The sequence below is a fragment of the Lotus japonicus genome, chromosome 4, assembly GCF_012489685.1.
Source record: "Lotus japonicus ecotype B-129 chromosome 4, LjGifu_v1.2".
Classification (NCBI taxonomy): domain Eukaryota; kingdom Viridiplantae; phylum Streptophyta; class Magnoliopsida; order Fabales; family Fabaceae; genus Lotus; species Lotus japonicus.
The window spans coordinates 13,437,714-13,509,802 of record NC_080044.1 but is presented as its reverse complement, the minus strand read 5'-3'; the positions used below and the strand labels follow the sequence as shown (position 1 = coordinate 13,509,802).

Genomic DNA, 72,089 nt, shown 5'->3' with positions numbered 1-72,089 from the left:
TTTAATTAATTAAAATTTCCTAATTAACCCTAATAGCTAACTAATCCCAATCAATGTCCAAATATTAATCTCTATTAACAAATCTAACATGATCTGACTAAAAAATCAATTCCCCCCAAATAAAATAAAAAAACCTAAATCAATTTGGGATTTCTCTCAGTAAACCCATATCCCAGAAAATCAGAAACCCAGAACCATGCTCTTCTTCCATCCCTATTTCTTCCTCCCTTTCCCACCCCCAATTTTTCGTTCTCTTTCTCAAAACTCAAGATTGCCTCATCCACACATGCTCTTCTTTCACTGTTTTTCCTTCTATCTCCAACCTCCCTCACCCTTCATCTTCTTCTTTGGGTGGCTGTGGGGAGTGGGTGGTTTGGGTTTCGATTGGGGTGAGGTTGGGGTTAAGGGTGGCGGTGGGGAGTGGGTGGGTATGGTGGCGGTGGGGTTGAGGTTAATGGTGGCGGTGACGTGTAGTGGAGCAGGGGAATACAGAGATTTGCTTTGAGGAGAAGAAGATAGAGAAGAAGAAGAAAGACAGTGGTGTTTGGTGGAAAGTCTTGATTCAAAGTGGAAGAAACCTCTTTCCAAAATTCTTCCAGATTCAACAACCCCATTGTTTCTTCCAAAATCTGAAAACAACCCATTATTCACAACCCCAGGTTTTTTATTCCCTTCATTGTTTCCTTTCAGTTTTTGGTTCATTTGGGGTATTTTCATCATCTGGGTTTGGTGCAGAAATGCTTTCTGCAATTCTCCTTCCATTGCATATTCTTGTTCAGTGAGAGTGAGACATTTTGCCAGAAAGAAAAAAGGGGAGAAGGAGAGATCCGCAGAGAAGGTGTGTGGAGGAAGAAAGGAAGAGATAGAGGTTGAGGGATGAAGATGATGTGGTGGAGAAGATGAAGATGATGAACTGAGATGTGGATTTGGGTTTTTTTGGGTTTAACTTCAGCAGCATGTTTTTCTTTTGGATTTGGGTTTTTAATTTAATTTAATTTTTATTAATTAAACTAGAGTTAGTTTTGTTAATTGATTTTACTTTTGTAATTAAATTTAAATTTCTGACTTGTTATTTAATTTTATTATTTTATTATTTTTTTAATCCACGTCAGCATACTTAACCCAGTCAGCAAGTCAAATCATCACTCGCCGGAGCTCCGGGCTCCGGCGAGGACCTGCTCCATACTTATTGCAAACGAGAGGACCCAGATTTGCAAATTTTCCGGGGAGGGACTAATTTCAGACGGCGAGACAAAGACATGGGCCAAGTAGACGATTAACCCTAATATATAAACAAACTATCCCTCAAGCATAAGTTTAGGTTCTACCTCCTTTTATGACACCTTACCATTTCAACTTGGTCAATATAGCTCGCTAGTTTTGCTAGATAAATTTGTTTCAATCAACTAGATATTTGATTTTGTTAGCTTATAAATTTTTATCATATTTTTCAACCTTCAATTAGCTTATCAACTAGATATTATCGTCTAACAGAGCCTCTGAAGTCTGAACCATTCACACTCCATATTTCCACCCATTTGAACGCTTTACTCTATTTTTACATCTAACTTCTTTTTTAATCATATCATTAATCACATCTTTCTATATATTTTTTCCATCTCTTTTCCATTTAAAAGTGAGGGTTAACAACACTATTTTTCTTTTAAGTTATTTATTGGACATGGACAAAAAGTGAAAAGAAACATTTTTCTGACCATTGCATCTCCAATGAGAAGGTTGTTGGCAGAAATACATATTCCTTTCCTTTCCTTTTCATTCTTTAAATGAAAATTGGAAACCACCAATTGAGGATTCTAGTTATCGCGAGCTTTGATGCACCATTCTGTCGTCCATCAATTGCGAAAAGTGAACAAAAGGAATAAGTAAGGGCACACACACATGCACCTTCCATCTTGCTCCATTGATCTTTCGACGCTTACACTGGTCAATTGTGCTACAATCAAAACCTCTTAATACTTTCCACATCTTTTTGTCTTAATTCTTCCTTACTTAGTAAAAAATACTTATATATAGCTAGACAATTTCCTAGAATACAACACAAATTTATTCAATTGTTTTCCTATCCACAGAATGTTTATAATCAAAGAATCTTTCAATCTTTCCTTTTAAATGCAATTTGTGAGGATGGTAACTCAAGTCCAATGACTCCGCTAGCTAATCACCCTATCATGTTGATTCCTCCTCCACTTCCGTATATGCTATTGAAATCTCACATTTGCTAAAAAAATTATTAAATAAGTCATTAAAAATTATTGAGTTTAGCTTAACCTGAATTCTAAGATGTTAGGACCCATTTTAGTTCTATTAATTAATTAGGTCATTCAGGAATGAACCGCTAGTTGATTGTTCTGCAAACTGTCTAATAGAGATGTGTTCAAATTCACATTGACTAGAATTATGACTAAATAAATTCTTCTTATAAATGATTTAAATTTAAGAAATGAAACCAATACGAAACACTATTGTTTTACACCAAACTCAAGTGTTTTTTGCGTATCGCATCATACTATTTTACAAAATAAATTCTTATTAAGCTATGATTTTATTATTAAAATTAAGTTTAACCTGAATTTTAAGATATGCTGCTACCTTTCCAGGCTAAATCTATGCACTTGAAGTTGTTACCCATTGGTTCCTCATTATTTTCCAAATCAGTGAACACATGTAAAGTCAAGTTTTGGACAATCTCAAATGAGAAGTGGAACTAGCTAGCGATGACTGCGGCTGATTATTAGTACCATGGAACAGCTTCAGTCAACAACTCTCTCCAATAGGTCCCACACTGATTAGTCCTTCACCGTCCATTTTGCCCTTCCATGCTACTCGTTCATATGTAAAGCCCCCCCTTGCCTTGTCCATTTGAAGATGCCAAAGCCAATCTTTTTGGCTCCATCCCTTTAATTTTGGGAATAAAAAACACTTCAAGGTACTTCATCACAACCAGTGTTGAAGCCTTGAGAGTGCATGTGCATCAACACTTGTGCCAAATTACCCAAGAATGAGACACTCTTTTTCACATCTAGTGGTAGTACTCATGGTTCTGGCCTTAACAAGGCCAAGGCTTGTAAACTGCAGAATCCTTCCATTGCCAATAAAAACAGAGAAGGATAGTCATGAACCTGTTAAAGAGCTTCCACTTCTCAGGGCTTCGGTGACAACAAAGAAGGACAACATGAGCAACAGGGTTTTGGCTGAAAATCAAGTATACACCATGTCTTCTGGGCCAAGCAGAAGAGGTTCAGGTCACTAGCTAGCACAAAGTTTTAGTTAATGGTTTATGGTTGGATTCATATGATTGAGCATCTTTGTACATGATCTACTTATAGGAAATATTGTAACTTCTGTTTATAGGGTATTTAGGTGTTGATTTTTTAGTAGAACAAAAGTATGTTAGAGAAAAAATCAAAGTTGGCACATTGTATTACAAATTATAAGTTTGGAATATGATGAACACTTGCAAGTTCTTACATTGATAGTATAAAGAAGGGGTGATTGAGTTCATTGAGTGTTCAATCTCTCTGGTCTCAAGAAAGAGCATGTTCTTGTTGGTATTTGGTAAGGTTGGCTTTTCAGTTTTTTTCCCCCTTCCTAATTGATGAAACTCAGGAACATCATTGTGCACAAGCATAAGAGCATGCAAAGTGTCCAAAAAAAAGAACAATATTCCGAAGTCCTGTACTTCAACACATAAGTTCGACTTTAAGAACATCAGAGACACCAAAATTGCCATTAAGTCCCTTCAGCCAACCGCCAAAAAAATTACGAATCAAGTCACCGAAACCTGCAACCCCAGGATTACCCAAAAAACTACCATTCACAATTAGAATAACTCAGTCCACATGGTGTGCAATAAACTTAAATGCCAAATTGCGATCACCAAACAAATTACTAGTAATGCAAAATCAAATGGCTCCCCAGTGGACCAACAATAGATATATGTATTATATTAATTGTATTTGTCTCATTTCAAAAAAATTGTACTTGTCATGGCCAATTTCCTGTGCATAAGGAGAAAAAGGTCACTACACTTGTAGTTGGTCACCAAACTATCACATGGTAGTTGACCAGCTCTTGTGAGATCCAACCTTGGGTTTGCAAGTCAATAATCAGATCCGTGCGTGTGTGTGGTACTAAGTCAAAGAATTATCCTGCGTCAATCTATCCCCCAAAAATGACGCTTGGAATTTAATTACAATTGGAGCAATCATATCCGCTTCACTTTCAATTTAACATGAACTCTTCTCAAGCATGATTCCTAGTATGACTGTCCATGAAATTCGAACTCGTCCAAACCCGACCAAACTGTTTGGGAAAAAATTTGAAACTGGCGACTTTTATCAAGCTGAAAAAGTAAGTTTGAGCAAATTACACAATCAAAATCGAATGTCAAAAAAATTTATCATTAAATTTTTATCCGACCGAAGCCACGTATGTACATTGATCGGGAAGGGGTAGGGAGAGGGGAGCGGCGAAACTCTGGTGAGGGGGTGACGAGATGATGATCTTGGCGGTGCTCCGTTGTTCGTTGTGCCCGGGAGGGGTCCTTGCGGTGATACGCTGACGCTCAAGTTAGAACGTGGGTTAAAGACTCAGAAATGAGTTAGATTAATACGTACCTTAAGTTCTCCATGCTTTGGCTTTCAGAGAGTTTTGGGGTTGCGCGGTTCGAGGCAGTCATGAGTGCCTAGTACATCATCGAGTTTCGTGCCTTTATCTTGGTTAAAAGGGATGGTCTAAATAGTCTCTGCCATCTTTTTACAAAGAAAATATGACACTGCAAAAAGTAGTATCAGTGTCCGACACTTAGACACTCCATATTTCAGAGGCGTCCATACTTCACAGTGTACAATCTATGTACCCGTCAGCTTTGTTAGCAACGTTTGGAAAGAAGAAAAAGAGAAGGGTCATGAAGAAAAAGGAAGGAAACATGTTAAAAAAACTTTGTTTCTCTGCCATATCCATCATCATCAACAATTTCATAGGCAAACTCATTGCCGGCAGAGGTAGAACTTAATGAGTGAAATTATTGAAACTGAAATTACAAAAAAACTAAACTCAGAAAAAATAAAATAATTCTATAATTCCATATGTCAACAAAGAAAGGCAAGGAAATGCCCTTATCACACAGTAATGTTCTTTTAGTGAAATAAATGAACTAGTCAACTAATTATCATGCATTTAAACATTTTAGAATTGAATGACTAAATTGAAATATAAGTATAAAAATGATAAAATAAAATAAAAAGTGTTCAATAGAAATTTAGTAAGATTAATTACATTTCAAACACAGTGGTGATTGACAAACCAGAATCACACTTTTGTGGCGGTTAACGACTACCACAAATTGAATTGTATTGGAAAAAATTATAACTCTTACTTTGTGCCTGTTCTAAACATCCACAAAAGTGAAGTATCAAATTAAAAGGGTAGAAGTTTCTATATAGAATAGAAACATGTGTTTTTATTGCTTGATTTGATGACATTTCGCCCAACTATTTTTTGAAACAGGTTTGTAAAAGTTAGAACTCCTGATATTTATGGCTAGGAATTAATAATATATAGAAACAAATTAGAGATTTTATTCTATCAAAAGTCTTGTAATTAGACTCCTCAATCATGATTAAAGCCCTTAATCATTAAAAAAGGAAAAATGTCACGTTAAACAAATACATGTTAGTCATCTTCTATAAACTATATAAAGGGAGAGTTTTTGCAGCCTTGGGGGTAAATCTGTCAATCAACAAATAATTTTAAAGACTATGAAGCTTGACCATGGATATTTTGGTAAAGATGCATTTTATTTCACTTGGATTGAATCTCAGTCGTTCATTTCATAGCAATCTCATTGTCTTTCTACATTCTCATGCATTCACTAAACTTAATTGTAAAAATCAATGCATTCATTCATATGGGGTCCTAAAAACCTTTGAATAAACCTTCAATATTCTTCAGTTTTTTTAAACCTTTCATCTTCTTCAAAGCTTAAACTACATGTATAAATAGCCCTTTAATCCATACTTTTTTCTGCCAGTTTTCTTACCTTTATCTTTGCTTTTTATTTGGTTTATAGTAGATTCGGTCATAGGTGTTTCAAGCTTGATCAAACTCTCAAATGGTGAATGACTTTTCATTGTACTTTTTGCTTTTACCTTCTATTATATCATTTCTTTGTCTTTTGCCAATTTTTTAAAAAGTGAGTGTGTCTATCAACGTTTGAGCTTCTAATTTAGAATATCATAATTTGGTTTTTGTTAATTTCAGGTTCAAACGGTGTGAGTGGAGAAGATGATAGATTAGATTGTTATGAGGGGAACAAGTAAAGTAAGACACATGTGTAAAGAAATCATGATTTGAAAGTTATCTAATAAATTTGTATTTCTTTCCTTTAAACTTTCATGCTTGAATTTATAAATTATTATTTTATTGGGTAACAAAGGATGATGGCATGGTGAAGATTTGAAATATTTAATCTTGATTGTCTAGAGTTTTCTGCAATGTTTCAGGTTTGGTTCTCTTCTTTTGGTTTCCTCGGTTTTTATTCAGTACAACTGAAATTTAATAGTAAAATTAATCAATGTTTTTCTTCTTGGATTGTTCTTTTAACAGAGACCAAAATGCTCAATGAAATCCTTTGCTTTTGGCTAATGTGGCTATTAGCTATTTACATAAGCTCTTCTAAACAGAGCTTTTACCTACTTTCTGCAATTTTACCTTCCTTGCACTTTTTTGATAGACATAGAACAATACTAAATTCAACTTGTTGCTACCAAGGTGCAATATATACCATAGTCCCACATCAATCCACTTTTATTTATTTTCTCTCTTCTCTATATTTGATCTATGGTTGCTCATGATTCATGAGTTTCTATTTTTATTTATTTATTTTGAAGGAATGGCCAAAAGGTTCATTAGAGGAGACTGTGCAAAACGCCATAAAATCATAGGAGATGGAGCTTTCACACAAAACCCGCTTGAAGATTTCAGAACCATAAATCCCAAAAAATGTTCAAGCTCTTTGTTAATGTAAATTAATTAACCACATGTTATCTCAGATTATTTGATTTTTTTTATGAGTTAATTGAGTACATTTTCCTCGGAATAATTTGATTGTCCTCTATATTCACATGATTTTGGATGTCATAGGATCAAAATTTCAGAACTCTTTGAGGTTTTGCTTTTTCCAAAAAGAGATCACAAAAGACAAAGAGAACCTCCTCAATTTTTAATTTCTTTATGCATAAGAGTACAACTCCTTAATATTTTAATTTCTTTAATTCAGAGTTGGAGATTGATATTTGTTTACATAACCTCTTCTAAATAAAATCAAATAAGCTTTTCTAAACGGAGCTTTTATCTACTTTCTGCAATTTTACCTTCTTGCACTTTTTTTTATAGATATAGAACAATACATGTTCAATTTGCTTCCATCTTCGGGCAAGCTAAACATTTTCATAATAGGAAAGATCTGCAGCTTAAAGATCTACAAACGATGAAGGGCAAGATCGTTCTCTCCAACTATGGTAAGAACTCTTCTTCTAATTTTTTCTACCATTTGTTTTGTGGAAAACGAAGCGAGAGGAAAGAAATCCACAAAGAGCAAGATCGTTCTCTCCAACTGTGGTAAGAACCTTTCATTTTTTTTCCTTTCTTTCTACGTTTTGACTTCAGAATACAGACTTTTAATTTATCTACAATTTGTTTTTCACATTAGGTTGTTGTTTTCTTTATTCTCATTTCTCCTCTTCCACTCCAGTAAGATACATTCTTTATTCCTCAATTTGTTATCTCCTTTATTTTATTCCTCATATGGGTGCATGATTTCAAAAGTGACACGTTATGAATATCCCCTTGCTTAAGAAGTTTCCCAATACTAATTCATTTTATTCTATCCTCATACTGTTATCTCAATTGATTCTCTCCTAATTATTTACTAAACCTCTCTTCTACTTTCTATTAAAAAGATATTCTTTTTAATTTTTTAAGGCCAAGAATTGCCACTCATACATTTACAAGTTTCAATGTCCTCATTTTGGAAGAGCACTCTTATAAGGCCAAATGTGACATCTTCTCTTTTATTTATATGTGCTTATTGTGGATATTGAAGAATTTAGTGGTTACATATTAGTAATTAATATCATTTAGGAATTCCATAGGGCATGATTAGTTAGTTCGGATTTATACAAGACATTAATCCTAAAAAATAAAAGTTAACCGTTTAAACATTAAATTTGATATCAATGCCAATAAAACTTTCCACTAACCCTTTCCACTACAATAATTACAAGTACTAACTTTCCACTAACTCTCTTATAAGTCTAACTATTTTTCTTCTCTATTTGTGGCCATTCAATACACAAGCTGATTTATTGTTGAATGCATATATTGACAGGAGTGGGAAAGGGAAAGGCCTAAGCCAGGTGGTACAACTCCCATTGAAGAGGACAAAGAGGGGGGAAGAGAAAGAAAAGGAAGAAGAAAATGATGATTCTGAGAAGCAGGACAAAAATAGTATGCTATAAATATCATGTTATTGCATTAGAAAGTTTGAGCTTTCTTAGTTTGTCTAAGCACCATTACAATGTATCAAACATATTCAATATTAATTGAGTTATTCATGGTGAATTGACAAAGATACAACTTTATTATTGAAGAGAGATTTTTTTGATAAATTGAAAGGCAGATTTTATCAATACTGAGAGGATAACGGTAAATTATATCATTTTTTGTAAGTGGTCAGTTGGTTAAATGGTATTAGTTTGTGGTTAATTATATGAATAAAGTGGTTAAATTAATTCGATGTTTGAAGAAAAAATAAACTTTTTTTTCTTTATCGAAAAACAAGAAAAATACACCCTAATACAAATTTAGTATTTTCTATTGTAACATGACGAATTTTCAGAATTCTTAATTTTTTTTCATATAGTTTCTAAATAATTATTTTTGTAACAATACAAATACCATTCTAGGATTTTTAATCTTTTGAAATAAAAAAAAGTTATTAGTTATAAAATTCCTTAAGACATGATCCTTTAGTTTAGATTTCTATAATATAATAACTAATATTTATTTAAAAATAAAGGTGGATGTTTTAACATAAAACTTTATGAGAATGCAAAAATTACTCATCAAAATAAATGGTTAATATGAGATAGTATTCCATAGGTTAATATGACTTACGATTTTTTATTTAGTGTCTAGTTAAATTAATTACACAATAAATCAAAATTAATATTAATTATTGAACTCCATAAGTCATGGTAAATTATTTTATATTAATTAAAAATTTAACTAATATTAATACTAATCATTAACAATTAAAGGTAGGGTTTTTTTTGGGCAAAAGGTAGGGGTTTAAACATTAAATCTAATATGAATGCAAAAATAAATGTTAGAGTAATCCTTCCAGCTTCTCCAAATTTATAGTTAATATTAGTTCCATATCAAATAATTAGGTTTTTTAGCGGCAATAATTAGGTAAATATAAGTAATAGAATTACATAGGACATATGAATTATTTTAATTTCCTATTATATATATATTATTTAATATTAATATTAATCTAAAAAACTTAATATCAGTTACGAAATTTCATAAGACATCATAAATCATTTCAGTCTTATATAATAAATTAAATAATGTCAATACTAATATTAAAAAAACTAATATGATTTATGGAATTCCTTGATAAATTATTTTTTTGTTTATATAATATATTAATTAATATTCATATTAATATTCAGCAATTCAAGCTTGTGATTTTACCATTAAATTTGTTATAAATGTCAATTTAAACTTTCTAATAATCCTTTAACCTACACCTAAATTTCCTATTATTAGAGTTTAATTAATATTAGTAAAAAATCAAATAAAAATAAAATCATATACGGAATTCCATAGGACATGAAAATTATTTTTAATTTATATAAAATTAATATTTAATATTAATCTTGAAAAAATGTGATATCAATTATGGAACTCTCTTTAGAACATGGTAAATTATTTCAAATTTATAAATTATGTAAATCAATATTGATATTAATATTTAGATATTAAAGTTTGGGATTTTTACATTAAATATGATATGAATGCGACATTAAAATTTCTACTAACCGTTGCGCCTCCACTTAGTTTTTTGTTAATTTTGTATTTGCTATTATTTACAAATTAATTAAAAATAAAATATCAGTTACGAAATTCCAAAAGACACGATAACTTTTCTAGGGAATTATAACATAAGTTACGGAATTTCACAAGACATAGAAAATTATTATCAAATTTATTTTTTTTTGAAAATGAAAGAAGTATTATTAATAATGAGTCAAGCCTAGACAATCAAAGCTCTTACAAGAGCATCTATACCCCCAAATAGAACTATCCGGCTCCCAAGTAAACTCCTCCACAAAATGGCTATAAAGACCTTAAAGGTGAGCCTCATTAAAAACCTTGCTAAGAACTAGCAAGGAAAAAGAGTACCACACCCTTAAGATAGCCAATTATGCATCCCTATTACAAAATCACCACATAGGCCAGAAGCTAAACCCACATAAACATGCCACACCATCCCTAAAAAATACAAAACCTAGCCAGCAAAAACCAAACAGCAAGAAACAGCAACGACACCCTCAAACCAATACAGCACAGCAAACAACGACAACACCAGCAGCCCACGACTCCAACAACAAACCCGCAAAATTCAGCAAGCGAATCTCAGCATCAGCTCCATAATCCATCCATGCGGCCCAAAACACCAGCTAAATTCCCCTTGAAGCAATGACATGCCTATGAAGTTACTAACCTACGCAATCTGTTGAAAAGCTCCTGCATCAAAACGACCACCACCCCTCCTTAAGTACATGAGACAGATGACCGCTGCCGCTGCTCCTGCAACAACAGACATTCATGTTTCCACTGTAAAATATTCCCAATAAGTCAGGGACCCAGCATGTCAAACAAGATGGGGATGGTTTGACGAATTTGAGCCTCTAATCCTCTAATCATCAAAGCTTCGGAACCTCGTGGCTTCAAACCCAACTGCTTCCCAAGCAACCATGTTCTTTGCGCACGTGTCGACACTCCATCTTCCCCTGCTACAGGCTCCAAAAAATCAACAGGGAGAGGTTTTGGCTTATTTTTGCTCCCCTTTGGACGTCCCCGTTGAGAGCTTTTCCGCGAAGAATCTGTTTTTGGCGAAACCTCCACAGTTGGCAACAACTGATCAGTGGAGAGCAAGGATGGTCGCTGCAACGCCACCTTTGATGAAGTATGATCACGCCCAGGAGGAGATGGAGAATCTGTGCACTCATGATGTCTGGCAATTTGGTTCGGCGAGGTGCGAACAAATATGTCATGGTTTTCACGTGAACTTGCATTAGCACCTAAGTTAGGCAAATGTGATAATGCCAAACACGTCCAAGTTGGCTGATTAAAAAAAATTGGGTCCCAGTAAAAAGAATAAGGATTCCAATAATAATTTGTTGGTAGAATATAATCTTGAGAATTAAAAGAAAATCCTGTAACAGCAAGTCCTTTAGCATCATTATGTCCAGAATTTTGAATCCTTTTATTCAAATTTTGAAAACCTTCACCTGATATCTCATTCCCTTTTAATTTTTTCCCCCATTCCTTAATCTCCTCCAACGTGTATCCTGAATCAGCCAGGGCCTGAACCTGCTCCATGATTTGCGTCCCTGGCTTAACTGATTTGGCCAAGTCCATGCCGTACTCCCTGATTTGCGTCCCCATATTAAAATCTGCAGCTTTTGAAATTGGAGCATCCTCACATCCAAGATATGTCGCTGTTTTCTCCTCCCTGATTGCCGCTCCGTGATTACTCTTCGGTTTCACCTCCTTATTCTGCGCTGCTGAATTAATTCCATCGACCAAGACCAAGTTTTGCTCCCTGAATTTCGTCCCTGAGTTAACTGCTGCTACCTTTGAATTTGTATTGACTACTGCTAATTGGCGTCCCTGAATTAACGCTCCTCCCTGATCAGCATTCATGTTCTGCTCCTTGTCTTGTACCCCATAATTAATTGAGTCAACCAGTCCCTTGATTTGCTCCCTAATTTGCGTCCTTGAAGTAACTGCTGCAATTTTTGAATTTGAAAAAAACGGATCTTCATGATCTCTCACCAGCGACTCCAGGCACGGTTCTGCCACCGCCTTCTTGGCCTCCATGCCGCCACACGACCCCTCTGTTGTTGCCTCAGTCTCTAAAAAAGCCAGGCCTTCCATCTTCTCATTCCTATAGATTTCATCTTCCTCCACAGAATTCACATCAACTGCAGATTCGTAATCCTTTTCATAAGCAACTGGTGGAGTTATGTCAATCCCGTCGTTCATGTCCTCATCATCATAACTCTCATCCTCTTTCGAAGCATAGATCTTCCAAGGCGTTGACGGCAAACCGTGGACACTCCCATAATCAAAAGTCACAGCATCCTTCTCAATTAAAATAATACAGGAAGTCCCGCCAACATCAACAGACATTGTAAAACATTGCAGAATCGGATGGTGCATTCGAACTAAAATTCTGGCATAGTCAGCCCTATGTCGCGACAACGTTGCTATATCAGATGACATATAAGTCCCCAACTTGTTTCCAACAGCAGTGAAAAAAGACTCAGTCCATAGTCCCAACGGGACTTGCCATAGACGAATCCAAACCAAGTGTGCCACACCAAAAGTAAGCACCGTACATGGTTTAACATCAGTTAAGAACTGTTCAAAAAAATCCCGGCACTCTGTAATTGTGCCCTGCATTTCTTCCTTACTTTCAAACTCCAAAACCACTTCATTCGCTCCCAACGGTATAAAACAAAAGTTGTACAATCCAATTTGGCTTAGTTCATCCTGCAAATCTTCAACTGGCATGGATTTGAGCATACGCGCTTGAGCACATCTTTGGACCCAATCCTCATCCAAATCATACGCTGTAAATTGCAACTGACAACCCTCAGCCTGTCGTGGAGCCTCCTGTATCTGAACTGATGCTTCTTTCTGCTTCAAATGTGTCGTTTGTTTACACACCTCAGGTTTAACTTTTGCCCGCCAAGTTTTTCCTTGAATTTCATACCGATGTCGTTCCGGCGACGGCGATGGTACGTTCGACCTTCGGGCAGGTTGTTGATATTTAGCTTTTTGTACCACAATAAAATTCCCTTCCAGCCTCAAACCATTGAACATTCGAATCGCCCGCCATGCTTCCTCATTACTATGAAACCGTACAAATCCAAAACGAAAGCGCCGACCATATTTCTTTTTCTGCTGAACAAACACATCACGCAGCTGCCCTGCTTTACTAAAAATAGACCGTAATTTTGCCAATGTCATCCTCTCGCCTAGGCCATCAATGAAAACAGCAAAAGATGTTGAAAGCTTATCTGGACGCCTATCTCCATTAGATCTGGACAAATGTTGTCGTTGATAAGAGTTCCTCCCCCAAGCTTGTTGTGGTGGCTTGCTTGGTTGCCACCGATGCCATGACAGCGACCACCGTGACTGAGAAGCTCTTCCAGAGCCTCTCTCTCTAACCTCTCTCTCTAACATCTCAACTATCAAATTTATACAATATATAAATAAATATTAATATTATTCTTTAGCAATTAATTTTGAAATTTTAACATTAACTTTCATATGAATGCCACAATAAACCTTTTACTAACCCTTTCGCTTACACTTTGATATTTTATTGGTGTTTAGTTAATATTATTTACACACTAATTAAAAAGTTTAATATCAGTTACGGAAATCCATAGGACATGCATGATAATTTTATTAGGATTATAATTATATAATTCAATAAATAATATATAATTATTAATCTTTAAAGTTTTAATATCATTTACAAAATTCCATGGGACATAGTAAATTAATTTGGATTTAAAAAAATTATATAAATATAAAATTAAGGATAAGATGTGCATTGTGATTATTATTTTATTAAATGGTTGAATCAAATTATAGTAAGGAAAATTTAATCATGATTTTCTAATTTGCACAAAATTTGTTAATTAATATATTCAATCATTCTTTTGCTGCCAAAAAAAAAAAAATTCACAACAAAAAGAGTTGTAACCTTCCTTCTCCATGTAGTTAATGAATGGGAAAATTAAATTAATAAATAGAAAACAAATCCAAATATATTTATCCCATTATACTAACTATTGTCTTCTATTTTTTCTTATATTTCGTGAAAGTCAGTAAGTCAATCAAAATGTCAAGTTACATTCTCAATGTAATAATCATTCTATTTTCTATTTGTAACAAAATATTTTTATAATCATTACTTACTTAATGTCTTTTATCAGCTCATATATAATATGAGAAAAGGTAATATATAGTGTCGGTGTAAACTTTTTTTACACAAACGTCTGATTGATTTTCGTAACATCAGAAACTATAATTGTAATTTAATTAAAATAAATAAGCAATATAATCATTTATTCCACGTGACATACAATAATTGGATAACATTGTAAAATTTCTTTACACTGACAGTACACATCCATTAAACTCATATAATATTTCATCTCACTAAAATAAAAAATTAAATTGTTATATAAAAGACCGAATTAAATAGTTCAACGTTGAAATAAACATTAAAAACACAAATTAGTATAATTATTATGTCACTACAAAATAAATACAAACACATACGACACACAAATAAACACTAAAAAATTTAGGGTTAATCGTCTACTTGGCCTCTGTCTTTGTCTCGCCGTCTGAAATTAGTCCCTCCCCGGAAAATTTGCAAATCTGGGTCCTCTCGTTTGCAATAAGTCTGGAGCAGGTCCTCGCCGGAGTCCGGAGCTCCGGCGAGTGATGAATAGGCATGCTGACTGGATAAATGAAGCTGACATGGATTTTTTAAAAAAATAAAAATAAAAATAAATTACACATCATATAATTAACAAAATTAAACCTATTTCTATTTCTAACTAATTTAATTAACCATATTTAATCCCCCACCCTAATCCTAATTCCCACCAAATTAAGTAATTAACCCAATTTCCAATCTTTCTTCTTCTTCCTCTGCCGTTCTTCTTCTCCCTTTCTCCCTCCATTCCCAAAATCAACAAACTAGGGTTTCTTCTCCTCCTCTCCACTTCTCTGCTCCGCCACCATGGGTCCACTAGCGCCAAACCTCCTCTGGAAGGAGCTCTCCGACCACTTATCCTCCCGCTCTCAAGAACAAGATTCTCACCCTCGACCACCACACCACCACCTCCCTCCATCTCCTCCAACGCCGCGAAACCACCATCGACGGCAGCGTCCTCCCCTGTCGACGGTGAGGTTTGGAAGAACAAACCAGAACTTCTCTGCCATATATCCTCGTTCGCTTCCCTCCCTCTGTTTTGACCTCACCACCTATGCACGCTTTCCGCCGTTGCGAACGACCAGGCCGCCCAGATCTCGTTCCCCCCTCCTCTGTGTCAACTCTCCCTTTGCTTCTTTACTATCGGTGACCCTGTTTTGGCCAAGATCTGTTTTTTTTTTCTTTCTCGTAAACGTGGTTCTTTGTTTAGAAAATTATCATGTTCTTTAATTGAAATAGCACAATCAAATATCAAGTATATTAGCAATTGTAGGCTTATTTTGGGGGGAGGGAGAATTGATTTTGTGAATTTCTGAGTCCTTTGGAGATGAAGAAGGTTCTGGGGTTGAGAGGAAGAAGAAGCAATTGATTTAGGTTTTGTTATTTATTTATTATTTGGTGGGAAATTGATTTTTTAGTTAAATTAGGTTAGATTTTTTAATAGATTTAATATTAGTTCATTTGATTAATTTTTTTAATTTGATTAATAAATCTGATTTGTTATTTATTTTTAATTTTTTTAAATCCACATCAGCCACATTTATCCAGTCACTATGCCAATTCATCACTCGTCGGAGCTCCGGGCTCCGACGAGGACTTTCTCCAGACTTATTTGCAAACGAGAGGACCCAGATTTGCAAATTTTCCGGGGAGGGACTAATTTCAGACGGCGAGACAAAGACAGGGACCAAGTAGACGATTAACCCAAAAATTTAAGTTAATTTACATCTAAAATTAATTTTAATTTCCTAATTCATAAATTTGTTTTTATAAATCTAATAAGATAAATTACTTTATTAAACTTTAGCTCAATAAACATAATACCCCGTGTAACGCACGGGTAACGAAATATATTTTTTTTCTCTATAACAAACTAAATTAAATAGTGCAACATTAAACACAAAACCCAATAATAAATAAAATAGTCGTGCTTCTACAAAATAAAAGTAAACACATTCTTCACGGAAAAAATTTACAAATTCGTGTTTTCTTATATTCATTTTTTTTGTCCTTTGAACTCATAAACTATTTCAAAATAAACATAATACAAATTTAAATTTTTTTATACAATAAACAAAAATTAAAATCCCCCGTGCATCGCACAGGTAAAATGACTAGTAGATTGATAAAAGAACAGCAAAAATTCACAATAGAAATAAATTATATTATTACTATTTGGTTTTCCAAGATTAATAAAATTAAATAACCGAGAATAAAATAAAAATAGATTTATCAAACAAAAAGATCACCAGTGTGTTATTTCTTACAAATTTGTCTCATATTCCTACTTTTTTTTGGTACAAGTATTCCTACTTGACTACTTTTTTTTCTGGTACATCGGAAAGATAAATTAACGTAACTTATTTATTAAATTAAGGCTAAAAAGCATTTTTGGCCCATGATGTTTCAATTTTGTGAAAATTCTATCCCTACTCAATTTTTGTCGACGTTTCTACCCCTCATGTTTTCAAACAGTGCAGCGTCTACCCCTCCGTCAGTCAGGCTTTCTCATGAGAGGTTCCTGAGTGGATTAGAGAGATGAAGAGGAGTATATGAAGTTGATGATGATTAAGGAAATGATATAAATTAAATTTGTTTGATGTATATATCAATTATGTATGTAACTGAACTGGTTAAATGCATGTTTTGCTACTTACAGGTCTTGAGTTTGAATCTCTCATGCCCCATTTTTCAATTTCACTTGTAATTTCCACGTGATAGGTCCAAAAAATATTTTAAAAAAAGCCAAATCAGTTTTTTCCATTAGTTTTTTAACGTCTGACTGACGGAGGGGTAGACGGTGCACTGTTTGAAAACATGAAGGGTAGAAACATCGACAAAAATAGAGTAGGGGCATAATTTGCACAAACTTAAAACATCAGGGGCCAAAAGTGTTTTTTAGCCTTAAATTAATTAATTTAACTAGTAAACTAATTAATTATCATGCATTTAAACATTTAGGAATGTAAATGATCAAATTGAAATATAGACGATACATAGTTCTATCTTTTTTTTTTGAAGAAAAAAATTAATCAGCTGATTTTCTTTGACTCTTTTAAATATATGTAAATTATAAGCCTGGAATTTACACTTGCCACATGAGCTTTGAGCAAAATAACTAGGTAGCGACAATGTTGTTGCTACCATTAGAAGTCTTCTATGCGTAAATCCTCTCCAAGAAACCTCTTGGAATGTTTCCTAGAAAACCCAAAATCCAAAAAAACTGTTTTTATTATTATATAGTATAGCTGAGTATATTCTCCACTATACACTATATAAGGCTTTTTAAGGAGCTTGACTTCCATACCACAAGTGACTTCAGAAATTCCATCACCTCTGATGGATCACGAAGAGAGTAAATTGCGTTGTTTTCCTTTGGTGCTGAAGGTACTAAGATCTCGTAACCTTTATTCCCCTCTCCCAGAACCTTAAACACATTTTCATCCATTCGATCATCTCCAATATATACCGGAAGCACATCATCACAATTGTCAAGTCCAAGTGACTCGAGCAAAAATGTGACAACTTTACCCTTATCCCAGTTAATTACAGGGCGGACCTCTAAAACGTTGTGCCCGTGAGTTAATCGCAAACGTGGGTAGCCCTTCAGAACATCATTAACACGTTCTAGTCAACTAATTCTAATGATGCCTTAAAATTTTGTAACAGGGACAGAGCAACCAGCCAGAGTGCACATGTTCATTTGTATTTTGTGTAAGATTAGGATGATGAACATTTTAACTAATTTATTAGTTGGTTCATTTGTATAATATTTTTCAACAAATTACAAGAAGCATACACTAATTGTAGAATTAGCATGTAATTATCCACATTAAATTTATTGTACCTAAACAGAGATTAAAGAAATGAACATAGTTATTAGGTGAGATTAGCATATAATCATCTAGATTAAATTTATTGCACCAAAACATAGATTAAGTAAAGTAATGCGGTTAATGATTGGTTGATGCAAACGGGTGCCTCTACTTCACTTGTACTTGATGAATCCCAGGTATAATGTAACTCTTCCACGTGTTTGCACTCACTAGAATGAAGGTATAAGGATGAGGCCCTGAACTCTGTATTTAGAAACTCCCTCTCTTCTTTTCGCACTAGAATGTGATTGCAATCGCTTGAGTCTTCTTAAGAGGGTTGCCATCATATTTATACTAGTCCCCCTTCTAAATTTTTTAATTTTTCATTGTTTTGATTTGTTTTTCTTACTTTTTGGGTTTAAAGTAAAAGAGATAAAATGAGGGGCATCATATACACCATGTGCACCATTTATTATATTCTATAGCATGATCATGTCCTACCATTTTGATAAGTTGGAAACCTATAAATTTAATTTCAGAAACTGTCTTTGTTTTTAGGTATGATTTCTTGCTTGGGCAACAACCAACTGCCTCTACTCGTATACCAAACGTGAGTGAGCCTAGTGTAAAAAGAAGTAAAAATTAAAGTAGTCTAAATTAAAAACAAAAATTGTTGGAACAAAAATGGAGCAAGTTTCACATTTTGTTCTACCATTTTTAAGAGAAAGTTTATCTCCCTTATCTTTCTTTTCTAGAAATAAGGAGATACTTTTTTTTCGTGGACACATACACTGGATGAAGCACCGACTCCAACACGATACTGTGATACGACACCGACACATCTGACACGCTAATTTTCAGAAAGTAGGATACTGTAACACCGCTTATATACATAAATCTGTGTGTGCGTGTGCGTGCTACGTGCGTGCATGTAGATGGAAAGATAGATAGATATATTGGTATTCACAAAGTCAATAGAAGTTAATCTCTTTTCAAACAAAACATGAAATCAATTTCCTAAACTCTTGTGAGCTTCATAAAAATATTAAGAGGAACCATTTTATACAGTAACTTCTTTGACCAAAACAAAAAGAGCCAATTTATCTAAATAGTTTTCACCTTCTTCTTGATCATTACTAGTGAAAAGTATAATATTTAACTAAAGTTCATCAAGTGAAAAGTGTAATTTCTTTCATGGTTTTACTTTGAATTTTTTTTTTTTTGAAAACTATAAGTATCCAGGTGTCCGAGCTAAGAAGAAGTGTCAGCTCAAGTGTTTGAGCCACAAAAAATATTATTTTATTTGGACACTGCAAAGAATTCTCTGACACGTGTCGTATCAGTGTGGTACAAGTGTCGGTATCGTATCGGTGTCTGACACTAGGATACTCTATATTTCAGAGGTGTTTGTGCTTCATAGTTAGAAGGTGTCAAAACATGTCCTCAGGTTAATTTTAACTCTTTTACTATTTCACATGTCAAGAGGTCAGACAACAAAGTTGTTGGTGTCCTCGCGCACTTAGGGTTTGGATTTTGATATTCTCACACTCTTGTTTCTCTTACATATCATTTTCACTTAATTTTCTTCATATATCTCTCATCTATTCTATCATATCACATAATATATCACTCATTTCTCTCTAGAAGTGGAGAGTTGTGTAAGCACAATTTTCCCTTAGGAAGCGTTCCGAGTCCACGATCAATGTTGGATTGAGGAAGACCCCCAGGCCTTAAATTTAATCACTTTTGAATTAACACCAACAATTTCATCTACTTCTTCTTGAATGAGAAACCAAAGTTAAACCTAAAAAATAGACTATTTATCACTTTTTACATATTTTTTAATATAAAATTTGAAATGAAAAAAGGAAAAACAAAAACATAAGAAGAAGTGAACCGTGAAGCGAGTGAAGATCAAAGTCAATGACATTGAAGATAAGTGAGTTAGAATTTCTTTATCTTATTTATTAATTTATTTATAAAAAATCTTAATAGTCTATTGAGTTGTGGGTTAATAAACCACATGGGGCATGCATTCTGCGACCACCTCCCTCATCTTTCTGAAGCGGAATCGTTCCAGGTATGGTTCCGTCGGCGTGTTTTGCAGCAGAGGCACGCTCTGGCCATGGCGGTGCTATGGTGGGCATGGCGCTGAAGGAATGCAACAGTGTTTAATGAGGAAGCTTGGTTGATGTGCTATGTGTTGAGGCATGTTTTACTCGATGTTACTATGTGGCAGCGAGGTACTTTGGATGCTCTATTGCAGAACCCGCAGGCACAACGAGAGCCTCAACCACGACCCGATTCTCTCAACGTTTACGTCGATGGCAGTTGGAACTTGCAGACGACGCAAATGGGTTGTGGTGTGGTTGTGAAGGACAGCAGCGGATGCTGGGTATCGGGAGCGTCGTTGAGCCATGACGCGGGTTCAACTTTTTAGCAGAGGTTCTTGCTTTGGAGCTTGGTCTCACTCATTGTTGGGAGCTGGGTATTCGGAGCATAGTTTGCTACACGGACTGTGCAAATGTGGTGAGTGTTTTTCAGTCTGAGATGGATGTTGGCTACTTCTGGGCTAGAGAGGAGATAGCAAGGGTGAGGACCTTGTTACAGTTGGACTGGCAAGTTGTGATCGCACCGGTCTCTCGAGATAAGAACACGACATCAGACATGTTGGCTCGATAAGCGGCCAGGGATGGCACTCCACGACGAGTTTGGAGTCAACCACCCTCGACCTTGATCTCGTACCTCTTGCAAGACGCTCTAGTTTAGTTTGTTGTTTTGTTTATTTCCTTATGTAACAAAAAAAAAACCACATGATTAATTTAGACCACCGTTTCTAATTGTTTCCGAAAACAAAATCATAAGTATAAAGGGGTGAACATGGGCCGGGTAGATCCAATGAACCCGTCCAACCCAATCCGATCCAATAGGAAAAATGCGGGTTGGATCGGATAATCGGGTTAATCGGATGGATTTTACTACAACCCAATCAAGTTCGGATCGGATTTCGGATTCAGTTCAAATCCATCCAACCCAACCCAGAATCCATACATATAATAATAAATTTTTTTTTATAATTTTACTCATACTTGGAGTGCTAGTGTCGGAGTGATGACTTTTTGAAACTTTGAGACTTAAGTATTTGTAGTTATTTGTCATATTTGAACTTAGAGTATTTGTTCGTAGTTATTTACTACATGTTTTTATATATTATTTGACATGTTAGAGACATCTATGTTCTAAGTGTCATGATATGACATTTAGTGTTGCTTTTCACTTTTTAGGTACTATTTATGTTAGATTGTTTCATGTCATTTGGTAATGAAGTTTTATATTTTCATGATATTTGGCTATATGTCATTTATGTGGTATTATTTCATGCTATTCGTATAACTTTTTGTGTCATTTTCATGCTATTTAGTATTATAACATATTTAGTATTTTTTATAACTTTTTCTGAATTTATAATAATATTTGGGCTTAAACCTCATATTAGTCCCTGTCTTTGTGTCGCCGTTTGAACCAGGTCCCTGACCGAAAAAATTTGTGGAATCAATCCCTCTTGTTCAAAAACGTTTGGAGCCAGTCCTCGCCGGCGCTCGGAGCTCCGGCGAGGAATGAAGTGGCATGCTGACTGTTTAAATAAAGGTGATGTGGCATTAATTTTTTTAAATTAACCCTAAATTAATTAACTTAATCTAATTAACTCCCCAAATCAAAATCAACCCCAAAATCCCCAAATCTGAACCAACCATGGAGATCTTCCTGTTCCAGTTTCTTCTTCTTCCTCATCACCTCCTTCGACACTTCCAATTCCAGTTTCCTCATCACCTCCTCTACCTGAACCGAATCCCTTTGCTCAACATGGGTTTGGAGCAACAAGTGGTTTGGGAGGGTTTGCCCCTGCAGCACCAGCAAGATTTGGGAATTTCACACTGTCACTAGCATTTGGTGGTTTTATAATTGCATGGGTTTCATGGTGCGACCATGTATGGTGGAGCGCCTGGTTTCCCATATGGGTTTTCTAATTCATTTCACGGTGGCCATGTTCATAGAACATCAGTTGATTGTTGTTGCCAATTTCTTCTCCTTCTTCCCCAACCTGAAGCACAACGCAGCAACCACCACACACAACTCCTTCTCCTCCTCTTCCAAAACAAAGCTTCTGAACCATCCCTCACTCACCTGCAACCCACCCCTGAAACCCACCCAGAACCCATCGCAACCCACCCCACCTCACCCGCAACCCACCCTCACCCGCAATCCGCAACAGAAACCCACCGCTACCCACCACAGAAACCCACCCTCACCCAAAAATTGAGCCCATAAATCAGATCCAGAACAAAGGAGAAGATGAAGAAGCAGAAGGCAGATTTGGTATGGGTATGAAACAAAGCTTCCTCTTCTTCTTTTCGATATTGCTTGCTTCCTGGCTTAGGGTTTCAAGGTGAAGGAGGTGTCGCTGGTTGAGATGGAAGCTGCTAATGACATTCTCTCGACCTCTTCTTCTTTTGATTTGCAAGCAGCTCTTGGTGGTGTTCAAAGGAAGAAAGTTCTCCTGTAGATTGTTTTTATTTTAGAGTTAGTTTGTTAATTGTTTTAATTAATTAAATTTTAGGGTTAGTTTTGTTAATTGGCTTTAATTTTTGTTAAATAAAATAAAAATTTCTGATGTGTTGTTTATTTTTTATTTTTTTTTATTTTTTTAAGTGCCACGTCACCTTAATTTAAACAGTCAGCATGCCACTTCATCCCTCGTCGGAGCTCCAAGCGCCGGCGAGGACTGGCTCCAAACGTTTTTGAACAAGAGGGATTGATTCCACAAATTTTTCCGGTCAGGGACCTGGTTCAGACGGCGACACAAAGACAGGGACTAATATGAGGTTTAAGCCTAATATTTGCAAGATTTTTTAATATTTCAGATATATTATTATTTTAATATAGTGACCCAATCAATCCATCCAACCCAATCCGAACTTCGTCGGGTTGGTTTGGATCGGGTCCGAAGAAGAAATTCGTGAAATCCAACCCAACCCAACCCAGACAATTTTGATCGGTTCAGATTTTAGTTTGACCAAAATCCATCCAACCCAACCCATGTGCACCCTTAAGTATAATGAATGTTATACCCTCATTTTTTAATTAAAAAATCTCTGTTTAAACTCACAAACATTCAATTTTGAACGAGGAAACATTGCTAAAGATAAAGCAACTTGTGGAAAGTGGATCAAAGACGAGAAAGCAAAGAAATTTGATCGCAATGTTAGGGAGTTCTTCTTCCACTGCTGCTGCTGCTATTCCTATGGTTCCTTCTTCTCCAAAGCATGATGTGTTCCTGAGCTTCCGAGGGGAAGACACACGTGACAGCTTCACCAGTCATCTTTATGCTCAACTTTGCAGGAAAAAGATTGAAACATTCATAGATAACAGACTAGACCGAGGCGATGAGATCTCACCATCACTCCGCAAAGCAATTGAGGAATCCATGATTTATGTTATCATTTTCTCGAAAAACTATGCTTCTTCCTCGTGGTGTTTGGATGAACTCACGGAGATACTGGAATGCAGGAGAAGGTATGGAAGGGATGTGATACCTGTTTTCTACAAGGTGGATCCGTCAAGTTTGAGGCATCAGAGAGGGAGCTACGCAGATGCGTTTGTGAAGCATGAACTGCGATTCGAGGTTGGAATTACACGGAGGTGGAAGGCTGCTCTAACTGAAGCAGCTGGACTCTCCGGCTGGAATTCACACGTCACCAGGTGACCTATTTACAACTTCTTTTACTTACTTACTTACCGACTCGAGTGTGGTGAATGCTAAATGTTTGTGGCTTCAAGAATTCGAACTCACAACCTAGGGTTTAAATAGTTACTTTTTACCATCGCGACAGACATCATTGGGTTAAAATTGCGTTTATGTGTATTGATACATCTATTCAATTGATGTGATGGATTAAAAAAAAAGTTCCAAAAACAAATCAAATAAAGGATGAATACGATTTCTTCACTTAGAAGCAACTGAAAAAATCTTCTTATGAGAATTGATTTTGGTTTTAGAATCAATTGTTGAAGGATTTTTAAATATAGACTAAATTTCAAGGATTTGTTCTTGCAATATCAATCAGCATTTGGAAAGAAAGATTGACTTGATTAGAAACATAGAAATCACAAATAAAGAATGACCAAACACACTCTAAATCTAAGGCACTGGTGTAAACTCCTCTTACCGAACATTTCTAAATAAGCTTTAAGATAACACACTCTGATAAATCTAAAAATTAAAAACTAAAGCAAAATGGATAAAGCTTAATGGATTGGAGTAGATAAATTTTCTCTTCGCAACCCATCAAAATCCAATATGGGAGCAGTTCTGACAATTATCTACAATTCATTTATGGGTATGAAATTTTTGGTAAATTATATATTGACTTTGCATATAAACTATAAAGATTGTCTTGCCTAGTACCATAATTGTTCTGATGTGTATAGTATTGCTGTGATCTGCATTTTAGAAATTAATGGCAACACATATGACACCATAATGCTGCCCTTCCAAATTATGTTTGATTGTTTGTTCATATCAACTCCTACCTAGAATGAAAGACTAATGCTTTAGTTTCGATTATCTGCCAGACCAGAGTCCATGCTTGTTGATGGTATTGTGGAAGATATTTTACGAAAATTGGATCGTTCTTCCTCAAGTGATAATCAAGGAATGATTGCAATTGACAAGCATATTGCACAGATCGAGTCCTTGTTGCACCTTGAGTCACCAGCTGTTCGGATCATAGGAATTTGGGGCATGGGAGGCATAGGTAAAACTACACTGGCTCGAGCAGTATATCACAAACTGGAAGCTAAATTCAGATCCTGCCGCCTTGTTGCAAATACTCAACAAGAAATAGAAAGAGGTGATTGTCTGCGTGATAAATTGGGAGTAATGTTCAATCGGGAAAAGGTTCTCCTGATTTTAGATGACGTGAACAATTCGGTTCAGCTGAAAATTTTGATTGGAGGGCACGGTAACTTCGGCCAGGGCAGTAGGATCATTGTCACTAGTAGAGACATGCAAGTTCTTAAGAATGCCGAAGCTGATGATATCTATGAAGTCAAGCAGATGAATTTCCAAAACTCTCTACGGCTCTTCAGTTTAAATGCCTTTAAACAAAACTATCCCAAAGAAACTTATATGGCCTTGGTAGAAAAAGTATTAAATTATGCTCAAGGGGTTCCATTAGCTCTCAAAGTTTTAGGGTCACTGCTTTATGGTAGAACAAAGAAAGCATGGGAAAGTGAGTTGCAAAAGCTGGAAAAGCTTCCTGATCTTGAAATTTTCAATGTATTGAAGTTAAGTTATGATGGTCTTGATGATGAACAGAAGGATATTTTTCTTGATATATCTTGCTTCTATATTTCACATCTGGAGAATGATGTAGTAGAAACGCTAGATTGCTTTGGTTTCTCTGCTGACATTGGAATGAATGTCCTGAAAGATAGGTGCCTTATATCTACCTCGGAAGGTGTAATTATGATGCATGATCTCATACAAGAAATGGCAAAAGAAATTGTTCGCCAGCAAGGTGTCAATGATCCTGGAAAACGCAGTCGATTATGGAAGAATGAAGAAATTTGTCATGTTTTAAGAAAGAACAAGGTATATTCTTCTGTACCTCAAGTCCCACTTGATAACTCAGTCTAATGGATTTACTTTCTGACAGACTGCAAAGCACTTAGCTGTAATTAAATCTCCTGCAACCACATTTTTTTTCCTGTTAATTTATCTCTAATACCTTGCATTTACTTTCAGGGGACAGATGCAATCCAGTGCATAGTCCTCAACATGGACCACATAGAAAAAGTTCAACTACTACATGCTGAAACTTTCAAAAACATGCCTAATCTGAGAATGCTCAAGCTCTTTAAGTCTTCTCTTTGGGGAAAATCCAATCTGGTCCTTCCTGCAGTACTTGAAGGTCTTCCAAATGATTTAAAATTTCTTCATTGGGATTACTTTACTCAAAGATCTTTGCCGCTGGACTTTTGTCCAGAAAATCTTGTTAAGCTTGAGATGAGTCATAGCAATCTTGAACAGCTTTGGGAGGAAGACCAGGTATTTCAAGCTTTATGTTATATTCATTTGCAGTGTAGAATTGAATCAGGATTAAGTTCACAGACTTTTCTTCTTGTTTCCTAATCATTTACTTTTTGCATCAGGATTTACCACATTTGAAAATGCTCGATCTTAGTTTTTCTGGGAACCTGATTCGAATACCAGACCTTTCTAAGTTCCCAAATATTGAAGAAATAATTCTTAGCTATTGTGAAAGCTTGGTTCAAGTTTACTCCTCGAGTTTCCTCTGCAAGCTTAAGTATTTATGTTTGAGTGGTTGTGTTGGGCTTAGAAGTTTAAATCTTCCTAGCAATATTCTTTCGAGATCTTCTGGGTTAGTTCTCCTCGACAGTTGTGGCAAGCTCGAAACATTTTCAATTAGTAGTCAAGTCAAGGTGGTTGAATCATATAGCTGTTCGGGTAGTGATGGATTTTTGGGAGCCATAGAAGTTGACAATGAAGCAAAGCTTCGCTGGACTTACCCAAAAGGTACATATGGCTATGGCTTTCATGAGATGAATGGAAGAAATCTGTATGTAACATCTTTGAGAATACTGATGCCCTCACAATCTTTGCATGAGCTTTGCTGGTTAGATCTTCGTCATTGTCAGTCCTTGACTAGCCTTCCAATTGACCTTTGTAAGTTGAAATTGCTACGAAGACTTTATCTGAGTGGTTGCTCAAATTTGGAAAAATTCCCTGAAATTGAGGAGACAATGGAAAATTTATCAGCAATTGTCTTAGATGCAACATCAATACAGGAACTACCTTCATCCTTGTACCATTTGGTCGGGCTCGAAGAGTTGAGCTTGCACAATTGCCAAAGGCTTGAGAATATTCCCTCTTCCATTGGAAGTCTCACCAAACTTAGCAAGTTAGGCCTTACCGGCTGTAATTCACTCAAAACTTTTCCGAGTAGCATTTTCAAATTGAAGTTGACAAAACTTGATTTGAATGGCTGTTTGATGCTAAATACTTTCCCAGAGATCTTGGAGCCTGCAGAAAGTTTTACTCACATTAACTTATCCAAAACAGCTATTAAAGAACTGCCTTCATCGTTGGATTATTTGGTCGGGCTTCAAACCTTGGGTTTGAACTTGTGCAGTGATCTTGAGTCACTTCCAAACAGCATTATTAATCTAAGCCTTCTCTCCCAGCTTGATTGTTCAGGCTGTGGCAAATTATCTAAAATCCCAAATGACATGGGTCGGTTGTCATCATTAAGGGAATTGTCTCTGCAAGGAACCGGAATTGTGAACCTTCCAGAGAGCATTGCTTATCTCTCAAGCTTGGAATCACTGGATGTAAGTGATTGCAGAAAGCTTGAATGTATCCCACAGCTTCCGCCATTTCTGAAACTGTTAACAGCATTTGATTGCCTTTCCATTAAAAGAATGATGGCAAATTCTAGGGTTAAACACCCCTCAGATTCCAAAGAGGGTTCCTTCAAACTTCATTTCATCAATAATGAAGAACAGGATCCAAGTGCTCTTAGTAATGTTGTGGCTGATGCAAGGCTTAGGATCACCGGGGATGCATACAGCTCCGTGTTCTATTGCTTTCCAGGGAGTGCAGTTCCTGATTGGTTTCCTTTTCGTTGTGAGGGAAATTCAGTAACTGTGAGTAAAGATTCTCTGAATTGGTGCAATGATGTTAGGCTCACTGGTTTCGCTCTATGTGTCGTTTTGCAAGGAATTGATATGGATGATATTTGCAAAGAAGTCAGTTTTAGATACAGATTAACATTTGAATCTGATGGTCGTACATACGTTCTTCCCAACCGAGATGGGCTAAACAATTATTTCTCTTGGAGGGGTCGATGCAGATTAATCCTGCGAGATCACACAGTCGTATGGAAATATTGCTTATTGGACTCTGCAATCATTGACAACGGGCTCTCTCATGCCCATAACTTCACTTTTGAGATCAGCAATCCATTTTATCTTGAATTTTGTCCAGAGGTGAAAGAGTGCGGAATTTTCCCTCTTTATACCAAAGAAAAAAATGATATTAATGGTATTGTTTACTCTTTAAGCTTCCAGAGAGTTTCAGATAATGATTTTGAAGAACATAGTGGGAAGAGGCAGTGCCTAAGGTGAAACTTGCTGTCATAAGGTTTAGCTGTGAATCATGACCATATGCCATTCAGTATATCAGTTAAAAAATCCACTGGACCATGTGCTGTGAACCACGACCATTCCAGCTTTTGGGTATTCAAATAATAACTTTGAAGAAAGTAGATGAAAGAGGCAGTGTCTAAGGTGAAACATCTGTCATATGGTTTAGCTGTGAAATATATTGTGCACGAGATTGTGTACAGGCTACGTGAAAAGTTGGTTGTGTGCCTGATACCAAGCTTGTCCTCAACTCTGGTTTGTTGTCATTCCCTCCCTGTCTTTTCTTTACCACTTATTAATTTGCAGTTTGCATGCTCTTGTACGCTAGGTTACACTACTACAAGTAAGGCTTTTGCTAATATTTGGATAGGTTTCATACGGGTGATATTGTAACATTTTTTTCTACTCAAGTATTTTTTATTCATTTTTGTAACAAATAAAAACATTCTTTCTTGCTTTTGCTCACAGTCTCACCCTCTTATTTCATCAGCTAAGACCTTTTAAAATTTTCTTCCCACTTTCACTCGCGCGTTCTCTCTCCCTCTTGCTCTTGTTCTTGATCTCTGTTTGCCTTCAGATTCCTCTCGGTTCTTTATTATGATTTCAAGCTTTTCCAGAGCTCCCATGCTTTTTCCTGATTTTAAGAAATTGTGTGGGTTGCCATTTGATAGGTATCAGAGGGAAAAGAGTGATTTAGGAACAGAGGAAGGAAAATACATTCACAATTGTAACTGGAATTCGAGAGGCCAGAACTCTCCACAACAATGATGATTCCAATGAATGCCCATAACTGACTAACAGCCCCCTCTTATAGGGAAAGTCAGTTACTAACTGTGCTAACTACTAGTAACAACTCTAACAACCCCCTATGCCACTTGTGGCCTAATAGTATTCCTTCCTATTTACACAAGAGACCAACAAGCTAACCCCTCACGGCTCACTATTATTATTCCTGGTCCTTCTCTGATAAACTTTCTTAATCATAGGTCTAGTTCACCATTTCTTTAATTGAGGAATAAAGAAATGAATATATTGGTCAAATTATGAACGGAATCATTGAAGAAGCCGAAAAAGTCCCTTTGTTAACTATGTAAACATTAATTAGTGATTTGGCCTTGGACTTCAGGTTTGAGCCAACTTAATGAAAATATAGAGATCAAAACTAAAAAAATTCTTTATTTTATAGGGACTTTGAGCAGTTTTTTTTAACACGACTTGGAATATATTTAAACGGTTAAACCAAATATATAAACACAAACCTATAACTCCGGCAACGGTCCATTGCCCTTCATGTATTTCATGAGCAACAACACTCCTGAAAGACCATCACACTTGTTGTTCCCACTTCCCAGTAAAGACGTTGTTGTGACAAAAGTCTTGGTCAAGAATGATACTGACGCAGTGACGCTCAAAAGCATAACAACAAAACGAGACGCGTGAACTGTCAACCAAACGTGAGGCCAGAAGCAGCCAGAGCAAACACCGAGAAATTAACAACACTTCACAAGGATGGGGCTCCACAGCGAGTGCAAGTGCAACCCCCCGAAACACGCTGCGATGTTGTCCGTAGAGCAACCCCAGAAATACATATAATCCCCCCTCTGCAGTCTCTTAAACCACCAAAAATTGAACCATTCTTTTACCATGGCAACTCTTCAGCTCCACCTAGTAACCAAGTTAGTTGACGTAATGTTCAACACTTCATCATTGATTGTCGTCAAATTCTCAACACTTATAATGTAAAAGAGTTCTAAACTCTTCAGCTTCCGCCGACCTTTTTCTATAATCGAGAGATTAGTCTGAGTACTATCAAACGTTCGGATATCTTGGTCAAAGAGGAGAACTATATTTGTGGTGGTTGATAAATCAACTTCCAAAAGAATGTAGAAAAATCAAAGCTGACGACTTGACCTCTGCTCAAGTCTTCCTCTTATCACAAGCCAATGTAATGTTCATTCGAGCATTCTCCGAACCATTCTTCTTCCATGGCAACTCTTCAGTTCCAGAGAATTCAACACTCTCTGTTCCTACTCACTTTTCTTCTTCAATTCTCATCACTCCAATTCCCTTCACTCGGGTACAATCTCCCCGATAACTACTTCATCAATTGCGGTTCCACCGCCGATGTAACCGACACCGAAACCCGCCGCGTCTACGCCGGCGAATCAAACCCTGCCTACCCAAAAACCACGTTTCGCAGCACCACCGTCGCAGAAAACAGTGTCTCACCGGCGCCGCCGTCTCCACTATACCAAACAGCAAGGATTTTCCGAAGCAATTCTTCTTGCAAGTTCAACACAGAGACAAACAGAACCTACCTCCTCCGCCTCCACTTCTTCGCTTTCACCTCGCCGGAGAATCTTTCCGCCGCCAGGTTCAACGTCTCAGTTCCTGGATTCTGGCTGCTACCGAACTTCAACTCCGGAAACACCTCATCATCTGCTTCAGTTCAAGAGTATTTCCTCAAAATCACAAGCAAAACGTTCCGAATCACCTTCAGGCCTATCGGATCATCGTTCGCGTTTGTTAACGCCATAGAACTCTTCGTTCTCCCTCTCCAATTGATCTCAAACGCAGTGTCACGTTTCACTCCTGGCACTGCAACTGTTAATCAAGGCCTATCTCCTTACACCGGTGGTTTTCTCTCTCGGGTGCTGGAGACTAAGCACAGGGTCAACGTTGGTGGCGGGAATGTCACGAGGGACACTGATAACTTACTGAGAAACTGGTCCCCAGATGATGGTCTTCTTAGTGTTCGACGAAATGCGCAGCCGAAGAGTTTCAGTAATCAAATTAAGTATCGTGTAGATGATGACTCTGATGGTCCGAATTCGAGTCAATACACTGCGCCAAACGATGTCTATAGAACTGCTAGATTTATCAATTATAGCTCCGGCGGTGACTTGAACATAACTTGGAGTGTTCCGGTGGAGACGAGTGCAGATCACCTGGTACGGCTTCACTTCTGTGACATTTTTAATATTGGTAAGAATGGTTTGTCAATCTTCCACCTGATGATTTACGACAACTTAGTCAGCAATGCAAATGATGGCGTAAATGTGTTGAGCGAGCTACAATCTCCTTATTATTACGACTTTGTGGTTCGCTCTGATGACTCTGGCCTCATGAAGATCAGTGTAAAGGTTAATGCGACTCAAACTGATCCGATTGCGTTTTTGAATGGGCTAGAGGTAATGAAAGTAATTGAGTCATCGGGTTCTGTTCCCTCGGATGATGAGGGTTCCAAGCATAATGTTCTTCCTGTGGTGCTGGGTTCAGCTCTTGGAGGTGTTTTTGTTCTAGTTTCTGTGGTGGTGGTTGGGTTTTTCTGTTGGCATCTTAAAATCAGGAAACAAAAGGGAACAGTTCAAGGGTCCCCAATTCTCGACTTAAACCTTGGCCTGAAATTTTCCTTGCTTGAGATTCAATGGGCAACTGAGAATTTCGATGCAAAGCATATTATAGGCAAGGGTGGTTTTGGCGACGTCTACAAGGGGGTTCTCAAGAATGGCCTCCGTGTGGCTGTGAAAAGAAGTAAACCCGGGTCAGGTCAAGGCCTTCTCGAGTTTCGAACAGAGATCATGGTTTTGTCCAAGATTCACCACAGGCACCTTGTTTCCTTGATTGGGTATTGTGATGAAAAGTATGAGATGATTCTGGTTTATGAGTACATGGAGAAAGGGACTCTCAGGGACCATTTATACAACACGAATTTCCCAAGCTTGTTTTGGAAGCAGAGGCTTGAAATTTGCATTGGAGCTGCAAGGGGTCTTCATTACCTTCACAAAGGAGTTTATGGTGGAATCATTCACCGTGATGTGAAATCCACTAACATATTGCTTGATGAGAACCTTGTGGCTAAAGTTGCTGACTTTGGCCTTTCAAGAACAGGTCCTCTTGATGATCACCAGTCATATGTCATCACAGATGTAAAAGGCACTTTTGGGTATCTTGATCCTGAGTATTTCAGGTCGCAACAGCTGACGGAAAAATCTGATGTATATTCATTTGGGGTGGTTCTTCTTGAAGTGTTGTGTGCAAGACCAGCCATTGAATCTTCATTTCCGAGGGAGCAAGTGAACTTAGCTGAGTGGGGAATGCTTTGCAAAAACAAAGGGATGTTAGGCGAGATTGTTGATCCTGCCATAAAGGGCCAGATAGATCAAAACTCTCTCAAGAAACTCAGTGACACGGTGGAAAAGTGCTTGCAAGAAAATGGTTGTGATAGGCCTACAATGCGGGATGTGTTGTGGGACTTGGAGTATGCACTGCAACTTTACAATACAATGAGAGCTCTTGAGGATAGTTCAAGCAGTGCTTCTGCATCTCTTCAATTTCATAATATTTTGTTAGGTGGTTCTTCCTAGTGAGCCATTAATTTAAAAAAGAACAAAAAAAGAAGGAAATAATATTTTAATGTGCCATATAGCCCAATTTGGTTTTTAAAGGGAATTAAACCCTTGGTGAAGGGAAAAAAAGACTTCGCTTGTGGCACCTCTAGTCCTCTACTAGGGTTCTCAAAATTTTATGAGCGTCGCAACCCTTCTCCCCACCATGGGGTGTGGGGCTCCCCCTCCTCCCTTCTCTTATAGCCTTCTCCTCCCTCTATGGGAGCTCCTCCTCCTCTTCTTGGAGTTTTTTTCTACTCACAGTAACCAGTAGGTTTGTTTCTCTCATAAGCGAGAAATTTTCTACCCGCTTTGGTTGCTTCAACATGATCTACCTTGACAACAAAAAAACTTGCTGAAGAAGTAACGCACAAGTAGCAAAAGTCTAGCAGACATTTCCTTATAATTTTAATTAAAATAAAAATAAATTTATGATGTTGTGGAAATCAATTGGGTACATGTGTAATAAGACTTTACAATGACACAGTGCATCAATCATTTTCTCAAATGGCTACCTAAAAGTGTTTGAAAGATTCAAAATGAAATCAGGAGCTTTATTGTGAAAGGGCTACCTAACATATATTTTGGGGGTACCTACCTTATACAAGATCCTAATTGAATGTAAACCAAAATAGAGAATTTCATATATGTGTGTGAAGTTCCACTGCCTAATCTTGTTGATGGATCCCTTTGCAGCAACTGTAACAATTAAACAGAGAAAACACAATGCACTTGTGAATTCTTCAATTGTTTTTTACTAAGAGATTGACCTTAAAGAATTTTATACAGTTGCAATTGGTACACATCAATTGGAGAGAGTTGATTGTTTGGAAGACATTGTCTGATACCGGTTGTCTACTGCTTTTGACCATATTGAGACAGCACAAATTGTCTGATACCGGTTGAAGAAATAGCAAAAGTAACTGCTATTATTTTCTTTTTCTAATATTCAATCCATTCTACCATGTATGGCTTAGCATGTTAATTATGCTTATCAAAGATCGGATACGAAATGCTGAGAGAAATGTTGGTTTACTTTTTCTTTTTTAGTTAAGCCTCTTGGTTTACTTGTATATTACTTTAATGGATGTTCTCCCAGTAGAGGGTGATTGGCATGTCACTGATACCCAAAATCGAAGCGTAAATTGTATGAGCATTTTTTGCCTCAGTGTAATTGTAGAGTATAAAACATCAGTGCAGGCATTTAAACAAGTGCTGCACGCCATGTGCCAAATTATCAATAATCTATTACGAGCATAAGGAATAGACATTATCATTATTGATCTTAGTATCTTACAGTTGAGACTAGTTTGACAACATTAACTAAAATGGAAATCCAGGGACCTTAGAATAGCTTGTTGAACCTTGAATGGCTTTGGCATTCTACCTAGCATCATCAATTCTCAACTGAGAGAAAACCGAATCAGCTGCACTATCAGATTCATCACCCCTCACAATCGACATGTCATCCACTTCACTCAGCGTGGAGAGTGAAGGAAGACGCCGAACATTCGGCAATTGAATCGATGCAGAAGCACTGCTAGAACTATCCTCATGAGGCTCCCTTTGAATGGTACCTCGCTGAAGCTGCAGCGCGTACTCCAAGTCCCACAACACATCCCCCATTGAAGGCCTATCACCACCATCTTCTTGCAAGCACTTCTCCACTGTCTCACTGAATTTCCTGAGAGAGTTTTGATCCATTTGCCCCTTGATGACAGGATCAACAATCTCTTCGAGTATCCCTTTGTTTTTGCAAAATATTCCCCACTCAGCCAAGTTTGCCTGCTCCCTTGGAAGCGATTGCTCAATGGCGGGTCTTGCACACAACACTTCCAGAAGAACCACCCCAAATGAATACACATCAGATTTCTCTGTCAGCTGCTGCGACCTGAAATACTCAGGATCAAGATACCCGAAAGTGCCTTTCACACCTGTGCTGACATATGATTGATGATCATCAAGAGGGCCTGTTCTTGAAAGGCCAAAGTCAGCAACTTTAGCCACAAGGTTCTCATCAAGCAATATGTTGGTGGATTTCACATCACGGTGAATGATTCCCCCAGATGCTCCTTTGTGAAGGTAATGAAGACCCCTTGCAGCTCCAATGCAAACTTCTAGCCTTTGCTTCCAAGACAAGCTTGGGAAATTGGTATTGTACAAATGGTCCCTGAGTGTCCCTTTCTCCATGTACTCATAAACCAGAATCATCTCATACCTTTCATCACAATACCCAATTAAGGAAACAAGGTGCCTGTGGCGAATCTTGGACAAAACCATGATCTCTGTCTGAAACTCTGGCAGGCCTTGACCTGACCCGGGATCACTCCTTTTCACAGCCACACTCATGCCATTCTTGAGAACCCCCTTGTAGACATTACCGAAACCACCCTTCCCAATCATCAGCTTCGCATCGAAATTCTTAGTTGCAAATTGAATCTCAAGCAAGGAGATTTTCAGGCCAAGGTTTATGTTGGGAAGTGGTGAACCTTGAATGGTTCCCTCAGTTAACCTGCTGTGAGAGCTTCCTCCAGCATTAACCGGAATTGGTGACCAATCAGAATTCTCAACAGGCTTTTGCTTCCTTATTTTAAGATGCCAATATAGAAACCCAACCACCACCACAGAAACCAGAACAAAAACACCTCCAAGAGCGGAACCCAGCACCACAGGAAGAACATTATGCTTGGAACCCTCATCATCCGAGGGAACAGAACCCGATGACTCAATTACTTTCATTACCTCTAGCCCATTCAAAAACGCAATCGGATCAGTTTGAGTCGCATTAACCTTTACACTGATCTTCATGAGGCCAGAGTCATCAGAGCGAACCACAAAGTCGTAATAATAAGGAGATTGTAGCTCGCTCGACACATTTACGCCATCATTTGCATTGCTGACTAAGTTGTCGTAAATCATCAGCTGGAAGATTGAAAAACCATTCTGAAAAATATTAAAAATGTCACAGAAGTGAAGCCGAACCAGGTGATCTTCACTCTTCTCCACCGGAACACCCCAAGTTATGTTCAAGTCACCACCAGAGCTATAATTGATAAATCTAGCAGTTCTATAGACATCGTTCGGCGCAGTGTATGAACTCGAATTCGGACCATCAGAGTCATCATCTACACGATATTTAATTTGATTACTGAAACTCTTTGGCTGCGCATTTCGTCGAACACTTAGAAGACCATCATCTGGGGACCAGTTTCTCAGTAAGTTATCAGTGTCCCTCGTGACATTCTCACCACCAACGTTGACCCTGTGCTTAGTCTCCAGCACCCGAGAGAGCAAACCACCGGTGTAAGGAGATAGGCCTCGATTAGCAGTTGCAGTGCCAGGAGTGAAACGTGAGACTGTGTTTGAGATCAAATGGAGAGGGAGAACGAAGAGTTCTATGGCGTTAACAAACGCGAACGATGATCCGATAGGCCTGAAGGTGATTCGGAACGTTTTGCTTGTGATTTTGAGGAAATACTCTTTAACTGAAGCAGAGGTTGTGGTGTTTCCGGCGTTGAAATTCGGTAGCAGCCAGAATCCAGGAACTGAGACGTTGAACCTGGCGGCGGAAAGATTCTCCGGCGAGGTGAAAGCGAAGAAGTGGAGGCGGAGGAGGTAGGTTCTGTTTGTCTCTGTGTTGAACTTGTAAGAAGAATTGCTTCGGAAAATCCTTGCTGTTTGGTATAGTGGAGACGGCGGCGCCGGTGAGACACTGTTTTCTGCGACGGTGGTGCTGCGAAACGTGGTTTTTGGGTAGGCAGGGTTTGATTCGCCGGCGTAGACGCGGCGGGTTTCGGTGTCGGTTACATCGGCGGTGGAACCGCAATTGATGAAGTAGTTATCGGGGAGATTGTACCCGAGTGAAGGGAATTGGAGTGATGAGAATTGAAGAAGAAAAGTGAGTAGGAACAGAGAGTGTTGAATTCTCTGGAACTGAAGAGTTGCCATGGAAGAAGAATGGTTCGGAGAATGCTCGAATGAACATTACATTGGCTTGTGATAAGAGGAAGACTTGAGCAGAGGTCAAGTCGTCAGCTTTGATTTTTCTACATTCTTTTGGAAGTTGATTTATCAACCACCACAAATATAGTTCTCCTCTTTGACCAAGATATCCGAACGTTTGATAGTACTCAGACTAATCTCTCGATTATAGAAAAGGTCGGCGGAAGCTGAAGAGTTTAGAACTCTTTTACATTATAAGTGTTGAGAATTTGACGGCAATCAATGATGAAGTGTTGAACATTACGTCAACTAACTTGGTTACTAGGGCAAATATTCTATGGATGAAATTTGGTGTCTTTTGATCACATTAAGAAATGATTGGCTTGAGTTCTATGACCAAATTTGTTTGTAGCCAACTGCCTAGTGGGCAGGCTTGACCTGTCACGGACTTATTACAGTGATTTATTTATTCAAATATTCCACGGAATGAATTAAGATGGCTGCTGTTAATATAGCCAAATGGAAGGGGAATAATAGAGCCCAAATATCTCCTCACAGGCTGGGAAATTTTCGTTCCAAAAGGCATATAATTTGTCCAGGCATTCTTGGAAACGGAATACAGCACATGTTTATGTTACAATTCTAGATGAAGACTGATACTTTTTAGAACTAAATATGTATTTAGTTTGAGCGCATGTTTGTTTTGCCACTAAGGTAATAGTATGATTTTATAAATCTCAAAGCATAAACAAAGAAGAATTACACGAAATTTTGATAAATTAATTTTAAAGTAGACCCACATTAAGTTCAATGACAATCCAAATGCACACTCACAGTTAAATTTAGGGAAATTGATTTTGGTTCCTACAAATTTTTTGCATAGGATTACATTTCGAATGTTTTGGATTGGAAATATTTCAAAAAACAAATATAGTTGGAGCTCCTTCTTAATCAGCTCATCATTTTTAAGAGTTGATGTGTCTTCTGAAAATTCAAGTTAGGAATGTGACATGTCACATGTGCTTGCAAGTTGTCTTGCTACAATTGACGTGGCATTTTCAAACATCTAAGTTTATCTTAGTTTGAACCTCATCTAACCACAATTGTCTTGGTGGTCGTTCACTTTATCTTAGTTTGAACCTCATCTAACTGAAAGGAAAACTTGTAAGTGTTATATAATTATATTAACAATTTGTGACGTTTTAAATCATCACTTATTAGGATAAAACTAACATTCAACCTGGCATTTTAATTATCACCATGTACTGCGATCACGGATCAATGAGGTGTGAGATATAACTATTGCCATATAATTATCACCATAGGTGGTGGTGAGTTGGCTATGATGGCGACGGTCCTATGAGAAGATCTGTGATTGGATCAGTGGAGCTCCAATAGGGGGTGAGTTAGGTGACCAATTTTTTCACTCTCTAGGTGTCACAAACAAAAATCCTAAGTTGTAATTGGTGCACAAACTATTAGTCTAGCTTGGCAAACACATTTCTCATAAAATCATTTACCAAACAATTTTTCAATAATAAACATGTTTTCAAAATTTTATAAAAAATCACTGGATTCTCCTCTATGTTTTCAATATTCCTAAGCCTTGGCAAATGAGATTTTTACCACAACTAGAATTCCAAGTAATGTTTAAATTATAAATTTAGTAGTCAAGTGCAAATTATTAAAATAAAGTGTGAAGTTGGAAGCAACCTTCTGCTCAATTGTTTGGAAAATTGTGGATAAAAAAAATGAAAAGGGGTAAGTTATTGAGATTCAGTGAGGGCTTAACAACCAACATATACTAGAAGGGAAACATAATAGGAACAGATTTTTTTTTCTCAAAACTAAATGTAAAAACTTCATATTATCGATAACATTAACTCAAATTATTTTAATGACGAGGGTTTCATAATCGTAAATTTAAACATAACCATTTCAAAGAAATATGACTAAATAATGTTAAATTGTGAAAGATAAGTGAATCTGAAAATTCAATATAATAAGGTAGGGTTGCACATGAGTTGGGTTGGATGGATTTTCAGACCAATTATGATCCGAATTGATCAAAATTGTTTAAGTTGGGTTGAGTTGGATTTCCCGAATTTTTACCTTCAAATCCAAACCAACCCAATCTGACAATGTTCGGGTTGGTTTGGGCGGATTGATTGAATTACTATATTAAAACAATAATAAATATGGAATATTGAAAAAATATTACAAGTTTGAAAAAAAAAAGAAAAAAATGGTAAATTTGTTATAGTACCAAATAACATAAAAAAATACTCAAAAAACAATATTAAACAACATGAAATAGTACCACATAAATGCAAATAGCCAAATACAATAAAAAATACAACAATTGAAAAAAGTTAATTAATATGACAATGACATAAAACTTTCCTTCAAGCAAGGCTACAAAAGTGCTTACTATAGAATTTAAGTAACTTAAGTTGCTAACTAGACATGCTTATCTTATCAGTGCATTTTATCAAACATAGATCTTCATATTACAAATGAATATTTCATTCACATGTTCTCAGTTGCTATCAGACATCAGTGAAACCTTGTTGATTATATTTGGACGTGCTTTACACATGGCCTCTAAGGGAATTAGCTTCGGCATGGTGACCCCTTTTCCTTCAGTCATGTCAATTTCCTGCTCACTCATTCGTTTCCACTCAAAACATTGAATCAGTAAACCCAGAGTTAAACTTACTGTACGCTGCCCCAATCCTGCTCCAGGACAAGCCCTTCTTCCTAACCCAAATGGAATCACCTTCTCTGCTTCCCCTTCTTTCTCAAATCTCTCAGGCTTAAACTGTTCAGGATCACTCCATAGCTGAGGATCTCTATGAATAGCCCAAGCATTAACCAACAAGATAGTTCCCTGTGGGACATTATATCCTCCTATGGTACAATCTTTTGAAGAAAAATGGGGTGACAACAGTGGAAATGCAGGGTGTAAACGAAATGTCTCAGAGATTATATGCTGTAGGTAGGGAAGTTTTGAAATGTCTGATTCTTCCACTAGGCGATCTTGTCCAATGTGAGTGTCTATTTCATCCCTTGCCTTTTTAAGCACTTCTGGGTGATTTAGTAAAGCAGACATTGCCCATTCTAAAGTTGTTGCTGATGTCTCAGTTCCTCCAAGGAGCATAACCTGTGAAGTCAAACAAAGTCAATACAAAGCTAGGGAACAAGTTATATCAGGCACATTCATTTCAATTTTGATGGTTGTTATGTGGTATTAAAAGATGACATATCAACCTTAGCTTAGTATAAAGAAGGTATCAAAAGATATTCTAAACTATGACATTCGCATTTCATCGAGCATGTTAGGATTAACTTATTTTTCCTCAGAATCAATTATGTCATTGAGAAACTACTCATATTAATTATAGAAAGATGTTCAAGCTTACTATCAATTATGAAAGTAGTAACATTTACCAGAACAATTCCTTTGATGATTTGGTCTGTATAATACTCAGGTTGTGATTCTTGCATACTTAAGAGATGATCAATCATGGTATTATGATCATTATTGTTCCTCCGCTTCGCAATTCGATGTTCATCAATGAGTCCTTGCAAAAAGATATCATTCCTGCTAGCAATCCTCTTCATCCTCTTCTCCAAATTCCCAAAATCAAACAACCTAAGAACCCTGACAAACTCAACAGGGTTACTAGCCCCTGCTAGTGTCACCATCTCATTCATGAGTTCCCTAAACTCCCTCGCTTGTTCCACATCAGCAACATCAATATCATCGCCACAGTACCTCTTCCCAGAGATCATTCTCATGATGGTGTTAAACGTCATCTCTTGAAACTTCGATTTCAGCTCAACCGCCGCAAAACCCTCGCTCGAGTCAGGCGAAACGAGGCTCGTCCCGCCTGATTCGGTAGAAGGTGTTGAGGCGGTGCGTGGAGAGGACCTCGAGCGAGATGACGCGGCGGAGATTGCGCCAGTGGTCGCCGTAAGGTGCTGCCGTCACGGTGGTGAAGTTGTAGCCAATGTGCTTGCCGGCGAGGAGCGGTGGCCGGTTCGCGAGGATGGTGTCGTTTTTGGTGAAGCATTCTTGGACGACGGTTGGGGATGAAACGACCACCACGAAGCGGGAACCGAACCAGAGGGAGAAGACTTTGCCGTGTTTTTGTGAGAGGCGGTGGAGGGTGCGGTGGAGTGGGTGTTTGAGCTGGTGGAGGTTGCCAATTATGGGGAGAGATGGAGGACCTGGAGGGAGGTTTCGTTTTGAGAAGAGAAACTTGAGAGAGAAAATGAAAAGAAAACAGAGGAAGATGTAATAGAAAAATGGGATCATTTTGATTGAATGTTGATGATGCTAATCAATGTGTTGGAACTTGGAAGTGTCAAGTGATGTTTAACTTGTTCTGATTCTATGTGTAGTTAGTTTGTGATTGCATGTTGTGGCTTTTATAGTACAAATGCAGGGGATTGGGTTGCGTATGCTCTTACATATCCTTTCTTTAGATTTTTCTACCTTTGAAAGTTTGATTATTCGCTTGATTGAATGACCCGGAACTAATTTGACCCACGAAGATGGAAATGCTGCCTACATGACATGTTAACTTCTCATTTGAAGATGGCAGGTTTATGACAAGACATTAAAATTGAGGGAGGTTTTGAAATTTGAAGGGGCTGCTCATGTGATCAAGGTATGAAAATTCACAAGCGGTCCAAATTACTGCATTTGATTTGATTTTTCGAAAAGGTTAGCTTGTTAAAAAGAAAAAGGTTAGCTGCACATTCATGGTGTCTACACTTGAGAGATAGTAAAATAAATAAGAAAGGAATTAAAGATAAGATAGATGATAAAATATTATGAATTATGAAGAAAGATAAATAAAAAGAGTCTAACAAATTTTAAAATAGTGTGTTGCGAACACTCCCCTACACCTAAATAATACACACATACACACAATTTTATGTGTCTCTAACTCCCTATTACATCTCATTATACATTGAGAATTAATATTCCAAATTGTAAAAAATTGACCAAGTCAAGATACATATTCCAACCATTAATTTTATGTTTTTAATTGTTAAACACACAAGTTGATGGTTAGATGGTGAAACTTGATACGATTAATTGTTTACATTTTAGGGTATACATTTTTCGCATTCATTAATTATCCATTCTCATTTTGAATGATTAGGATCATCAGCGATATGTTTGGATTGATAGTGGAGGTGGAATGTGATGAGATGAGATGTGACTATGATTTTGAGTTTTATTATTTGATTTTATTAAATGAGGATAATTGAAGGAAGATGATAGGACAAATTTCATCTCATTCCATTGCTTAGCTTCAATTTCAGTACCCCAATTTTAATGGAATGAGATGAAATTGATATTTTTAATTACTACAATTATAATTTTTTTAGGCTTAATTACAACTTTGGTCCCCGGCGTTTACCAATGCCACGATTTTGGTTCCCCACCTAATTTAATTACATGGATGGTCCCCGGCGTTGTAGGCTGCGTGCAACGTTAGTCCTACCGTTTATTTTTTAATGGAGGAGGCTTACGTGGACGTCTAGTTGGAGAGAAAAAGGAGATCTGAGGAGAGAGGGGAGCACGTGAGTATCACATGAACCTTATATGAACCCATTATACCAAAATCTGAAACCCTAGGGATCTAAATCGCGTTACCTTCTTCGTTCCAGGGAGGTCAGGGGTTTGGGTATAATGGGTTCAGATAAGGGTCACGTGATACTCACGTGCTTCCCTCTCTCCTCATACCTCATTTCTCTCTCCAACTGGACGTCCACGTAAGCCTCCTCCATTAAGAAATAAACGGTAGGACTAACGTTGCACACGGCCTACAACGTCGGGGACCATCTATGTAATTAAATTAGGTGGGGGACCAAAATCGTGGCATTGGTAAACGTCGGGGACCAAAGTTGCAATTAAGCCATTTTTTTACCACTACCTATTCTACTATTTTGATACTAACTTTTCGATTTCCAACCATGAAGGTTGGGATGTGCTCATTGTTGGTTGATTAAAATTGATTACTGATGGCAATTATAGTATGAGGTAATCAGCCAGGGGCTGTGGGGGCTGATTCGAGACCACAACAGAGCTTGGATTCTTGATTTTGCTAGCTTCGAGGTACAAGTGATGTTTATTTAACTGAGCTTCTAGATGTGATTCAAGGTCTTGTTTTGGCTTGATTTGTTAGTGCTCAGAAGCTTATTTGTGAACTTGATTGTTTGGATGTCGTTAATGGCCTAAACCATAATGGTCCTCTTAATCTCCACTCTTGTGCAACGAACCTGGCTGAAGTGAGAGTCTTACTTTAACAAAATTGAGAGGTTGTCTTCCAATATATCTCTAGAGACTGTTATAGAGTGGTAGACTCTTTAGCCAAGTTAAGGCTCAAGAAGAAGGAAGAGTTGAAGACTTAGGGTCTGTTTGGATTGGGGGAGGGGGAAGGAGTGGAGTGGAGTGGAGTGGAAGGAGTGAAGGCTCCATTGTTTGTTTTATTTAAAATAGGATGGAAGGGAGTGGTAAGTAATGGTTCAAGCTCCATCATGCTCCATTGGTTTCCCTCATATTTGCTCCCCCCCAAATTGGATGGAAATGAATGGAAAGGAAAACTGACCATTAATTAAATTATGAAAAATACTATTTTACCCCTAATAACCTCCCTCCATAACTCCTGCAAGTTGTGACCTAAATTTCTGCCTTCACGTTAGAAAAAAATTGGCAGCCACGTTGATGGAATTGAAATGTATTCTTTCATGTTCCTTCTCAGCATCTCAGCAGCCATTGAATGAAAACAAGAGTTTTCAAATGCACTGTCCATCGTATTCTTTCCTTGCAATGTGTGTTTGTATACTTTGTTAAAGCAATGTGTATTGGTCACTGAGAATTCACAGTAAATTGCTTTGCGGTTAAAAAATTAGCATGTTATTTTTTTGAGAAAAACAGATGTTGATTTTGTACCTACATGAACAAGGCTTCTGCATCTTTGAGTCATAATAATTAAAATACAACCAGCTATTAGTACAAGTCTCTGGATGAATCTAAATTAATTATCATGAATTAAGCAAGCAGATTTGAAGAGCAAATCTGTCGGTTGACAAATTTTTAATGAAAGAATTTTGGACTTTAAAGAAAATTAATATGTTATAATAAGGGTAATATAGGAATAATAAAGTTATAACTCATTATGTTCCGTTCCTTATCCAAACAGTTGAGTGGTAACTTTGTTCCGTTTCATCACAAAATATCCAAACAGGAGAATGAGATTTTTGCTCCATTCCGTTCCGCTCCATTCCATTCCATTATATTTCGTTCCGCTCCGCTCCATTATGTACCATCAATCCAAACATAGCCTTAAGCAAACTTGAGAGAACTTAGGAATCTGTATCTCAATTTTTGGTTTTCTAAGGTATCCACAGTCAGCAGCTGTGAAACTATTCCTCATAAAATTCGAAGTTCCCATTAAGTGAATGAGTCCATGACAAAAAATCATTCTCTATAGGCAACCCTAAAAAATATACTAGATTCTTAAAGATCCCTATATGGATCTCACTTTGAATCTAGATACCTAAACTTTCCCAAACCATAATAATTAGTTAATAACCCTTTCCGGCCGGGTCGGTTCAAATTAACGCAATTCGCCTGATTATGTGTTCCGCAAGAAAATTGGAAAAATTGAAGATTTCTATGGTTCAGCTTCGCCGTCGTCACCAGTCACTACAGTAAATCTTAAATAATGGTGGCGGTCTCAACTCCGTGTCAAAGTAGCTTCTTGTTGTTGTGACTCCTCTCAGTTCCACGCTTCCTTCGCCGCCTCGCCTCTCAGAACCACGCTTGCTTTCGTCGATTACGATGCTATTTTCTCGGATATCGAGAAACCTCAGAGGCAGCTTCAACAGTTGTCGGTGGTTCCTGTCTGTTGGAGACCAGAACCACCGTTTTCTCTTCTCGCATAATGTTCAATCGCATACAGACTCTACTCAACAGGTTCTGGTTCCTTTCCCTTGTACTGCGATCTGAAGTCTCAGAACTTTATGATTATTTTTGCTTCCAATTGGAACTGTTTCATCAATGTGTTATATGGGATCATTGGTTTGTGAATTCTATTAATAAGCTTGATTATAGGGCCTGCTGCCTTGAATTTTTTTGACTTATGAGTGATTTAGTTCTGAGTTTTAGTACTGGTTTCTGTTACTTGTGGTATTTTCTTTCAATAAAATAGTGACTTATAACGAATCAATAGGGGAGCACTTGTAATTTGGTGATTCGGGTTGCTGCAATATTTGAATGTTTGTATGAAACTGTTGATGTGGGGAATTATGATTGGTGCGATGACATAAGGGTCACTAAGCCGCCATATGCTTGTCTTTGAAGTATTTATGTTTAAATATTTAGTAATATAGTTTATGAGAGATGACAAATAATTCTTGGTGAATGATTTCTTAGAGGATCTCTTTGGTAGGTCTTGAATTGAGAGTTGAGACAGGCCTAATTCAACCCCAAAAGCAAGCTCATAAGGTGAGGGTCGACAAAGTCTTTTTAAGCTCTACTTTGGCCGTCTCTCTCGTGGATGTGAGATCTCATTATACCCCTCATGCTCAAAAGTGGACATCGGGATATATGTCTTTTTTTATTGCGCTGGAAATTCGCAAGACCAGGTTGATTCTGCTGGGAAAGTTGACTGTAAGGTAAATTGCATTGGAAAATCTGCAGATCGAGGTAGATTGCTTGGGAATCAGCAGGCTCAGGTTGATTTTTAGACCACGGTGGGGGGTCCTAAATTGGATCTAGGATAGACTCTAATACCATGTCATTACCTGCAAAGCTTAAGTGGGTGAAGACATATGTTTTATATTATATTTCAAACACCCCCTTAGGAAAGAACACATTTTCCTTAGTTTGTTGGCCAGTGATAGGTACCAATAGTTAGTGGTTTAATTAGTTAGTTGATAGAGTTAGTTGTAAGTGTGAGAGTTAGAGGTTATCTTCGGGATCATTTGTAATTGGAAATTAGGGAGAGGTGCTGTGACTCTCGCATTACTGAGCAACAAAATTGTAGTTTCATTTGTTATTTATAAATAACATCGGTTCTTTTCTTCTTCTGCATTGGTTGGTTCTTATCAAGTGGTATCAAAGCTCTATCCTAGAGTGAGGGGGTACCAGAAGAACACTCATAGATTGCAAGAAAATGGAAGAAAAGTTGAGGAAGTTGGAAGTGTGGAAGAGAGAGTAGAAGGCTGGGGAGGAGGGAGAGATAGAGAGAGAGAGAAGCAAGATTCAAGAAACGGAAGAAGGGGTGGAGAAGCTGGCTAGGATATTTGGTGTCTGACAAAATCAAAAAGAGAGGGAGAAGAGTTCAGTCATGGTGGGTGAAGGGCATACAAAAGGACAAGAGCCACATATAGGGGCTGAGAAGAACTTAGGTTCGAAGGGGGACAAAATTGGTCTTGTAGACAAGAAAAATGGTGAAAGTAATGAGTCGAGTCCTGAGTAAAAAATCTTGGAGCTGGAAGGAAGATCAGAAATCAGAAGCAAAAGGGAAGTCTTGAAGACCAAGAACCATGCTAGTAGAGATAGTATTGGAGAGAGACGATGCAAGGCAGGTCATTGGAACAGTACGATGAAGTCATGATGGACAAAGCAGCAACCCTTGAAGCATGGGGGAGAGGGAGTAAATTGTTGTAGAGGTTCTGGTATGGAGAATCGCACCACCCAAATGAACAACCTTCAATGGGAGAAGAAAAGAAAGGTGAAGTTGGTGGGGTATTTCAGGGTGCCTCTTCGCTCCAGAATGTTGATGTAATCCTTGAAGCATAAGAATAAAGAGAAGAGAGAGGCTGAGATTGCTGGTCAAGCGCCCACTGCCTAAATCGCTGTATTGGGCTGCGAGGGAATTGTGTTCGTATTAAACCATAGTTATAGTTACTATAGTGACACTAACAGAGCTCAGGGTAAAGAGGGATGCAGCCTTGCTACTCTAGAACCACGAGGTGGTCCATAAGCTGACAACAGCACTTAAGGGAACGAAGTCAATAGCAAAGACGAATGCAGCGATAAGTGTCGTCTTGCAATGACAAAAATGTTGAATGTCGTCAAACAAGGTGACCAAGCGGCCACCGCCAAAACCGCTAAACTACAGCTCATCCATGGAGGAAGATGGGATGCAATCATGCAAATAGTCACAATGTTGTGGGTGTCAGCATCGTCACAACTACCGGCCAACGAGGCTTGTCAAGTGGTTGGCGTGCCTTTGTTGGCCGTGACGAAGGTGGAGTTGGTCAAACGTTCATCGCCAGCCAACACCAGTTATTGGTGCGGTGGTAGCTGGCTCTTCACGATGTAGTCATGTAGTAGGTAGGTGTCCATAAGAAACAAAGCGAAGAAGGCACAACAGGATTGGAATAATAGAGTTTGGATCAATCTGTTGACTGCATGGCCCAAGCCCAAAACCCTAAACTAATGGAATGGGTCTCTATGCTGCCAACTATCGAGTCCAGGTAGGAAGGTTAAATTTCTTCAGCAAGCTTGGTTATAGACAATGGTGAGGACATCTGCTAGTAACAAGGTGGTCTCCTTGACAGTGAAATTGCACATCTGGAAAGGAAGTTTTGTGATTTTCCCTATTTTGAACTTTTGAAAGAATTGTCCATTTCTTAAGCTTTACTTTACGTTGAGGACAAGGTTTATACAGACGGAGTATAGATAGGTACCCATAATTAGTAGTTTAATTAGTTGTGGGAGTTTTAGTTAGTTAGAGAGTGGAGACGGAGAGAGTTAGAGGGGAATAGCATCTTTGTGATCATTTGTAATTAGGAATTAGGGAGAGGTGCTAAGACTTTCAAATTACTCAACAACCAAATTGTAGTTTCATTTGATATTCTTGAATAACATCAGTTCTGTTCTTCTTCTACATTGGCTTGGTTCTTATCAGCCAGCCATGGTGCAAGCTTCATCACTCACCTAATTGGCTCTTGCTTGAACCATGCATAGTCTCACCTACCTTGTGCTTTAAGATCAATGGCCAGATTGCTTGATCATCGAGGCTCTGATACCATCTAGACTTTGCTTATTCAACCCCAAAATCTAGCTCATGAGTTGGGAATCGCCCAAGCCTTTATTAACTTTGCTTAGGCCATATCATTAGTCGATGTGAGATCTCAGATAGTAGATTTACAAGGTTTTAATTGCTGAAAATTGCAGACAAATGCAGCGGATGTAGCCACAATTTTAGTCGCAGAGACCTCCAAACAATGATATTGCGACCCCAATCACGGTTGCAGACCCTGGTTTAAAACCTTGAAGGTTTAGATGCACTTGAGTTCTGTATTGTATTAATGGCTTAGTTTTGATAATGATTTACTTCTATGGCTGGTTTCTTACTTTGTTTTTCTATTAGTTTGTTTGAAAAGAATTTCTTTTTCCTCCTTCTGTCTTTTTGTTTCGCACTCTTCTTTCGATCTCGTAAAATCATCTTTTATCTAAAGAAAAATGTTTGGCAACACTGTATTTTACTTGTACATGATTCTTATGTGATGCAGGTTATCAGGAGTTTAATTTTTTCGAAGGGCTTTCCAGCATTGTATAGTAGTAGACATCAAATCCATCACCAAAGCAGCCCCATAGTTGAGGTTAATTTCTTTGTGTTCTTTCTTCGCTTCTTCTCTTTCTTCTATGCACTGGTCAAAATCCCCATTTTCTAAGGAATCGGTGTTGTCAATCTTAGCTGCTTGGGTAGCGGCCGATCTAAAAAATACTGTAGTTGTATAGCACATGGCAGAATGACCACTGCTGAATTTTTTTATACAATTATATAATTTATACTATATACTTATACCAATGCTAAAAAATTATAAAAAAATACACAAAATTCAAGACATTCATTAATAACAATTTCATAAATCTCTTAAACAAAACATACAAGCTAATCGAGCATTTCCATCCCTGGTTGCTTATATGGATTGCTTAGCTCTATTCCAGTGGGATATAAGCAACTGATGTAAATTTTGCTCCAACCGACTTCTTATTTTACTTTTGGTTGGGTCCTACAAATACCCTATACAGTTATATTTTTATTTCCACCTAATTTTGGTTTAAATTTAAATATTAATAAATTGAATAAAATCATGTTATGCAATTACCATCCACTGCACCCCTAATACTAATTTACATTAACTAGATAATTGTTTCTTTAAAAAAAAAGTTAATTGTTTGATTCATTAATTAATTAGTTAGTTATGATTATCTATTTTATACCTTTTATTATTTAGGAAACCAGAAGAGAGAAAAAACAATCAAAAAGGCCATCACGTTGGACACGAGTCACTCTCGGCCAACTTCTTCATTTTCCTTATTACATTTTAAACAGAAGTGGTTTAAAGTCCTGGTTTTGTTTCCTCTGTTGTAAAGTCCTGGTTTATTCCATAAATCTTGTTTCGTCTTTTGTAAACCGATAAATTTTGTGACTTTATGCAACAAGCAATGACACGTCATTTTGCTCCAATGGACTGAAAATAAGCAACCGTTCTTAACACAAGCAACCGGTGCAAGCAATGCTTTAAAAGCATCCACAATGCAGGTTGCATAGCTCATTGCTTAGCCATTAGCAACATTGCTAAATATTTTTCCCATTCGAGCATGTATTTGTAGAAAGTTGGTTGCTTAAAAATAAGCAATGGTTCCATAAGCAACAGTTGCTTACAATGTTTTGTGATTAAAATACTATTCATTCTCTTTCCTTCATCAACACTCCATTATATCTTCTGTGGGACCCAACAAAAAAAAAAGAAATCAACATTGGAGTCAAAACGGCATGAGTTGCTTAAATCCTGTGACATTTGGGCCCACAAAAATAGTGTCAAGCAACCCTAATAAGAAACTACCAGTTGGATGTTCTAAGGCTTAATCTAAACTGCCTACAAATATGAAATTTAAAAAAAAAAAATCCTAAATTGGAATCATCAATCATCCTCTTCTAGATCCAAGTCTTCCTCTCTATCAATTTCGCTATTCAAACCATACCTTTTTCAGTATGTTTCTGAAGCAAAAACCCTAAAATACACCTAAAAACCCTAACGTTAACTTTTTGAGGGCATCTATGAGTTTTTGTCACTCCTACTGAATAGCGGCCAAATAGTGTCTTGATTTTTTTTTGTAAGCAAATAGCGTCTTGATGACTACTATCTCTGCCACTAGGCCATTACACCTAAACTGTAACGCTACACAGCAATCAGGAGCAGAAAAGGGCCGCTATGGTGCTATAGCGCGCTGTTGGCAACCCTGTCAGGAACAACTTGAAATGCTTGTTTTTTACAACGACAGATATATTTGATAAAATATCAATAATTGAATCAGAAGGTTCACATTTGCATGGTTCAATTATTTATTCATACCTACTTCACTATGATACATGTATTGTTCTCAGGATGAACATGATCCATTTTCACTGGTTGCTGATGAGTTATCAATTCTTGGTAACAAGCTGCGAGAAATGGTAGTTGCTGAGGTATCAGACTGTTCTTCGTTTACTTTCTAATGTATGCATGGAGCCAATTTTCTAATAAGAGCTCTGATTCATTTGCTGCATAGAAATCAGGTACTCATTGTGAAAATTGGGTATATGTGACAGGTTCCTAAGCTTGCCTCAGCTGCTGAATACTTCTTCAAAATGGGGGTAGAAGGAAAAAGATTTCGTCCTACAGTAAGCACATTCACAATTATATGCAGACAACTTTTATGCTTTGCAAGAAATGTTTGCTCTAGTCTGGTTTGACATTTGCATATTCATCATTATAGGATGAACTAAACTACTATTAAATGTATGCTTGGAATGTTGTAAATTTATTCACCATCACATCCCTTTCAAGTTGCCCTTAAGGATTTTACAAGTAGGTTAATGCATTTCAAGCTTCCAACACATAGCCTCTGCTCTCTTTCACATGCTCAGGTTTACACAATTGACAATTCTCTAAAATATGATTATTGACACATATCGTTAGGTTGGCACAAACAAAGGGATACTAGTAACTTGGAATGGACAAGGATGCTTTTAACAATAGCTACAAAGCTAACTTTTCTTTTTTGTTATGGTACTTCTGCCATCATGATGCCTTCCTTCCATTTTTAATTTTTCACTTTGTAATGCTATTTATCTCTGGTAGCTTAACTGTTTCTCCATCTATCTACCTATGAGTGTGCGTAAAGAACTAAAGATATAATGTAATAGAATATATATTTTTTGAGTTTACTCATGTAATATTGATGATTTGTATAGCTTTATTATTTCACACAGGATTTGGGTCATTGGATGGATGTTTTTGCAGGTTTTATTGTTAATGTCTACTGCATTAAATCTGCCAATACCCAAAGAACCTCCTCCTATTGAGCTAGGAGGTACTATGACAACCGACCTACGTTCAAGACAACAACGCATAGCTGAAATAACAGAGATGATCCACGTCAGTCAATTTAAATACTGCTGATAATATATTGTCTGCAGAATATGTTTGAATTAAATTTTATTTTATGGAACTCAATAAGGTGGTTTCTTATGTTTGTTCACAATTTCCCCTCGGATCTCTTTTTTTTTTCTTTTTTTTCTTAATAGACAATGAAATAATCATTTTCAGGACTTTTTTTTCTTTTAGATTAGCTCATTCTGCCTCTCTTGTTTGAAAGATTTGCTACTTGTATAAGTCATTATTATATACAGTGAAATTCCCAATGATAATTCTGAAGTACCTCTTTTGTATGGACTTAGAATCTTTTCTCCATTCTTACAAAATAGTGTTGGCACAATTTTGTCCCAGGTGGCAAGCCTTCTTCATGATGATGTACTGGATGATGCAGATACTAGACGTGGCATTGGTTCACTAAATTTTGTAATGGGCAATAAGGTATGTGTATCAAGTTGTGTTCCTTCCATGATATTTTCTACTTGTGTATACTGTCATATTGTGGTCGGTGTAGCTTGCTTTAGTCTTTTTTCTTTTTGTGGCTGCTGTGTTTGATGCAGTTGGCAGTATTGGCTGGGGATTTTTTGCTTTCGCGGGCTTGTGTCGCTCTGGCCTCTTTAAAGAACACAGAGGTACAATAAATGGGTAATATGTTGTATATGTATGTAAAACTGTAAAGAGCTATGATACATCTAAGGTCTTTCATGGTGATCATAATTAAGTATATTTCATCTCCCTAAGGACTGTGTCTCTGTAGGTTGTATCTTTATTGGCAAAAGTTGTAGAGCATCTTGTAACAGGGGAGACCATGCAAATGACTACAACATCTGATCAACGCTGTAGGTATGCTTCTGAGCCTGTTTCTGTCACATTTATAGCATATATGCATTTTCTTTTCCTAGGAAGATGACTTTTAAGTTTTATCTCACAATTATAACTATCACTAATTCATGGTTTCTCCATAAAATTCCTAGATTTCCGTTGACTTTACGAAGTAATTGTCAGTCTTGACCTTTAATTATGCATTTACTTATAGAGACATATAGGAACCTATTGTTTGTTTAATTTCTAACAATTGTTTATATTTTCAGCATGGAATATTATATGGAAAAGACATACTACAAGACTGCATCATTAATATCAAATAGTTGCAAGGCATTAGCCATCCTTGCGGGGCAAACAGCAGAAGTTGCAATGCTTGCGTTTGAATATGGAAAAAATCTGGTTTGTATATTTGTTAACAGTTTTAAGTATGATGTTTTCTGTTATAAATAGTGTGTTTAGTGATTAATATTAGATGCTTTGCATAAAGAAAATCAATGAGACCAAGTGTTTTGGTAATATGTGCACATTTATCTGGCAACATTTTAGTTGATAACTTTCTACCTGTCTGTGCAAGTTATCTATGTTTCTGTTTTTGAGATTTTCTTGATGGCATAATTTAATTACCTCTCCGCTGTTTTGCAGGGTTTGGCGTTTCAATTAATAGATGATGTGCTTGATTTCACAGGCACATCAGCTTCCCTTGGAAAGGGTTCTTTATCTGACATTCGACATGTAATTTCTTAATTTATTCTGATTCTAAATTTCAGTTGTTCCTGATTTGGACTTTTCAGTAATAGTACAGAATATTTTGATGAAAGCCTATGAATCCTGGATGCTCATGTTAGTAAAGAGTGATACATTCCCTGTCAGTAGAGCCATAATTCTTCATTTTTCTATCTCTATGTTTATGTGGTGCTTATATGCTTTTTTATGGACATTACCTGTGGCTAGGTTTTAATGGAAAAACATATCTCTATCATTAAACATGTATTAAACTAATTTAAAAAAAAAACGTGTATTAAACTAGAACAAAATTAAATTTTATCACAAACTAAACGAGAAAAATTATTAATGACAAGCACAGTACTTGCCATCTCTTTGACATGAAACTTTGTCATTAATAACTAAATAAATGTGAAGTACATTCTGCTTTTTCTTGACCGTTTCTTACAGCATTTTGAAATTAATTTTGGCATTGATATTAAACTCTATGCTAAAAACCTTTTTGGGTTGATATCATTTAAAACTTTTGTTTTTAATCTGGTTTTCCTTTCCTGTTATTTTCCATACTAATCTATGACCTGGTGTTTGTCAAAAAATCATTGCAGGGAATTGTTACTGCTCCAATATTGTTTGCGATGGAGGAGTTCCCTCAGTTGCGTGCAATTGTTGAGGACGGCTTTGAAAACCCTGAGAATGTTGATCTTGTAAGCTAATACTTGTTGCTTGGCTTCATTTATCCTGCATAATTAGTTCCTATGCTGCTTAACAAAATCAATAACTACTTGAAGACTTTTGGCTTTAGTGAATCTGCCACTAAAGATGTTACAACTGGTTTCCGTTAATTCATTCGTTTGCTTATTAAGATTCTAGGTCGATAAGATCATTCACAAGGTATTAGGGCCTCTCTGATAAAGTAGTTCACAATAAAGTCCCATTATTTTCTTACTGTTATAATTAAAATTTCAGTTAGTGAGGCTTCTCCCCTGCTTATTTTGAAGTTGTTAAGGTTTGAAGCTTTACTCAACAAAAATGCTGCATTTACGTTTTTAATGGGCTAGATAACAAAAAAGTAACAGAAAACTAAAAATTTCCAATATTCACGTGGCTCTCCAATATCTCTTATTTGCTTGGCCTCTAGAATAATTGCAAGTTTCCACCTATCAAAATAAATTCAGATATTTTTCCTGAGCAGCTTAACTTCGGTGTCAAGCTGTATAACATGATCTGTTTCAGCTGATTATATATGTATTGAGTTATATACATTATATATGTAATCTATGCGTGTGTGGAGTAACTTGATCCGTCCTCATATATTGAGTTTTAATTTATACCAAAAACACATCAAGTTAAGGAATGAGGATAACAGGATGTTTCCAGGTGCATCACATGACTACGATTGAACTAAATTCTAGTGGTCCTTTTTATTAAGCATGTTGTAACACAAAACCCACATCAACAAGCTTATTTGGCTGATTAAATATTTTTGTATTTGTGTGTGTAGGCTCTCGAGTATCTTGGAAAAAGTCGCGGTATTCAGAGGACAAAGGAGCTAGCCATGAAGCATGCTAACCTTGCGGCAGCAGCAATTGATTCATTACCTGAGAGTGATGATGAGGAAGTAAGAAGGTCAAGGAAAGCACTAATAGATCTCACTCACATAGTCATTACAAGAACAAAATGAAAGGAAACAATTTTCTTTTTCTTTTTTTGTTTTGTTTTGTTTTACTCCATTTGTGTTGGTAGCAAAGGGAAGCTCTCTCGCAGTAATCTTTTTTTCTTTCTTTTTTGAAAGTCTCTGACTTTAATCAATAGCTAAAAATTGTTTTGTTGTCATTCTTCAATTCATCTATTATCCTTCCCCGAAGCCAAAGATATGTGGGGGAAATAAGTTCTTTGTAGTATTAACGTTATCGTCCTTTATTAAATGTTTTTACTTCCTTTATTATTTTATATGAAATGTTTTCATTGAATTTCAGTTGTTAAGCCTAATGTCTTGGTACCTAGTCACTTCAATTGAAGAATTAAGCTTCTATGTTCAGGTCAACCCAACAAGTTTCCACCCTTATATCTAAGCGGGTAGTAAACAAATCAATCTAATCCATGGTCCCTTAATCTTTACCAACTACCGTTATGCAAGAAGAAAACTAAACACGTGCATGCATTCAAGAGGGAATTTAAACAGAGAAAAGATACATAGAAAGAGAATTTTATTCATATAAGAAACTCAGAAGTTCAAACCATAATTAGAACTAAGGTTCACTTCACCCAAAGTACAAAGATAAACTAGCCAAGTATGGCTAAACAAGACATAATCAAAAGTAAAAGAAGTAAAACCTGGAACATTAACACTAGAGAACCTCTCACAAACTCTAAAAACCAATCCTCAAAGACTAAGTTCAGAAACTATGGATACAAACTCAATTGACAAAGTTCTTTATTTATAATAAACAACAATGAGGTCTAGCGCTCGTGCCCCAGCTTTCCCAACGCCTATGCCCTGGTAAAAGGCAAGAAAATCACGTGAGTGACAGATTGCCAACGCACGTGCCCTGGATACCCCAACCCCTTTTCTACCACCATCACCATCGCCTCCCTTCCATTCAAACCACATCTGTCAACGAACCTTGCGGCCACCTTCTCCAACAAGCGCCCCATAATCGCGATACCTGTGACTTCATAGAGAAGAAAAGAAAAGAGAGGCCGAAATCAGAATTTGCATAAGAAATTTCAAAAACGGAGAAGAAAAGAGAGACTGTAATCCCTAGATACCTAGTAGAGGGCGTGCAAAATTCCTGATGGAAGTGAAGAGAAAAGAGACTGAAATCAATCCCTAGATAACGTGACAAGAAGAGGAGAGCAATGTTAAGGTTGGGTGTTGGGGTTTTGAGACAACACAGCGAAGAAGTTCTAGTGTTTTAGGAAAACAAGAAAACAAAATCTCCCTCAAAATTTTAGCGCTAATTTTTCATTCCTTAAAAAAAGGTTTGTATATAACTTTTTTTTTTAAAAAAATGAATTGTCACCTAAATTATGTTAAAAGAACGGTTCACAATATGTTGCTTAATTATTAATATTTAATAAAGCTATATTTCATAACTGTACCTCTAGTTTTAAGATCAATTTTAAAGTTGTAGACTTAAGATCTAATTATAAGTAAAATCGTCGCCTCTAAGCGCTTGTAAGAAAAAATTTTAAATTGTTGACAAAATAAATATCAACCTTTGTACAACAGTTGTCTATTTTATGTTTTAAGAACATTTAAGAAATCATTGACAGTGGATGGTGGAAGGCGCTTGGAGGAAATATTGAGAGGATCACGATGAGTTTATCAGGTTTCTTCAACCAGATTTGCTCGATGAGGGTCATGGATTGCTTAATGCTGGTTGGCGAGTTCCCTCTAATGGTTTCCTGAAGATAAATGTTGACGGTAGCTATCGGGATGCAGATAGTGTTATGGGCGGTGGTGGGTTTCTTCCCTCTTCCACTAGTACTTGGGTGGGTGGCTTCATGTTGCAGGCTAGGGATGGAAATCCGCTCATGGCAGAGGCTTCAGCCATGCGCGCGGGCCTGTTATTCTCGTGGGACAACGACGTTCGACGGCTTATATGCGAGTCAGATTGTCTTGAGTTGGTTAAGATGGTGACTGATCATGTTCGTGCTCAGGTGCTAATCCATGGTAGCATTCTTAGAGACATTTGGGAGGTACTAGATCGTGATTGGCAGGTTCATGTTTGTTGGTGCAGTCGCGAAAGCAATTCTGCAGCGGATTGGTTGGCAAGGAGAGGTTCATGGCTGAGTATGGAAGGACTTAGTGTATTAGCAACACCTCCTCCGGAATTGGACGTTATTGTTCTGAGAGACTCTCTCGGCTTAGTGTAGTTTAGTCTTGTGTTTTTGTTATTTTCCGATGTATTAAAAAAAATCGTTTACAAGTCAAATTGCTACATTTGGACTAATTGTTGTATATTCTACCGTTCTGGAATAGTTTTGAAACCGTTGGTAAGAAAATAATTTACAATTAGAAAACCGTTGCCTGATCTACTTTTCAAGAACGCTTTGTGTGTAGTTGGTGGACAATATGTTGCTTATGGCCCGTTTGGTGGTCAGGATAGGATATGATATGTGAACAGGATATCAACAGGATAGGATAAGAGCAGGATAGACTCTTATCATATCCTGTGTTTGAGGTGCACATGATAAGAACAGGATATGATAAGGAAAAATGTATCAGATTTATATTTGAATAAAAAATACATTTAAAATTGATCATTCTATTAAATTTAATTTCTTTACATTTTCATGAATGAGTCTATATTTTAAAATAAATAAAATTAATTTAAATTTTATTAATTAGCCTATTTTATTGTTTTGAAGATGTCCTATATGTTAAATAAAATTATGCAGTTAACCGATTGGTTTTCAATTAGTTGTGACACGTGATAATTAACAATAAAAGTTAACTAAATTAAGAATATTATTATTTCAAAAGTACTTTATATTTGAATTATAAATTATTATATAAGTAGATAAGTAATTTTAAATAATAGGAGATGAAAATAAAAGATTAATCTACTACTATTAAAAAATCAATATTTGTAATCAATGTTTTTCACTTAGTTGTGACACGTGATAAACAATAAAAATTAACTAAATTAAAAATATTATTATTTCAAAAATACTTTATATTTAAATTATTATATAAGTAGATAAATAATTTTTAGATAATAGGATATGAAAATATTAAATTAGTCTATTATTATTAATAAATCAATATTTGTAAGTGAGTAGTCTATTTTACAATTTATGAATAATAATTTTATTTATTTTTATTTTAGTTAAATTAATATTTTTATATTTATATTTATTAATTAATATTATTATAAATTATAAATTATATAATATTAAAATAAATTAATTTGGAGTTAGGATACTGAAAGAAAATATATAACTGGTATCCTATCCTGCTCTATCCTAACTCCCCCCTCAGGATAACTTTTACACATGATTGACAGGATAGGATATGAGACAGGATAGTGTTATCATATCCTGCTGACGCAACAAACAACAGATAACAACAGGATATGATTATTATCCTGTCTTATCCTATCCTGTCCTGGTAACCAAACGGGCCCTTAAAGTAAAAAACTGTTGTATATATAAACAAATCCAGTACTATATCAAACCCCACATGAAAGTTCAAGTTCCCAATATATCCCCTAATTAGGGGCCCTAATCATGGTAGCCAAATCAACACCATCATGAAACCTCACGTGATAATTAGGATCATCTTCACAAAGCTAAGACTCTAAATCCTTGTTTACGTTAGCTAACAGCAGCACCAAACCGTGATCAACATTTCCATTCTAGGCTTAGCAGCGTATTGTGAATAAAAACACAACTTTTTTCCCAATACTTCGAAGATGAGGAGGATAAGGAGAAGAACAATGATGAAGGAGAAGAAAGAACAATGATGAAGATGAGGAGATTTAGAAAAGGAAAATGCTGTGGGGCACGACCTTGGGGCTCGTGCACCACGCACGAAGTATTTTCTGGCGGTTAGAAACCGCCAGAAACCGTAGCTTTTCTTTTTATTTTGACAGTTGTAATTTTGTGGCGGTTTTGAACCGCCAGAAATAGTAGGTTTGCTTTTTTTTTGGCAGTTGTAATTTTGTGGCGGTTTAAAACCGCCACAAAATTACTCTCGTGCATTCTTCGTACGTGCCCTCTCGTACTATATAGCATTGCTCTTTAGAAAAATAATTTAAATATTTTAATTTTAATTTAACATCTAACATTTAAATAAATGTAATTGAATTCACATTAAAATCAATAGATTGTGTGGCTCAACCGACTAATGGCTTGTTTTGTCACCTTAGGTTTTGGGTTCAAATCCCCTTACACCCATTTACATATTCAAAATTAAATATTAATTTGACTAGCTCTATTTTTTTTGAGAGCAAAATTAATTTATTATAAATAAAGATAACATACAACCCCACAAAGAGGAGGCGAGACGAAAGAAACCACAAAACGACACCAATTGTAACTTGTGGGAAAATTTAAACAATTTGACTTTTACATTAATAAGTAATAACAATATTAATTAGTTATTAATAACTTTTTTACTATCAATTATACTAATTACTAATATAAGGCTACTCTGCCACTCTTCATCCTAATGGGGAGAAAATGAGTGTCGTGGAATGTCCGGGGTCTAGGAGGCAGCAATAAAAGAAGATCTGTTAAGGAAGCCATCAAGAAGTGTAATCCAGGGTTGATTTTGTTGTAGGAAACTAAATTGGGTGATCACAGAGTTAAGACAGTTCAGAATTTTGCAAAATCGCAGAATTATGTGGTCGAATTCGTGCTTGACATTGGGTCCTCAGGTGGTTTGATATATCTATGAAGGTCTTCGGAATTCACAGTTTTAGAAGTCATAAAAAAAGAGAGATTCTTGGGCCTGGTGGTTAAGGAGTGTTTTCGGTAAAAATCACTGTTAAGATGGGCTGAACAAAAGGTTTTTGGAGCAAGCAACTAAAGTGTCCATGAGTAGGTTCGTAAAGTTCTCCCTCCAAAGGTTAGTTTGTTTTTCTGGTAAGCATCGTTAAATAAGATTGCTACCAAGGACAATCAGGCTAAAAGAGGGGTGGAGCTTAATGATAGTGATCGTTGTTCGCTATGCGGAGTGGGGACAGAAACAGTGAATCATCTTTTGCTTCATTGTTCTAGAGTTTGGCCTATTTGATGATATACATATAAATAAAATTATCTTGTTATTAAATTATTACCAATATTCATTATTTGTAAATAACATTTTAAATTATACATTTTACTAATTAATAATTGTAAAATTTTTAATTATAATAATTATAATTAAATATTATTTTTATTAAAAATTTAATTATTCATAACTTATTATTTATTTTTATATTAATATTAATCAATAAATATCAATATCGATAAGTAAACATCACTTGACTATAAATTAATAAAAAATTTAATTATTTATTAATAAAATTCGTAATATTGTTAACTAATTGTAATGTTTCCAGTTTTTCATATTAAAAAATAAGAAAATGATCACTATTAAAATTTTGATTACTAATTACATCTTGAGAAAAAAATAAAAATAAAAATGAAAATAATAATTTAAATTAAAATTGAATAAAATTAATAAAAATATTAATTATTTATTGATAACCTTTGATAATATTAATTATATTAATTAATATTTTTTTAAAAAATCAATTTCTTATTTTTCTGTTTTCCCAATGTATCCCCACTGCTAACAACCATGAGACTTATCCTTTAAGGAGGCTCTAAGATTATGTTAAGTAAGTAGGTCTCTCCCAAAAAATATTTCTCCATACACATCGCACATGAACCGGATCCTAGACTACTTGCTTAATGAGCTCAGCTATACACCAACTGTGTTAGACTTTGTTGACTTATTCTTATATTTATATTTAAAGTTAAAGATTAATAATATTTAAATTTTAATTATAGATCATAACTTCGTGAAAAACTTGACCTTTACATTAATAAAAATAATTTTTTTTTGAAACTAATAAAAATAATTATTAATATTTAATAATCTTCTATATTTATAACTAATTATAAAAAATTTCAATATCTTATAAAAATTAAGTTTAATATTAATTTAATTTTAATTAGTAATAAAAATTTATAAATTTTAAAAATAAGAAATTACTTCACTTGACCTATACATTAATAAAAATATTAATTAAATATTAATAACCATTTATATTATTCATTACACTTTTTTAGGTTACAATATTATTCATTACACTAATTTCTAATTTTTTTTGCTACATACACTAATTTCTAATTGTTAAAGAATTCCATTTCTCTTATTTAAAATTAAATTTTATATTATTTATTTTTTAATTATTAATCACAAATTGAGGCTTTTTCATCACTATATGACTTTTATTGATATTGTTATTTTCATTCTTTTCTATAAAGAAATTATCAATTGTTAAAATTATCCCAGAGTATATTTCCTATGTAAAAAGTTATATTATTCAATATGGGAATACATGATTTAAATAGATTAAAAATTAAATTAAATTCATTAGGTTTCTTAAATCAAATATTATGATTTGCAAAAAAAATAAATCAAATATTATGAATATCAGGGCAACGTTGTGAGATAGAAGTGTGGGGGTCGTTTTGTGTTTTAAATCTAGAAGCTAGATATGAGTGTGGGGATGGGGGATTTGTTCTTTGAATGTTGTGTTTGGATTTATTGATATATTTGGTTTCTGGATTTATTAAGAGGGCAATTGGGTTTGGGTTTATTAGTTTAAGATTGGGGTTTTGATTCTCCAAGAACATGATGAAGATGGGAAGATTAATCAATCAATTTAATTTTAATGAAATTAAAATTCTCGAGTTTGTAATTTTGTTTTTCAATTGATAATTTTAATTTTATTTAATTATTAATTATATATTTGGAAATTAAATTTTAATTAAAAATTACATGTGGATATGTCACAACAGATCTGATTTGCCACTCAACATCTTCGCCAGAGCTCCATCCCTTAGTAATGACCAAAACTAAACTGGCTACAATCGTAGGGATAGATACCAAATATTTTTCCGACGAGGGATTAAATTCAAACAAGTGTATAAATATAAAGACTAATTTGATGATTAACCCAAAAAAATACATTACCTAAAACCGTCACCGACTCATAATGGATCTTAGGCAACAATTTTTACATTTGCTTAAATTAGTGTTACTATAAGTAAGAAAATGTTATAGTGCTCCAAAGTAAAATGTGCTTACCGAGGAATATGAAATAGGTAATCAAAGTCTGCCGAAAAGAATTGTCGGTAGTGACGGTGGGCGAATAATGGTTATATCGAGATGTTACATTTTTATATCTTTGTACTTTCTTATAAGTGTACTCGTGTACTAATGTGTAACCGAAGGATTTCATCTCAGCACAGTCCAGCAAAACTTTTAAAGAGGACCACACTTTATTAGCATCCCCTACATGGTCAGACTTTGTTCTGTTTTTCTTTTCCATCGTACACCTTTTTTTGTCTTTGTTTTAATAAAGCATTAAACCAAACAGAAGCATGCTACGAATAGGCCAGCCCCAAGCTCACTTGGGAGATTCCTTATAAACCATATCAGAACAAGGAATTGTTGCTTGCTTGTTTGGATCTTTATCACAAAAATGCTTGAAGCTGATACCCTGATGAGATTTTGACTCAAGATGCACATATTAGCCATTAACGAGCCCTTACTAGGGTTTTGCCTACCGTGGGTCAGTTTGTAACTGACCCACCGTGGTGCAGTTTTATTGTGATCGTTCGATTGGAGTTAAAATGATCCAACGGTTAATGTGTGCCACCGGTTAATGGAGATAATGAGATTTTGGAAACTAACATTTATTTGCAATCTGAGACTAAGTTGAAGGTGAAATGCCTGATGGGTTCCCTTCCCTTTCCCTTTTTTCCAGATGTTTCCATACTTGTCCTCCGAATTACTTGTTGTCCTCTCAAAATCGTCATCTGGGTATTTGATTGCAGTTGACCGGCGCTCACGTTCGCCGTCGTTCCCGCCGTTCTGTTTCACAAACGTCTCGAACCCTAAACGGGTTCTCCATCTGTGACAAATGATAGAGCTTTGCTGATGCCAACCGTCGCTAATCCATTCCAACCTCTTAAAAAATTGTCGATTCAGTCGGAATCATAGCCACGAGCATGAGTATTGTGGAGTAAAGTGAAGGGACTCTCGCAGGAGGTACTGTGCATTCCCTGCGTTATATGTAGCAGTTGTATGTTGCCCAGATCTGTTAAAATGATTGGGGAATTTAGGTTGTAGGTTATTCATTCAAATGGGCAAGTAAATTGTGTGTTTTTCATGCGATCCTTTTGTATTTAGAGTTGAGTTAGCCTGAGAGTTGATATTGAGAGTTATCTTGTTGTTGAAGGTTGTAACTTTGAGACTTTTAACTGGGAACCAATTTATGGTAATGGGTCAATAGGCCTGAGGAATTTCACTACATCAGTAGGTTGATGCTATAGAGTTTGAATGTACATTGCAGTAGATGAGATCCTGAGAAAGCACAGAACTATTTGCTTCATATGAGCCATGGTTTGTTGCCATGAATTCGAATTTATAAACAATTATTGTCCTTATGATGCCAATAATGTTACTAATATTACTTGTTGTTGATTTAGAAGGCAATTAAATTGTTTTTGTTGATATATTACAAAATAGAATGGGAAGTACAAAGTAGCAGAAGTACAATGCCTCTTATTGTTGATTCATATTGGATCTGCTATGAAGATTTGATGAAGAGCAAGTTCTACATTTTCCTAAGTGAGTTTGATGTTGCAAGAGCCAGGTTGGAAGCCGCCCCATAGGTTGTGGAAGCAAGATCCAGTGAGTGTTTTGTTGAATTGAAAATGAATTTCGTTTGAAGAACAGGTGAAGGACATGCATTAGTTGAGTTGAACCAAATTCTGGGTAATATTTGGAGCCAAATTTTGGACACAAATTCTGTTGCTTGAATGGGACACAATAATAAGAGTTAATCTGTCCCCCTCTCCCTAAAGAGGTTTTTTGCAAACCTGTACATGTAATTGGAAACTATATTGAAGAACAAATTGTAGTAGTTGTGCTTAATAAACTTTATGTTAAGGGTTAATCCCCTTCACCTGCTTCGTTAATTTTTTTTAAAGAAATGAGAGTGATTTTGTCTATATAGGGTGAAGGATTTGGAGTAAGAAACAGCCTTATGATGAGATCTAAGATAAGAATTGGTGTTACACACACCTATCGTGTCGTGCACAAGTTTTGCCTATTTTTTAGAACTCCCGATCCCCATTCTTACCCCATAATTTCCATTGTACCCAGGAAGAAAATTATATCAATTGTACCTCAGTGCAGAGGAACCCAGTTATATGTAATCAATTTTAGTAGGTAATAAGAAATTAATCGTGCAAACCGTTAATAAGAAAACCAAGTAATAGCATGCAACTTTGGTAGATGAAAACTCGTCTATTTTATGTTTTAAGAACATTTAAGAAATCATTGACAGTGGATGGTGGAAGGCGCTTGGAGGAAATATTGAGAGGATCACGATGAGTTTATCAGGTTTCTTCAACCAGATTTGCTCGATGAGGGTCATGGATTGCTTAATGCTGGTTGGCGAGTTCCCTCTAATGGTTTCCTGAAGATAAATGTTGACGGTAGCTATCGGGATGCAGATAGTGTTATGGGCGGTGGTGGGTTTCTTCCCTCTTCCACTAGTACTTGGGTGGGTGGCTTCATGTTGCAGGCTAGGGATGGAAATCCGCTCATGGCAGAGGCTTCAGCCATGCGCGCGGGCCTGTTATTCTCGTGGGACAACGACGTTCGACGGCTTATATGCGAGTCAGATTGTCTTGAGTTGGTTAAGATGGTGACTGATCATGTTCGTGCTCAGGTGCTAATCCATGGTAGCATTCTTAGAGACATTTGGGAGGTACTAGATCGTGATTGGCAGGTTCATGTTTGTTGGTGCAGTCGCGAAAGCAATTCTGCAGCGGATTGGTTGGCAAGGAGAGGTTCATGGCTGAGTATGGAAGGACTTAGTGTATTAGCAACACCTCCTCCGGAATTGGACGTTATTGTTCTGAGAGACTCTCTCGGCTTAGTGTAGTTTAGTCTTGTGTTTTTGTTATTTTCCGATGTATTAAAAAAAATCGTTTACAAGTCAAATTGCTACATTTGGACTAATTGTTGTATATTCTACCGTTCTGGAATAGTTTTGAAACCGTTGGTAAGAAAATAATTTACAATTAGAAAACCGTTGCCTGATCTACTTTTCAAGAACGCTTTGTGTGTAGTTGGTGGACAATATGTTGCTTATGGCCCGTTTGGTGGTCAGGATAGGATATGATAGGATATGATATGTGAACAGGATATCAACAGGATAGGATAAGAGCAGGATAGACTCTTATCATATCCTGTGTTTGAGGTGCACATGATAAGAACAGGATATGATAAGGAAAAATGTATCAGATTTATATTTGAATAAAAAATACATTTAAAATTGATCATTCTATTAAATTTAATTTCTTTACATTTTCATGAATGAGTCTATATTTTAAAATAAATAAAATTAATTTAAATTTTATTAATTAGCCTATTTTATTGTTTTGAAGATGTCCTATATGTTAAATAAAATTATGCAGTTAACCGATTGGTTTTCAATTAGTTGTGACACGTGATAATTAACAATAAAAGTTAACTAAATTAAGAATATTATTATTTCAAAAGTACTTTATATTTGAATTATAAATTATTATATAAGTAGATAAGTAATTTTAAATAATAGGAGATGAAAATAAAAGATTAATCTACTACTATTAAAAAATCAATATTTGTAATCAATGTTTTTCACTTAGTTGTGACACGTGATAAACAATAAAAATTAACTAAATTAAAAATATTATTATTTCAAAAATACTTTATATTTAAATTATTATATAAGTAGATAAATAATTTTTAGATAATAGGATATGAAAATATTAAATTAGTCTATTATTATTAATAAATCAATATTTGTAAGTGAGTAGTCTATTTTACAATTTATGAATAATAATTTTATTTATTTTTATTTTAGTTAAATTAATATTTTTATATTTATATTTATTAATTAATATTATTATAAATTATAAATTATATAATATTAAAATAAATTAATTTGGAGTTAGGATACTGAAAGAAAATATATAACTGGTATCCTATCCTGCTCTATCCTAACTCCCCCCTCAGGATAACTTTTACACATGATTGACAGGATAGGATATGAGACAGGATAGTGTTATCATATCCTGCTGACGCAACAAACAACAGATAACAACAGGATATGATTATTATCCTGTCTTATCCTATCCTGTCCTGGTAACCAAACGGGCCCTTAAAGTAAAAAACTGTTGTATATATAAACAAATCCAGTACTATATCAAACCCCACATGAAAGTTCAAGTTCCCAATATATCCCCTAATTAGGGGCCCTAATCATGGTAGCCAAATCAACACCATCATGAAACCTCACGTGATAATTAGGATCATCTTCACAAAGCTAAGACTCTAAATCCTTGTTTACGTTAGCTAACAGCAGCACCAAACCGTGATCAACATTTCCATTCTAGGCTTAGCAGCGTATTGTGAATAAAAACACAACTTTTTTCCCAATACTTCGAAGATGAGGAGGATAAGGAGAAGAACAATGATGAAGGAGAAGAAAGAACAATGATGAAGATGAGGAGATTTAGAAAAGGAAAATGCTGTGGGGAACGACCTTGGGGCTCGTGCACCACGCACGAAGTATTTTCTGGCGGTTAGAAACCGCCAGAAACCGTAGCTTTTCTTTTTATTTTGACAGTTGTAATTTTGTGGCGGTTTTGAACCGCCAGAAATAGTAGGTTTGCTTTTTTTTTGGCAGTTGTAATTTTGTGGCGGTTTAAAACCGCCACAAAATTACTCTCGTGCATTCTTCGTACGTGCCCTCTCGTACTATATAGCATTGCTCTTTAGAAAAATAATTTAAATATTTTAATTTTAATTTAACATCTAACATTTAAATAAATGTAATTGAATTCACATTAAAATCAATAGATTGTGTGGCTCAACCGACTAATGGCTTGTTTTGTCACCTTAGGTTTTGGGTTCAAATCCCCTTACACCCATTTACATATTCAAAATTAAATATTAATTTGACTAGCTCTATTTTTTTTGAGAGCAAAATTAATTTATTATAAATCAAGATAACATACAACCCCACAAAGAGGAGGCGAGACGAAAGAAACCACAAAACGACACCAATTGTAACTTGTGGGAAAATTTAAACAATTTGACTTTTACATTAATAAGTAATAACAATATTAATTAGTTATTAATAACTTTTTTACTATCAATTATACTAATTACTAATATAAGGCTACTCTGCCACTCTTCATCCTAATGGGGAGAAAATGAGTGTCGTGGAATGTCCGGGGTCTAGGAGGCAGCAATAAAAGAAGATCTGTTAAGGAAGCCATCAAGAAGTGTAATCCAGGGTTGATTTTGTTGTAGGAAACTAAATTGGGTGATCACAGAGTTAAGACAGTTCAGAATTTTGCAAAATCGCAGAATTATGTGGTCGAATTCGTGCTTGACATTGGGTCCTCAGGTGGTTTGATATATCTATGAAGGTCTTCGGAATTCACAGTTTTAGAAGTCATAAAAAAAGAGAGATTCTTGGGCCTGGTGGTTAAGGAGTGTTTTCGGTAAAAATCACTGTTAAGATGGGCTGAACAAAAGGTTTTTGGAGCAAGCAACTAAAGTGTCCATGAGTAGGTTCGTAAAGTTCTCCCTCCAAAGGTTAGTTTGTTTTTCTGGTAAGCATCGTTAAATAAGATTGCTACCAAGGACAATCAGGCTAAAAGAGGGGTGGAGCTTAATGATAGTGATCGTTGTTCGCTATGCGGAGTGGGGACAGAAACAGTGAATCATCTTTTGCTTCATTGTTCTAGAGTTTGGCCTATTTGATGATATACATATAAATAAAATTATCTTGTTATTAAATTATTACCAATATTCATTATTTGTAAATAACATTTTAAATTATACATTTTACTAATTAATAATTGTAAAATTTTTAATTATAATAATTATAATTAAATATTATTTTTATTAAAAATTTAATTATTCATAACTTATTATTTATTTTTATATTAATATTAATCAATAAATATCAATATCGATAAGTAAACATCACTTGACTATAAATTAATAAAAAATTTAATTATTTATTAATAAAATTCGTAATATTGTTAACTAATTGTAATGTTTCCAGTTTTTCATATTAAAAAATAAGAAAATGATCACTATTAAAATTTTGATTACTAATTACATCTTGAGAAAAAAATAAAAATAAAAATGAAAATAATAATTTAAATTAAAATTGAATAAAATTAATAAAAATATTAATTATTTATTGATAACCTTTGATAATATTAATTATATTAATTAATATTTTTTTAAAAAATCAATTTCTTATTTTTCTGTTTTCCCAATGTATCCCCACTGCTAACAACCATGAGACTTATCCTTTAAGGAGGCTCTAAGATTATGTTAAGTAAGTAGGTCTCTCCCAAAAAATATTTCTCCATACACATCGCACATGAACCGGATCCTAGACTACTTGCTTAATGAGCTCAGCTATACACCAACTGTGTTAGACTTTGTTGACTTATTCTTATATTTATATTTAAAGTTAAAGATTAATAATATTTAAATTTTAATTATAGATCATAACTTCGTGAAAAACTTGACCTTTACATTAATAAAAATAATTTTTTTTTGAAACTAATAAAAATAATTATTAATATTTAATAATCTTCTATATTTATAACTAATTATAAAAAATTTCAATATCTTATAAAAATTAAGTTTAATATTAATTTAATTTTAATTAGTAATAAAAATTTATAAATTTTAAAAATAAGAAATTACTTCACTTGACCTATACATTAATAAAAATATTAATTAAATATTAATAACCATTTATATTATTCATTACACTTTTTTAGGTTACAATATTATTCATTACACTAATTTCTAATTTTTTTTGCTACATACACTAATTTCTAATTGTTAAAGAATTCCATTTCTCTTATTTAAAATTAAATTTTATATTATTTATTTTTTAATTATTAATCACAAATTGAGGCTTTTTCATCACTATATGACTTTTATTGATATTGTTATTTTCATTCTTTTCTATAAAGAAATTATCAATTGTTAAAATTATCCCAGAGTATATTTCCTATGTAAAAAGTTATATTATTCAATATGGGAATACATGATTTAAATAGATTAAAAATTAAATTAAATTCATTAGGTTTCTTAAATCAAATATTATGATTTGCAAAAAAAATAAATCAAATATTATGAATATCAGGGCAACGTTGTGAGATAGAAGTGTGGGGGTCGTTTTGTGTTTTAAATCTAGAAGCTAGATATGAGTGTGGGGATGGGGGATTTGTTCTTTGAATGTTGTGTTTGGATTTATTGATATATTTGGTTTCTGGATTTATTAAGAGGGCAATTGGGTTTGGGTTTATTAGTTTAAGATTGGGGTTTTGATTCTCCAAGAACATGATGAAGATGGGAAGATTAATCAATCAATTTAATTTTAATGAAATTAAAATTCTCGAGTTTGTAATTTTGTTTTTCAATTGATAATTTTAATTTTATTTAATTATTAATTATATATTTGGAAATTAAATTTTAATTAAAAATTACATGTGGATATGTCACAACAGATCTGATTTGCCACTCAACATCTTCGCCAGAGCTCCATCCCTTAGTAATGACCAAAACTAAACTGGCTACAATCGTAGGGATAGATACCAAATATTTTTCCGACGAGGGATTAAATTCAAACAAGTGTATAAATATAAAGACTAATTTGATGATTAACCCTAAAAAAATACATTACCTAAAACCGTCACCGACTCATAATGGATCTTAGGCAACAATTTTTACATTTGCTTAAATTAGTGTTACTATAAGTAAGAAAATGTTATAGTGCTCCAAAGTAAAATGTGCTTACCGAGGAATATGAAATAGGTAATCAAAGTCTGCCGAAAAGAATTGTCGGTAGTGACGGTGGGCGAATAATGGTTATATCGAGATGTTACATTTTTATATCTTTGTACTTTCTTATAAGTGTACTCGTGTACTAATGTGTAACCGAAGGATTTCATCTCAGCACAGTCCAGCAAAACTTTTAAAGAGGACCACACTTTATTAGCATCCCCTACATGGTCAGACTTTGTTCTGTTTTTCTTTTCCATCGTACACCTTTTTTTGTCTTTGTTTTAATAAAGCATTAAACCAAACAGAAGCATGCTACGAATAGGCCAGCCCCAAGCTCACTTGGGAGATTCCTTATAAACCATATCAGAACAAGGAATTGTTGCTTGCTTGTTTGGATCTTTATCACAAAAATGCTTGAAGCTGATACCCTGATGAGATTTTGACTCAAGATGCACATATTAGCCATTAACGAGCCCTTACTAGGGTTTTGCCTACCGTGGGTCAGTTTGTAACTGACCCACCGTGGTGCAGTTTTATTGTGATCGTTCGATTGGAGTTAAAATGATCCAACGGTTAATGTGTGCCACCGGTTAATGGAGATAATGAGATTTTGGAAACTAACATTTATTTGCAATCTGAGACTAAGTTGAAGGTGAAATGCCTGATGGGTTCCCTTCCCTTTCCCTTTTTTCCAGATGTTTCCATACTTGTCCTCCGAATTACTTGTTGTCCTCTCAAAATCGTCATCTGGGTATTTGATTGCAGTTGACCGGCGCTCACGTTCGCCGTCGTTCCCGCCGTTCTGTTTCACAAACGTCTCGAACCCTAAACGGGTTCTCCATCTGTGACAAATGATAGAGCTTTGCTGATGCCAACCGTCGCTAATCCATTCCAACCTCTTAAAAAATTGTCGATTCAGTCGGAATCATAGCCACGAGCATGAGTATTGTGGAGTAAAGTGAAGGGACTCTCGCAGGAGGTACTGTGCATTCCCTGCGTTATATGTAGCAGTTGTATGTTGCCCAGATCTGTTAAAATGATTGGGGAATTTAGGTTGTAGGTTATTCATTCAAATGGGCAAGTAAATTGTGTGTTTTTCATGCGATCCTTTTGTATTTAGAGTTGAGTTAGCCTGAGAGTTGATATTGAGAGTTATCTTGTTGTTGAAGGTTGTAACTTTGAGACTTTTAACTGGGAACCAATTTATGGTAATGGGTCAATAGGCCTGAGGAATTTCACTACATCAGTAGGTTGATGCTATAGAGTTTGAATGTACATTGCAGTAGATGAGATCCTGAGAAAGCACAGAACTATTTGCTTCATATGAGCCATGGTTTGTTGCCATGAATTCGAATTTATAAACAATTATTGTCCTTATGATGCCAATAATGTTACTAATATTACTTGTTGTTGATTTAGAAGGCAATTAAATTGTTTTTGTTGATATATTACAAAATAGAATGGGAAGTACAAAGTAGCAGAAGTACAATGCCTCTTATTGTTGATTCATATTGGATCTGCTATGAAGATTTGATGAAGAGCAAGTTCTACATTTTCCTAAGTGAGTTTGATGTTGCAAGAGCCAGGTTGGAAGCCGCCCCATAGGTTGTGGAAGCAAGATCCAGTGAGTGTTTTGTTGAATTGAAAATGAATTTCGTTTGAAGAACAGGTGAAGGACATGCATTAGTTGAGTTGAACCAAATTCTGGGTAATATTTGGAGCCAAATTTTGGACACAAATTCTGTTGCTTGAATGGGACACAATAATAAGAGTTAATCTGTCCCCCTCTCCCTAAAGAGGTTTTTTGCAAACCTGTACATGTAATTGGAAACTATATTGAAGAACAAATTGTAGTAGTTGTGCTTAATAAACTTTATGTTAAGGGTTAATCCCCTTCACCTGCTTCGTTAATTTTTTTTAAAGAAATGAGAGTGATTTTGTCTATATAGGGTGAAGGATTTGGAGTAAGAAACAGCCTTATGATGAGATCTAAGATAAGAATTGGTGTTACACACACCTATCGTGTCGTGCACAAGTTTTGCCTATTTTTTAGAACTCCCGATCCCCATTCTTACCCCATAATTTCCATTGTACCCAGGAAGAAAATTATATCAATTGTACCTCAGTGCAGAGGAACCCAGTTATATGTAATCAATTTTAGTAGGTAATAAGAAATTAATCGTGCAAACCGTTAATAAGAAAACCAAGTAATAGCATGCAACTTTGGTAGATGAAAATAAGCTGCAAAGTTGTTGAAAAAAAATCCTCATGTGCTGCCTCCCCAAACATGTTAATTGTAAATGACCAATATATAGAAAATAGTAATAGAAAATGAACCCCTTTAACAAAGCCCATTAACAATGGTTTAGTTTAAGAAACTGATCTGCATTGGGTGAAAATAAGATTGGATAGTTGTAAGGGGAAAAGCAGGTTTGTGCTTTGCTCAAAAGCAGCAAGTAGTTAAAATACAAAAATCTACAATACTTGAACATAGAGTTACATATTAAACAGCCCTTGAACACATAAAGTAGTATTTCATTTTGCAAAGTGGTAGTATTTGTAGTTCAAACCACAATTATAAATTCATCCGGCATACTCAAAACGAACAATTGAATTTCATTTTGCACAAAAGTGAAGAACAGTTTATCCCCTACAGACAGCTTTAAAGCCTTGCACAGCCCATGCCATCCCTGAGTTAAATAGGCTTCATGCTTGTTTCTCTTAGCTCGACGAAGGTTACAATCTTCAAC

The 72,089-nt window shown here is 35.8% G+C and overlaps 4 protein-coding genes, 1 long non-coding RNA gene and 1 pseudogene across 6 annotated transcripts; 3 read left to right on the top strand and 3 right to left on the bottom strand.

The window, feature by feature from the left end:
• The first annotated feature begins 23,339 nt into the window (after positions 1–23,339).
• On the top strand, positions 23,340–28,843 carry LOC130711146 (disease resistance protein RPV1-like). Its single transcript, XM_057560643.1, has 4 exons — positions 23,340–23,916; positions 24,790–25,810; positions 25,964–26,266; positions 26,371–28,843. The coding sequence occupies exons 1-4, from the start codon at positions 23,417–23,419 to the stop codon at positions 28,363–28,365; spliced, it is 3,819 nt and encodes a 1,272-aa protein (XP_057416626.1). The 5' UTR covers positions 23,340–23,416; the 3' UTR covers positions 28,366–28,843.
• Positions 28,844–29,680: 837 nt separating this feature from the next.
• On the top strand, positions 29,681–32,817 carry LOC130711148 (receptor-like protein kinase THESEUS 1). The gene has a single exon (XM_057560646.1). The coding sequence runs from the start codon at positions 30,369–30,371 to the stop codon at positions 32,748–32,750; it is 2,382 nt and encodes a 793-aa protein (XP_057416629.1). The 5' UTR covers positions 29,681–30,368; the 3' UTR covers positions 32,751–32,817.
• A 1,181-nt stretch (positions 32,818–33,998) lies between these two features.
• LOC130711147 (probable receptor-like protein kinase At2g23200) lies at positions 33,999–36,933 on the bottom strand. The gene has a single exon (XM_057560645.1). The coding sequence runs from the start codon at positions 36,717–36,719 to the stop codon at positions 34,155–34,157; it is 2,565 nt and encodes an 854-aa protein (XP_057416628.1). The 5' UTR covers positions 36,720–36,933; the 3' UTR covers positions 33,999–34,154.
• Positions 36,934–39,012: 2,079 nt separating this feature from the next.
• Positions 39,013–41,136, bottom strand: LOC130715689 (cytochrome P450 81E8-like; annotated as a pseudogene).
• Positions 41,137–44,317: 3,181 nt separating this feature from the next.
• LOC130710723 (solanesyl diphosphate synthase 3, chloroplastic/mitochondrial-like) lies at positions 44,318–54,681 on the top strand. 2 transcript variants are annotated; one of them, XM_057560075.1, is made up of 12 exons: positions 44,318–44,712; positions 48,264–48,353; positions 50,147–50,227; positions 50,351–50,422; positions 51,045–51,179; positions 51,531–51,617; positions 51,737–51,808; positions 51,934–52,019; positions 52,268–52,400; positions 52,644–52,733; positions 53,330–53,428; positions 54,226–54,681. In XM_057560075.1, the coding sequence occupies exons 1-12, from the start codon at positions 44,578–44,580 to the stop codon at positions 54,403–54,405; spliced, it is 1,260 nt and encodes a 419-aa protein (XP_057416058.1). In that variant the 5' UTR covers positions 44,318–44,577; the 3' UTR covers positions 54,406–54,681. The 2 variants fall into 2 exon arrangements, with proteins under 2 accessions (XP_057416058.1, XP_057416059.1); XM_057560076.1 differs by lacking the exon at positions 44,318–44,712 and adding an exon at positions 45,011–48,027.
• Positions 54,682–54,914: 233 nt separating this feature from the next.
• LOC130710724 (uncharacterized) lies at positions 54,915–55,744 on the bottom strand. Its single transcript, XR_009010463.1, has 2 exons — positions 55,494–55,744; positions 54,915–55,396 (listed from the first exon to the last, which is right to left on the bottom strand). It is a non-coding gene; the product is annotated as an uncharacterized LOC130710724 (long non-coding RNA).
• Between the last annotated feature and the right edge of the window lie 16,345 nt (positions 55,745–72,089).

Excerpts from the sequence above, each read along its gene's own strand:
- LOC130711146 (XM_057560643.1), top strand. The coding sequence starts at position 23,417 with ATGTTAGGGAGTTCTTCTTCCACTGCTGCTGCTGCTATTCCTATGGTT. Across the intron at positions 23,917-24,789 it reads TGGAATTCACACGTCACCAG|ACCAGAGTCCATGCTTGTTG; the intron begins GTGACCTATTTA and ends ATTATCTGCCAG. Across the intron at positions 25,811-25,963 it reads ATGTTTTAAGAAAGAACAAG|GGGACAGATGCAATCCAGTG; the intron begins GTATATTCTTCT and ends ATTTACTTTCAG.
- LOC130711148 (XM_057560646.1), top strand. The coding sequence starts at position 30,369 with ATGGCAACTCTTCAGTTCCAGAGAATTCAACACTCTCTGTTCCTACTC.
- LOC130711147 (XM_057560645.1), bottom strand. The coding sequence starts at position 36,719 with ATGGCAACTCTTCAGTTCCAGAGAATTCAACACTCTCTGTTCCTACTC.
- LOC130710723 (XM_057560075.1), top strand. The coding sequence starts at position 44,578 with ATGCTATTTTCTCGGATATCGAGAAACCTCAGAGGCAGCTTCAACAGT. Across the intron at positions 44,713-48,263 it reads ATACAGACTCTACTCAACAG|GTTATCAGGAGTTTAATTTT; the intron begins GTTCTGGTTCCT and ends TATGTGATGCAG. Across the intron at positions 53,429-54,225 it reads ACCCTGAGAATGTTGATCTT|GCTCTCGAGTATCTTGGAAA; the intron begins GTAAGCTAATAC and ends TTGTGTGTGTAG.